Source organism: Gigantopelta aegis, chromosome 10 (genome assembly GCF_016097555.1).
Source record: "Gigantopelta aegis isolate Gae_Host chromosome 10, Gae_host_genome, whole genome shotgun sequence".
In the NCBI taxonomy this organism is placed as follows: Eukaryota; Metazoa; Mollusca; class Gastropoda; order Neomphalida; family Peltospiridae; genus Gigantopelta; species Gigantopelta aegis.
The window spans coordinates 6,042,981-6,115,069 of NC_054708.1; the positions used below are offsets into that span (position 1 = coordinate 6,042,981).

General features: G+C 37.1%; 3 protein-coding genes and 1 long non-coding RNA gene across 5 annotated transcripts in view; 1 reads left to right on the top strand and 3 right to left on the bottom strand.

Annotated features, from left to right (window-relative positions):
* LOC121383931 (histamine H1 receptor-like) overlaps positions 1-7,831 on the bottom strand; it is a 19,712-nt gene extending 11,881 nt beyond the window's left edge. Inside the window, exon 1 of the mRNA XM_041514032.1 lies at positions 7,719-7,831. The gene's annotated coding sequence lies outside the window, so the exon portion shown is untranslated. The remainder of the gene's footprint in view (positions 1-7,718) is intronic.
* An 8,814-nt stretch (positions 7,832-16,645) lies between these two features.
* LOC121383222 (POU domain, class 6, transcription factor 2-like) lies at positions 16,646-31,947 on the bottom strand. Of its 2 annotated transcripts, XM_041513109.1 has the most exons (3): positions 31,655-31,947; positions 20,817-21,086; positions 16,646-20,184 (listed from the first exon to the last, which is right to left on the bottom strand). In XM_041513109.1, the coding sequence occupies exons 1-3, from the start codon at positions 31,698-31,700 to the stop codon at positions 19,796-19,798; spliced, it is 705 nt and encodes a 234-aa protein (XP_041369043.1). In that variant the 5' UTR covers positions 31,701-31,947; the 3' UTR covers positions 16,646-19,795. The 2 variants fall into 2 exon arrangements, with proteins under 2 accessions (XP_041369043.1, XP_041369042.1); XM_041513108.1 differs by lacking the exon at positions 31,655-31,947 and having other exon boundaries at positions 20,817-21,179.
* Positions 31,948-35,728: 3,781 nt separating this feature from the next.
* Positions 35,729-42,543, top strand: LOC121383471. Its single transcript, XR_005959299.1, has 3 exons — positions 35,729-36,389; positions 39,192-39,379; positions 40,495-42,543. It is a non-coding gene; the product is annotated as an uncharacterized LOC121383471 (long non-coding RNA).
* A 544-nt stretch (positions 42,544-43,087) lies between these two features.
* LOC121383470 (cholinesterase 2-like) lies at positions 43,088-48,921 on the bottom strand. Its single transcript, XM_041513539.1, has 4 exons — positions 48,783-48,921; positions 45,768-46,894; positions 44,084-44,237; positions 43,088-43,689 (listed from the first exon to the last, which is right to left on the bottom strand). The coding sequence occupies exons 1-4, from the start codon at positions 48,902-48,904 to the stop codon at positions 43,404-43,406; spliced, it is 1,689 nt and encodes a 562-aa protein (XP_041369473.1). The 5' UTR covers positions 48,905-48,921; the 3' UTR covers positions 43,088-43,403.
* Between the last annotated feature and the right edge of the window lie 23,168 nt (positions 48,922-72,089).

Sequence of the window (72,089 nt, forward strand, 5' to 3'; positions counted from 1 at the left end):
CTAATGATCAATTGATTACTTTCTAGGCAGCATGTCTAGAGGCAGCCAAATCATGTATGGATCTGATTAAAAGTTTCTGCAAGAAGGCATGCAATGCAGACCTTTCAAATGTTTTACAGCATTGATTCCATGATCTGAACTATGTACTTATCCTACAGACTGACTATAAATGGGATAATCTGCAACGAATTTGGGTTTTCACAATGTTTTCTATCTAATGATTCCCACATTTGATTTTAAAGGAAAACAACTAAATATACATTAGTGTTATCATGTGTACTGAGTTCCTTGGATGTGAAAACATGAGATTAGCCACTTAAATCAAGTATTTATAAGTTCTGGGAGCCAAAACATTAGCAATTTGTTGTTTTCAATGGCGGCCATTTTGAAAACAAGATGGCGGCCGCAATCGTGATCAGATCACGTATGTCCTGCTTTTAAATGAAAGAGAATTAAAAACTGTACCAGTAGGCACATTTTTATGCTTTTTTCACATTCTGAACAATTCAAATATATTTTGACATAAGCTACTAGACAGACAATTCAAATATAAGGAAGGAAGGAAACGGTTTATTTAACGACGCACTCAACACATTTCGTTTACGGTTATATGACGTCGGACATATGGTTAAGGACCACACATATATTGAGGGAGGAAACCCGCTGTCGCCACTTCATGCGTTACTCTTTTCGATCTTTTATATGCACTGGCCCATAGGCAGAATAGCACATACCACGGCCTTTGATGTACCAGTCGTAGTGCACTGGCTGGAGCGAGAAATAACCCAATGGGCCCAGACGAGGATCGATCCCAAACCGACAGCGCATCAATCGAGCGCTTTACCACTGAGCTATGTGTCGCCCCAGACAGACTATAAGACAAGTACAGAAAGTGAAAAACGTTATGTTTACAGAGTGTAGATGTGCGCGCGTGCGTGTATGCGTGCATATGTGTGAACCCAATTACAGGCTTATAAATTATAAGCTTATAACAGGCCATTTCTCTCTACTGGTTACGATGTAAAATCGCCAAGTATTGATAATAAGTTTGTTTTAAACGTTTAACAACAAAAAGGATTACTGTAGACATTTCCACACGTGCACGTTTCCCAAGTAAAGATATAATCTATCAGATACAGCAGATGTTATTTAGTGATTTCTGCATGATAAACAAGTATGTTGCGAAAGAAATCGCACAATCTGAAAATCTTTACGAAACAGAGCTCCAACCGTGTGATAAGATCCGTGAACTGGGCTAACATTACAAGCTATTGAGGTCTGGGGATGTTTTAATGCAAATTTGGGGTCTTTTTTATGCAGAAAGAGTTTAATGTAACAAACGCAATCAGCTTGTATTTGTATTTCAAATATCGCCTTACATACGCGACAGACCGATTTTAATTGATAGTAATGAGTTATAAATCAGAATACAGCTTTACAAACATGTTGGAAACTTACGACCGTAGTTGGCATTTTTGGGAGGCAGGCGCGCGTGTGTACAGGACTTTTAGCTCGGGGTGGGTGTGTGTGTGTGTGGGGGGGGGGGGGGGGGGGGGGGGGGGCAGGCTATATGTGGCCGGTCTAGCGTCGCGAGCGAAATTTATACTGAGTCGATTCATTCTACCCCGGAAAACATATTTTTTAAAAAGAGAAAATTGGCTTGAGCCTGGGGGGTCGAAACCGGAAACCCCCATGTACACGCGTCTGTGAGTGTGTATTTAGATATAAGTATTCAACACATATATTATACAAAATGTTTAAGTCGGTAGACAATTACAAAATATATTACAGAAGCAAATTGTTGGTCATTAACAAACCTATACATTAACATGAAATAATGATTGTTTCACACCCCAGCACATTTATTAATAATCGGTTATGGTGTGTTTACATTTGTCTACAGAGAGAAGAAACCCACTGCTATAATATGGCTGATATTGTCTATTAGCGAGAATGAGACTGTTAAATGCAAAACCATCATAATCATTTAGCGACTATTCATATATCAGTTGTGGAGCACTAGCTGGAATACAGTGGGTGTGTCCTCTAAGGAGGATAGATCCCACGACCCCTCAGACAAACATTCGACTACTAACCTACATCCTGTACATTTCCGTGGAATACTTACATACCGTCTATATATGCAGCTATGAAACAGTGTTAGCCTAAATTGGCGCTAGAATAATGAGCGGTTAAGAAAATACCACCCATGCGCCGTCTAGAGCCGCCTGCCCGTAACATGAGCGTGGAACACGTGTTTTCGATAAAGTCAAATATTTTAATTTCGCACAGACAACATTAGATACACTGTCACTCACCACAGAAGAGTGTCTCGATTTTCCCTAAAGAAACTATTTTATCTTTTGTGTTATTTTTGTGTAAATTGTTTACATGTAGTTACTTACAAGTGCTAGTTCATCGTGATTAATGTTTACAAGTATCAAAGGGTGATAATAATAATTGAAAGAAATATTTATTTAACTAGACTTCAGAACATACTATTTTACGGTTATTTTGTGTTACCGCTATTTCGATTCCTGGAAAGAGAGAGAGACATAGAAAGGAAGGGGGAGGGTTTGGGGGAAAAAAGCAGCAAGTTATCTTTTATACCCCCTTTAATATACCTTTATATACCTTATATCCCTTTTAATATACCTTTATATACCTTATATCCCCTTTAATATACCTTTATATACCTTATATCCCCTTTAATATACCTTTATATCCCCTTTAATATACCTTATATCCCCTTTAATATACCTTTATATCCCCTTTAATATACCTTTATATACCTTATATCCCTTTTAATATACCTTTATATACCTTATATCCCCTTTAATATACCTTTATATACCTTATATCCCCTTTAATATACCATTATATCCCCTTTAATATACCTTTATATACCTTATATTCCCTTTAATATACCTTTATATACCTTATATCCTCTTTAATATACCTTATATCCCCTTTAATATACCTTTATATCCCCTTTAATATACCTTTATATACCTTATATCCCCTTTAATATACCTTTATATCCCCTTTAATATACCTTTATATACCTTATATTCCCTTTAATATACCTTTATATACCTTATATTCCCTTTAATATACCTTTATATCCCCTTTAATATACCTTATATCCTCTTTAATATACCTTATATCCCCTTTAATATACCTTTATATCCCCTTTAATATACCTTTATATACCTTATATCCCCTTTAATATACCTTTATATCCCCTTTAATATACCTTTATATACCTTATATTCCCTTTAATATACCTTTATATACCTTATATCCCCTTTAATATACCTTTATATACCTTATATCCCCTTTAATATACCTTTATATACCTTATATTCCCTTTAATATACCTTTATATACCTTATATCCTCTTTAATATACCTTATATCCCCTTTAATATACCTTTATATCCCCTTTAATATACCTTTATATACCTTATATCCCCTTTAATATACCTTTATATACCTTATATTCCCTTTAATATACCTTTATATCCCCTTTAATATACCTTTATATACCTTATATCCCCTTTAATATACAAAATCAACTCAATTTTGGAATCACCTTCATCATAGTTCAGGGTTTCTGCCAGAGAGTCAAATGGGTATGGCGCCATATACCTAAATTATTATTTTTTTAAGTTAACATTTTGACAAAATTAATGATTGCTAGGGATTGCTGAAAAAAATAATGTACTCATATTAGGCATCTTCATTCTACAGTTACAGATATAATATTTAAAAAACATGATAATCACAGGGCATATTAAATTTCATTATATCACTTGCAAAGCTGTATATATATATACAGGATGAAGTGTATTGGGGTAGTACGAAATGTACAATCGTTTAAAAATAATAATGCTTAATTACAATACTGAAAAGTTTCTTGCATTTCGCAATTGTGACTGGATCAAATTTGATCAACGCAGGTTGAACTACAAACATTTCATTAAATAGTTGTTGTTTTGGGTTAAAAAGACTAGACTGTGTTTGTTTTAAACATATCAAACAAGAATCAACTTGTATTAATATAGAGAAAAGGCTTTCCGTATTTACAAATATATTTCTCTTACTCTCCCTCTCTTTCCTTTCGTATAATTCTTATGCAAGTATATATCTATATACTATTTATTTTATTTTATTTATATTTTATTCATTTATTCTGTTGCAAATAATTGTGTCTTTTCTCTTCTTTTTGTTGTTGTTTTGGGGGTTTTCTGGAATCCAATGGTATATAAATCCAATTGCTCCCAATATACATCTCACAATATATAAATTTACAAACAATAAGCTTAACATCTAATGACATAATCGTACATGAGTGTGCTTTTATAGTAACAAATACTGTTCTCAAATTGTTGTACAGAATACTTTTTTCAACATGTCTTTATTAATTAAATCGTTCCAGCCAGTGCACCACGACTGGTATATCAAAGGCCGTCGTATGTACTACCCTGTCTGTGGGATGGTGCATATAAAAGATCCCTTACTGCTAATCGAAAAGAGTAGCCCATGAAGTGGCGACAGCGGGTTTCCTCTCTCAATATCTGCATGGTCCTTAACCATATGTCTAGACGCCATATAACCGTAAATAAAATGTGTTGAGTGTCGTTAAATAAAACATTTCTTTCTTTCGTTATTAATTAAATGTATTAGTATAGTTTTTGAGTCCCCAATCCTAACATTACCAATGTATTTTGGGGTAATAAAAATTTAACCACAAAACAGAAGAACATTTTCTTAACCCTAACCCTAAACGTAACCCATTTTCTTTCTTACCCCCTTTTGACTGTGGTTGCATTCAATTCCATAACGCCATACACCTAAATTTCTTTCTGGCGGGAACACTGTAGGTGAACCAGATATGTAGTTTTAAATGTTTTAACAACCGGAAGCCAGTTGTTCAAACGTTCGTTAGCTTAACCAAGAGCAGAAATTATCAAAAGATTACAAAGACCAATTGAAAAGATATGTTGAAATTTGACTTAGAACGGCACAAGGTATCCACTCATAATTAAACATCCAGACAATTAATATGGCCAAACACAACTGAACTAATGAACATCGTCTCTTTTGTGGCAATGACTGGTCTGATGATTTGATTAACGAAGAACGAGAAGAAGATAATTAAACAAACGTTTTTTAAATTTTATTTATACAAATTTATATATTTAAAGAAAAAACACCAGGCTAACATGCTTTGAACAACTTGGCTCTGGAATACATTGTAAGATGTGAACTGTTACGTGGAAGCAAAGTCTCTAACATACCATATGGGACATTTATTGACTTAAAATCTGGCGTGCTCTAAGATTTGACAGTTGGCGAGTGCGGGCGTTTTGCTATGCGTTCCTCCGCTTGTTTAATAACAAAACACGAATTATCGTGGCGTGCAATTCATAGGTTTTTTGAGGGATGACAGCCTTCATGTCGGACGCAGCTGGAAAGGCATCTGGTGGAAAGGTACCTTCTGTTTTTTCTGTCTCTGAGTATTAGACTGTTTCTCAGCCGATGTGTAAATGCGGAAATGTGGCCAGTGAAACTGGATTTAAAGTGAACAGTAAGAAAGTTATCTGGCGCATCATCACACGCACCATTGACGTGAACTAATAAGAATGTTATTGCAGTTGGCGTCTTACTACCAAAAGTCGTGGCATATGTCAGCGCGTCTGTTTCGCCCGTTAAGACCATCTCTCCGGCAGAGGGCAGAGACATATAATTTACAAGCTGAACATCTTATCAAGTGTGCCGTTTTTAATTAGGAGCAGACCTGATAGGATTAAGTCCTCAACCTATTTAGTCATTTCTCACTGTCCAAGGATAAATGTACGCCTTACGTGTGTTTCATTTTCCTTAGTTTATTTATTTATTTTATTTATGTATTTTTATTATTTTTTATTTATTTATTTAGTTTAGTTTGTTTTTTTATTTACTGAAAATTATTTATTTATTTCACCTGTTACCATTTTTGGAACAGTCCTAATTTTAACACAATTTCTTTCTGTAACTGACTCACTACTGAATTGACAAAAATTGTAACACAAATATAAAATAATTTTAATTTATACATAAATGAAACACTACGTTTTTACTGTAGGGCCTATTACTAAACAATTTTTTTTAACTTTTGTTTTAAATATCCCAATTAATATTACTGCACATGAATATTATTTGTGACAATATCTAGTTTTGTGTTTACCAAATTGTTGTATATATACCAATGGCGTAGCCAGCATGAGGCAGTAGAGGCGGAATTTCCCCAGATTAATTTTATTTTTCCCATGACACTGATATTTACTTTACAGGTCTGGGTTTGCCTCGTACAGGACAGTACACACCACGGCTTATTGTGTGCCAGTCATGGGACACTGGTTGGGACAGGAGAGGGGACCCAGTCCACCAAGTGCGATCGACCCTGCAAACCATATCACCTCAGACGAGCATTCTACCACTGAATTACATACAGACCTGTATGAACGATATCTGAAGTTTGTGTGTGTTGGAAGATGGGGTGGGGGTGGGTGTGGGTGTGGGTGGGGGGGGGGTAGTGGTGGGAGGAGATAGAATCTAATAGAAACAAGCTAAAAAAAAAACCCATACATTTTCGTTCTCAAGTATTTCATGCTTGATATATCCAATACCGTCAGTGGGTTTGTAAACAATCAATCGTTTTATTATATATTACAAAAATGCTAGATACACACTCTCTCTCTCTCTCTCTCTCTCTCTCTCTCTCTCTCTCTCTCTCTCTCTCTCTCTCTCTCTCTCTCTCTCTCTCTCTCTCTCTCTCTCAATCCTCCTTTCTTAGTAAACACTGATATATACGTGATGGGTTTAGAAGAGGGTGCAAGCTAAGCTGTGGCTAGTGAAATTTATGAGGGGTTAAGACATGTTTCCCCGGAAAAAAACGTATTGACAAAAAGAAAAATATGCTTCATCAAGGGGAGGGTTCGTCTGCCTCTGCACGTCTCCTATGTTTGTAATTATATAAGAACCGCTTGTCATTTTTAAATACATTTATCAATGTACAACTGCCACAAACTGCATAAAATTGTGTAGCGTAGAAAATGAAGGAAGGAAGGAAATATTTTATTTAACGACGCACTCAACACATTTTATTTACGGTTATATGGCGTCAGACATATGGTTAAGGACCACACAGATTAAGAGAGAGGAAACCCGCTGTCGCCACTTCATGAGCTACTCTTTTTGATTAGCAGCAAGGGATCATTTATATGCACCATCCCATAGACAGGATAGCACATACCACGGCCTTTGATGTACCAGTCGTGGTGCACTGACTGGAGCGAGAAACAGCCCAAATGAGCCCACTGACGGGGATCGATCCCAAACCGACCGCGCATCAAGGAACACTTAACCGCTGGGCTACGTCTCGCTCCCATCAGAACATGACGTCATTTCGTCAAATGGGACATCATTACGTAAAGCAGATAGATCTAATGGGAAGAACGTTAGAAAATTATTTATGAATTGTGTCTACTTTTAACTAAATAAGTTGAGCTGTTTGTAATTATAAGAATTGTTCGTCATTTTGCTGTGAATTTATCGATCACAAATTTAGTATAAAATATAAACAAATTTTGCACCACCTCGAAGAAAATATTTTTTGTCACATTGTAAAAATTAATATAATAACTGATATATGATAGAAAGATAAATTCTTACTTGATTTCAGAGCGAGCTGTGTATGTTGATGCAGTCAAACCATCTTGAATGAAGTTGGCGCTCGCGCTCGCTCAAACAGCCACAAGAGTGTGACTAGCTCGCGAGGTCACGTGACATATTTTATCACTCCAACCACGTACTTCCTGGACACCAATATCGGTCCCCACATCAAAGGTGTAGTGTTGGGTTCTGGAGTGCAACACTATACTCAATCATTATACAAAACGTCGTTTCGTTCATTGTAAACATAACTGTAAAGAAATTGTTATTTAAAAAAAACCCTGACAGACCGGGTCTATTTATTACGAGTCATAATACATCTTAAATCAGAACAAAAGCAGGGTTGGTAGAGTGAACGTCTTGGGAGCCGGTGCCCAACATTCAAAAACCTAACAGCGGAGCTTTAACTAAGTTAATTTAATTGAAGCTCCCAGTCTAAGAGGTAGAAGAGTTTAATTATATAATTCTAGATACGATCGAAGGTTTGTCAAGTCTTCTTTATATAAAAATTGGGTCTTCTCCAAAATCCAAGGCACATTAATATCGGGACTTCTTCAAGAACCAGGATAAAAATTGGGTCTTCTTCAAAATCCAAGGCACATTAATATCGGGACTTCTTCAAGAACCAGGATATACTACTATTGATTCTTCTTCAAGACCAGGGTATAGTGATTAATACTCAGAGGCGGATTTAGGGGGAGCCAGGGGTCCGCCCCCCCCCCCCCCCCACCTTCAGTTTTGCGAGTTATAAATTCATTATATATTAATTTTCAGTTTCATTGACATTCCGCCTCATGTCATTAATATTTGGTCTTCTTCGAGAACTAGGGCACAGTAATATTGGATCTTTTTCAACAATTAGGGCACAGTAATTAATATTAGGTCTTCTTCAAGGACCACGGCACAGTAATTAATATTAGGTCTTCTTCAAAGACTATAGCCTTCCGGCCAGTGCATCACAATTGGTATATCAAAGGTCGTGGTGTGTGCTATCCTGTCTGTGGGATGGTGCATATAAAAGACTCCTTGCTACTAATGGAACAATATAGCGGGTTTCCTCTCTAAGACTATATATCTGAATTATCAAATGTTTGACATCCAATAGCCAATGATTAATAAAGCAATGTGCTCTAGTGGTACCGTTAAACAAAACAAACAATCTTCAAGGACCAGAATACAGTAATATATATTGGGTCTTCTTCAACAATAAGGGTACAGTAATATTAGGTCTTCTTCAAGAACCATGGCACAGTAACATTAGGTCTTCTCCAAAACACATGGTACAGTAATATTGATTCTTCTTCAAGAACCAGGGTACAATAATATAGATTCTTCTTCAATAACCAGGGTACAGTAATATAGATTCTTCTTCAATAACCAGGGTACGGTAATATAGATTCTTCTTCAATAACCAGGGTATGGTAATATAGATTCTTCAAGAACCAGGGTACAGTAATATTGATTCTTCTTCCAGAACCAAGGTACAGTAATATAGATTCTTCTTCAATAACCAGGGTACAGTAATATAGATTCTTCTTCAGTAACCAGGGTACAGTAATATTGATTCTTCTTCAAGAACCAGGGTAAAGTAATATTGATTCTTCTTCAAGAACCAGGGTACAGTAATATAGATTCTTCTTCAATAACCAGGGTACAGTAATATAGATTCTTCTTCAATAACCAGGGTACAGTAATATAGATTCTTCTTCAATAACCAGGGTACAGTAATATAGATTCTTCCAGAACCAGGGTTCAGTAATATTGATTATTCTTCCAGAACCAGGGTACAGTAATATAGATTCTTCTTCAAGAAGCAGGGTATAGTAATATAGATTCTCTTCAAGAACCAGGGCACAGTGATATTGATTCTTCTTCCAGAACCAGGGCACAGTGATATTGATTCTTCTTCCAGAACCAGGGTACAGTAATATTGATTCTTCCTCCAGAACCTGGCTACAGTAATATAGATTCTTCTTCAAGGACCAGGGCACAGTGATATTGATTCTTCTTCAAGAACCAGGGTACAGTAATATTGATTCTTCTTCAATAACCAGGGTATGGTAATATAGATTCTTCAAGAACCAGGGTACAGTAATATTGATTCTTCTTCCAGAACCAGGGTACAGTAATATAGATTCTTCTTCAATAACCAGGATACAGTAATATAGATTCTTCTTCAGTAACCAGGGTACAGTAATATTGATTCTTCTTCAAGAACCAGGGTAAAGTAATATTGATTCTTCTTCAAGAACCAGGGTACAGTAATATAGATTCTTCAATAACCAGGGTACAGTAATATAGATTCTTCTTCAATAACCAGGATACAGTAATATAGATTCTTCAAGAACCAGGGTACAGTAATATTGATTCTTCTTCCAGAACCAGGGTACAGTAATATAGATTCTTCTTCGAGAACCAGGGTATAGTAATATAGATTCTTCTTCAAGAACCAGGGCACAGTGATATTGATTCTTCTTCCAGAACCAGGGCAGTGATATTGATTCTTCTTCCAGAACCAGGGTACAGTAATATTGATTCTTCCTCCAGAACCAGGGTACAGTAATATTGATTCTTCTTCCAGAACCAGGGTACAGTAATATAGATTCTTCTTCAAGAATCAGGGTACAGTAATATAGATTCTTCTTCCAGAACCAGGGTACAGTAATATTGATTCTTCTTCAATAACCAGGGCACAGTGATATTGATTCTTCTTCAATAATCAGGGTACAGTAATATTGATTCTTCTTCCAGAACCAGGGTACAGTAATATTGATTCTTCTTCAATAACCAGGGTACAGTGATATTGATTCTTCTTCAATAACCAGGGCACAGTGATATTGATTCTTCTTCAATAACCAGAATATTGATTCTTCTTCCAGAACCAGGGCACAGTGATATTGATTCTTCTTCCAGAACCTGGCTACAGTAATATAGATTCTTCTTCCAGAACCAGGACACAGTGATATTGATTCTTCTTCAATAACCAGGGCACAGTGATATTGATTCTTCTTCAATAACCAGAATATTGATTCTTCTTCAAGGACCAGGGCACAGTGATATTGATTCTTCTTCAAGAACCAGGGTACAGTAATATTGATTCTTCTTCAAGAACCAGGGCACATTGATATTGATTCTTCTTCAAGAACCAGGGTACAGTGATATTGGGTATTCTTTCAGAACCAGGGCAGAGTGATATTGGGTCTTTTTCCAGAACCAGGGCAGAGTGATATTGGGTCTTCTTCCTGAACCAGGGCAGAGTGATATTGGGTCTTCTTCCTGAACCAGGGCACAGTGATATTGGGTCTTCTTCCTGAACCAGGGCACAGTGATATTGGGTCTTCTTAAAGTAGACAATATGGGTTTATTTCCGGTGGCAACTCCATCCCATGTAATCTACACTCACACACACACACAAAGACACACACAAACAAACACAAAGACACACACACACACACACAAACACAAACACACACCTTCACTGGCTACGCCCTTGCACCAATGCTATAATCTGTCTCTCTTGTACAGAACAATGTAGGAAATGCGTTGCATGTATAACATTTCAGGTTATTGAAACTGAAATCTGAACGATAAAATCATTAGCATATTCCAGAACGTTGGGAAGACCGTTGTGGAGGTTTCCTAGTCAAAAGCAAACACGTGTGTTGACAGCAACACTTAACTAACACGCGGGCGCCATACAAACTGTGACGTGATGAGATAACATCTCGCATTTCACTTCCGTCGGGCTTTTTAAAATTTTACACACCATCTGTGATACATTTCCAAAACAGAGACAAGAGGTTTCAATGGATACTATGGGGTTTTTTTTTTATGTCCACACACTGCAAAATACGGAATAGAAAAACCAATCACAAAGCTATGTTCTGTTTTGAATATATGTAAAGCTACTTGATTACCAATTCACATTTAGAGACGGATCTAGGGGGGAGGGACAGCTCCCTAAATTTTGCGACAATTATAATTTTATTATATATTACTTTTCATTTTGTTTTACGACTCCCTACAAAGTTCTCTTGGCATTCCGCATCATGTCATTGACCCCACCCCAAATGGATTTTGTGGATCCGCCACTGACATTAGAGGCGGCGTATCGGATGCCAACTGCAGGTAGAGAGAACATAAAAGAAAATGAATATTTGATGGAGAGGACAGACAGACACACAGAGAGAGAGAGAGAGAGAGAGAGAGAGAGAGAGAGAGAGAGAGAGAGAGAGAGAGAGAGAGAGAGGAGAGAGAGAGAGAGAGAGAGAGAGAAGAGGGGGAGAAAGGGGAGAGAAAGAGAGAGAGAGAGAGAGGAGAGAAAGGGGGAGAGCGAGAGAGAAAGGGGGAGAGAGAGAAGTGAGGCAGAAAGGGGGAGAGAGAGAGCGAGCGAGAGATAAGTGAGACGACGGAGCAAGAGCTGGCGCGTGTGCTGTGGGAGGTACCTCTTCTTACAACCTGCGATTTTTTTTAACTCTCCTAGAAACTTCGCTACCCCCTAGAACCTTCGCTTGCCAGTGTATACCTTCCCCACCCAATCCCGGCAAAGTGCATAAATGTCTGCACACGCGCTAGAAGTGAGGAAGGAAATGTCTTATTTAACGACGCACTCAACACATTTTATTTACGGTTATATGGCGTCAGACATATGGTTAAGGGCCATACAGATATACATAGAGAGGAAACCTGCTGTCGCCACTTCATGGGCTACTCTTTTCGATTAGCAGCAAGGGATATTTTATATGCACCATCCCACAGACTTTGTTATACCAGTCTTGGTGCACTGGCTGGAATGAGAAATAGCTCAATGGGGCCACCGACGGGGATCGATCCTAAACCGACTGTGCATCAAGTGAGCGCTTTACCACTGGGCTACGTCCCGCACCCCCCCCCCCCCCCCCCCAGAAGTGAGAGACAGATAGCGAGGGGTAAGACACTGCACATCACTTGACGACTCTAACGAGTAAATAAAACCAAGATGATCCTCTTGAATCCTTCGTCATTTTATTTGTACTACGCGGCTTTTGAAGCCAGCAAACATTTTGACAATAAAAGCCAATAACCTCGTCTAACATCACAAACATTAAAAGATCTATTTTGACAAAATAGCTCTAAAATACCGTACAAAATCGTAGTCATAATTTATAAAATGTTAAATCAATTGTTTGTCTAAAACAATGTAAATATTCTTATAAAATTGTAAATGTTTGATAAAATATACAAAAGTTTAAAAAAAATGTATTTAGTTATTAATTTTGGCTTTGCATAGACCACATAATGCATCTATTTTACTTTTTAAAAAAATAATGTAAATCGCGAATTGCAGTAGACATGAAAAAATACAACACTACTACAAATCTAGCATGGCAATGACTAAAAAAGAAAAGAACATAACAAACAAATGCTGAACCTTGAATGACTTCATAACTGATCTGTTCAAAATGTGAATTATTTATTTTTAAACATCTGAATTGATTTAAAGATGTGATTTCATATCAAGACTGATCAATATGTAGAACAATTTTCATTGAGCAATACACATTACAAAAATAGCATTGTAGTTCTCACAATTTTTGATTTTAAAAAATGCACCAAAAGTTACAGGGTTTAAAGAGCTGAACGTAATATATCCAAGATCTACTGTCGTGCTGCCAATGGTCAATTACATGTAGTTTTAAATCAGTTATTAGTAAAATATGTATATATATATATATATATATATATTCACAAACCTTGAACAGTGGTTGTTCCCAAGTTGGCATATACCGTATTATGCAGCTAATCATTGTGACGTAACCTATAATCGTAACCTATAATCATTATGACGTAACCTATAATCATTAAGACCTAAATCATTAATACCTAAAATAATAATAATATTATATATATATATATATATATAAAAAATAATAATAAAAACAGAAAAAAAGAGAAAAGGTTGTGACCATATTTTTTCAGTAAGATAGGTCAGATTTTTATTTTTTATTTTTTTTACTACTTTTTTTTTTTTTTTAAACTGTTTTCATCTAATGGTTAATTGTGTTGGGATTTCTTGCAACACTTTTTAAGCCTTCCATTTATTTATTTTTCGGTCTTGCCTCATACAGAAATAGTACTTTAACAAACATAATATATATAGGTGCTAACTCTAGCTTCAAATATACGTACATGGACCTGTATTTTTCTCAGTAAGCACATAATTAATTTTAAGCTACAACAGGCTTTCAAGCAAGATTTTGTGAAAAATAAGGGCTTTTTTTAGGGCAAAATTCTTAAAAAATAAGGGCTATTTATAATCAATATAAAAGAAAAACATTCTGTACTCACCTCCAGGGAGAACATAAATACAAAAGCTAATTACCAACTCAGAAGATCATGCCAATGGTCATCAACAGCGATATTCAGCATATCAATACAACCAGATTAAAGTAATCCGATATGGTGCAAATCCATGCTGAATATGATGCTGATAACCACCAAGATGTCTTCTGAGAAATACATTAATTCAACATATTCATTATCTGAAAGTATACTAAGGCTAGATTTAATTAATTCCAACACTTATTTTATGTTGCATTTATCAAAAAATTTGAAATTTTAAAAATTTAGGATTTTCACCAAAAAATTAGGGCTTTTTAAGATTTTGAAGCTTTAATAAGAAATATTACGGCTGCTGTCAAAAAATAAGGAAAATTAGGAAAATAAGGGCCCGCTTGCAAGCCTGCTACAATAAACTCCAGAATGACCAGAAACCTATTTATATTACTTTAAGTAGCAGAACTTTTTAACACAACCTAATAACTAGGGCCAGCAATTTTCAAAAGACCCACCATCCCATTCTCAAATATCTCACCCATGAGCAACTGAGCCTTTGTGACTGGCCTGTCATACAAAAATATAACTTTCAAGATAGCATATGCAATTGTTCATAATAATTTTTACAATGTTTACAATATCAGACTTGTGGCTATGATTTTGTAAAAAAAAAAAAAAAAAAAAAAAAAAAGTAAGAAAAGAAAGCGAAATGATACATGAAAAAAAAAAAAAAATTAATGTTGTAACAAATGATTAGCAAAATGAAGTACATTAAACATGATACATGGTGAAAGTAACAAAATATGCATGGACAGAAATAAAATAAAATATATGTATGTATGTACAGCAATTCTTTCAGAGAGAATAATACAGTGGGTACCGGTATATCTTCTAGGGTTCACACACTTCTTGTCATAAAGGTTTTTGAAGAAAATATTTTTTTAATCTGGGAACTACATGTACTAGTAATCAGCAACCATTTTAAGTACAGATCTAAAAATGCAATAAAAACTGTATCAAAACTATACAATGTTTTTCAGTTCAAATATAATTTTTTGACAATGGGACTAATAGAACAAATGGTAAGAGACAGACAGTAAGCCACGTGTACAAAACATAATGATTCATCCTCGACTAGGATATAACTGGACAAAGACATGGAGTTATAAACATGTTGGTTGTGCAAGCACTACTGTCTGGCCAAACATCACTACACACAGGTATGTACATCACATTCTACAAACTGACAAGCAGCACTGTCTGTAGTTAAAACACATGCACATGAGCATTTTAACATCAGAAACGTATTAAATACAAAATAATTACCTTAGTTGTGGTTATATATAAACACTTTCATTTGGAGAATTCAATTCAGAATGGCCCTGGTTCATGTGATATATTGCTTCAATACATAACTTCCTGGGACATGTTTTACAATGCGATCTTAGTGCTAATATCACCACAGACCTGTATATACGGTAGTTACAAATTTACAGTAATCTTAGCCCTAAGACTGCTTCGTAAAATGGGGCCCAGGTCGGACCATCACATCTGATACATAATCAGGGTTTGTGTTACATAATGCTAAATAAATTAATATGCGAGCTGTTGTTCTTGGCTTCATATTTCATGCACAGCCCGTCACTTTTTAAACTGGCACTATTTACAATAAGTTTTAAAAACATGACATTTCACACAAGGTTTGCAATGGAACACATTTTGTTTTAGCCACTTTTCAGATAGATAGACCATTTCCTTGAAAATTGTTAAAATGTGGTTAATTTAAGGAATATTTTACTAGCCAAAGACTAAATGTTGTACAGTAACCACTTAGTATACAAATGATCAATTGGCCAATTTGGCAAGGGGCAGGTTGAGACCACTCACTTGCAGGCAGACAAATGGACTGTCTTTCAATTAACAGACACTGGGATAAAGACAGACAGAGAAACTTGTGAACTGATGGGGCCACAAACATAAAATTAGAACAATATTGATCATGAAATGCCAAAATCTATATGAAGGTGATCGGGATAAGTTCTTCATTTAGTTATTTCTACATAAGTGGGTGTTTCTCTCAATCTAATTAAATTTAGCTCCACTATTACATGTGGATCTAACACCAGCCAGTTGGAGCTCATGTCCACCAATCAAAACCTTACTTGCAGAATCCTGCCAGTGATTTAAAACTAACAACACTGCGTAGTCCCCAATGTCCAGGTAACATTTCGTCTGTAAATAATAATTTAAATATTGACCAATCACACTTCGCCTTTTATAACGTTATTTGGGAGCATACAAATTCTAAAAATATCGGGCGAGTCTATTTTAGTGGCCGCAGTACAGCGAACCATACCAATACGTACGGGGTGGGTTATCAGTCTTCAATTTTACATTAAAAATTATTTATTTATTTATAAAAAACTAAAAACTAAATCAGTCTTCAGTTTTACATTACAAATTATTTATTTTATAAAATAAAACATGTTTTAAGGCATTTGTAATTCACACGAAACATGTCGTATACCCTCAGGATAATTCGGAATGTTTTCAAATTATTTTTAAATCACTGGCAGGATTCTGTAAGTAAGGTTTTGATTGGTGGACATGAGCTCCAACTGGCTGGTGTTAGATCCACATGTAATAGTGGAGCTAATTTTAATTAGATTTGTGTTTCTCTCATTTTAAATGGACATGGCTATCCATTCTCTATTTTTCTTTCCATCTTGAAAATCCTGGCCTCATTTTATCTTCACAATCAAGACTTTGATCATAAAAAGATGTTACTTATCTACAATGTCATTTGAGAGAACAACAAAAGGAAGGCACCTCACAACAATTACAGCCTTTGAGCATTCTAACAGTACTGTAAAGATAAAAAATACATGTTCCCCATTGGGCCCAACAAAACCTCGTATTTCCTAACTTCAAGAACCGTAATTTAGTCAAAAAAGGGTCATTCTTCATGTACGGCTAACCTGATTCATTAGTAACTCTATATAATAAAGCTATACACCAAATTTCATCTCAATATCTTGAGGCATTGCAAAAAGAAAAAAAAGTCTGGAAAACTCAAAAAGACAGATGTCAGACAACCTATAGTCCCCTGTAATTGGACCGGTAAGGGACTAAACATGAGATAAAGTACCACAACTCTGTGAAAATAAAACAGTTAACAGATGGCTTACATCTGTTTGGTACTGATCAATGATCTTACACAGGTTAAGCTTGTTTTAATCTATCAGCAAGTTCAAAATCACTTTTGCGCACAAAAGAGGAAGACTATACAATGGTCACACAGTACAAATCTGAATGTCCCAAAGTCATAAAACACATATTACTACAAAGATCTATTTTAATTATCATAGTTATTAAAAAATAATAATAATAATATAATGCTGATGAAATTAAAATCCTATTATGTCAGTCAGTAGATGTCGAAGGGCTAAACTCGGTTCACATATACACGGATAGATACAATACAAATGGTTAACTACTGGTCACATATACACGGATAGATACAATACAAATGGTTAACTACTGGTCACATATACACGGATAGATACAATACCAATGGTTAACTACTGTCCAAATCAGCACATGGAAACAGTAGCCAGATTATGTTTGGAAGACCTTTTGCCAAATGTGTATTGAATTTATAACCATACATATGCCAGCACTACGTCCGATTATCAGATCCATTTTTCATTTGCTGCATGATCAAATCTGTATCCGTGTATATATGTAAGCATAGCTTTAAACACGGAAGGCAATAACACACACTGAGTTCAGCAGCACAGTGACACACACACATTTCAAAATCCATCCATCTACGCAGCGACAAACAAAAACATTCAAATAGCAATCACACACAGTGATGTGGTTTTATAATAGAATGGATCTAACTAGATGAAAACAAACCTCTACATACAGGTCATACAAGCGACTTAAGTAGTGGACCAAAACCAAATCCCTGCCTCAAATAGTAAAATATCAATGGCATACACCATTCAGTGGTTTTGAAGGCAGCAGTTTGTGATCAAATTAGTAGCATTATATACAATGACTACTGTTTTAGTTACTTCAATCCCTGCAACTGACCACGGCAATCCGCAATGTCATGGAGTTTATCATTCTTCACAGCCCTTTTTTTTTTGCTGTGGATCATTTCAAGTCATGCGTTTTGCCGTGGACATTTTCTTACTAGCTGGGGTTGTTACTTCCTATAGAAACAGATGTATTTATTTTACTATGAATCGGACTCTATTCGCAAACAGATTACATGTCTAGTCAAAACCTTTTTTAAGAAAAGGCCAGATGTCATTCTGAAGATACTCTACATATAAATATTGCACATAATTTCACAGACATTAGCGTCCATTATGCTCTTCTTTCACACAAAAGTAACATGATGCCTTTCTGAAGCAAGAAATGATTATTGCTATATTTCACAAATTAAGTATATGTACTAACAAAGCAAAACATCATACATCTAAACTGAATATGAAAAATGCCTGGTGAGAAAATCTTTGGTTATAAAACACTAATAATAAATGTGCATATACATCTAAAATGTGTTATTTAAAGTAATCTTTGGTCACAAACTTTCGAATCTGATAACAAAATCCAAGTTTACAAATGTCAGTTAAAAACGAGCACTTTATCCAGCGAAATAAATGAATAGCACACTTATTCTAATTCCGGCCTTCTCAAAGAGTTCCATCCCACCCTTCCTCAATTCAAACTCCATCCAGCTTAAGGCAATTTTTACAAACTACATCAAAACTTTCCCAGCATGCAGCAGTAAATATGGTCTTAATAAGGTGTACAAGATCACAACACATTACTTGTCGAAATTTTAACAACACATATTTTATGTTTGGAGTTTACCAGTGCAAATATAATTAATGTCTTTACAAATGAAAAGTTTTACGCTTTATTGAAAATTATTTAGTGATTCATAAATTAATGTGCTCTAGTGGTATCATTAAACAAAACAAACGTTAACTTTAACGAAAGGAGTAGGACTGAAAATGATTATTAGTTTAAACAGGGTATAAGAATAGACACTGGAATACATATATACACCAGCTTTTAAAAGCTTTCTGGTTGATTCTCTTGTCCAGGTTAAACAATCAAAATCCATCCTCCATCTAAAGTTTTCCCCATTTTACTTTCAGATACTTTTTTACAAAACAGCGTGTATTTGTTTTACGTAACAATAGCTTTAACCTAATGATAGCCAAGTATTGCAATGGAATAAGAATGCCTTCTTCATCAACGAAACAGGACACTGTGATAAGTATGTATAGATTTAATCGATCTACACACAATGATTTCTTTTTAATTATTTTTACAAATGGCCCATTTTAAAAAGTATGGGACGGTTGCAAATGGATGTTAAAAATTAAAACATCTGATTTCACCAATAAATATTTATGTTAATTAAAGTAACAAGTTAAATTGGAAAATGGTTTTTGTTTTGATTTGACACTAAACTGGACAAAATAAACAACACTTGTCGAAAACTTGATATTACTATAATGAGTATGCTTTTTCATAGGAGGATTACTTTTGATGGTCATCCTGGATTTACAAAGACTAGCGACATTCCTCGTCCTGGGACTGAAACCAACCTGGATCACATGTCAGCCTTGTCGAATACACGGACAGCAATTCAACGTACTGATGAAAAAATAAATAAGCCATCAATAATAACAAAAAAAATACAAAAACATAATCATGCAATGCAACGGCTTTCTCTACATGGGAGGTGCTGTGGCCTGTTGTCGGTATGACTCATTTTGATCGTTCATCTGAGCACTGTCGGGTCCCATGGGGGGGTAGCCCTGCCTGCCCATGGTTCCCTGGCCCTGCTGTACGGGGCCCATTGACTGCTCGCCTGACCCCGAGTCGGGTGCACCAAACACAGCCAGGGTGACGGGCTTCTCGCACGGAGGGACAGGGTAGATGTTGGGGGGAGACATCGTGTGCACTGGCTGTTGAAGTAAGTAGCCCGGGTATATCGGGTGCGGCATGGGGTGATTCAACTGGTGCCCGGGGTAACCTGGATGAGGCTGCTGTTGTTGTTGTTGTTGCTGCTGCTGCTGCTGCTGCTGCTGTTGTTGTTGATGATAAAGAGAAACCTGACCTGAAAATAAATATTAATAAGTATTACATTTATGATTATTTTATTTTAGATTTATGAATATTATTTTCGTACAAGACACTAAAATTAAACATCTGGAATAATGTTTGTATTTTATTAAATTTTCTTTTAAATCGAATCTAACCTAGAAATCGTAATCAACCAACGTGTTCCGAATCCAGTTTGCTGATTGCAAAAAAATCAGGGATCATGATTTTTGCTTCAAACAATTTCAGGGTCGCTACATAAAATAAGGGTAGGTCGGGAAACCAGAAACACATATTTTATATTAGGCCTTATTTCTATAGTTGTGTCAATTGGGAACGCCTTTTTTTATGATATGGAATTTTCTCCATGTACAAGTTATTTATTTCAGGAAACAAATATTTTCTAAATTGCACACAATCACTTTTACTTTTCTTCTTAAGTCAAACCAAACTAAAATCATTTACGAAAAAACTAACATTTTTGTAAGAAGACAGGACAGACTATAGATCTTTAAAAAATGATTAAATATGCTGACCGTGGCAACATTTCAAGATTCAGTGCCATGTTATATATAAAAATTAACCTCCTGGCCAAATAAATATGCACTTCTGACAAAAAGCCTGACAACATAATGGTTGACATATTACCTCCATGATTTGGTGCAGTCTGGTTGTGGATGGTTGTTGCTTGAGTCGACTGCGTGTCTGTCGTTGCCGTCATGGGATATGCTGCTTCCTCATTGGCCGCTTCAGACATTGCGGCTCGCGTATAGAGCGCCCCCTGTGAGTCCGGTGGCTGCTTCTTGCGGCAGACGCAGCAGATGATTGTAATCAAGATGGCTGCTCCAACAAAGGCCATCGTGAGGCCGACAATCAGGACCACAGACGGCCCACTCTCTTCCTCTCTTGGGTCGTAATCTAGAAATAAAATCATGTGTGTACTCAGCTTTAACATATACATACTAGTGTTTTCCCTAGCTTGTTTTAGCATGGTGCAGCACCATGCCTCAATAGTCTAGCACCATTTTCCCTCAATCAGCGCCATGCTGCCCTGATATTAAAAAAGCCTTTTTCAATAATTAATTCTAAAACTGACTTTATAAAACACTTAAAAAGGTATTATTAATGAATGAAATATGCCGTTTATATATTTTGCCATTCATTTATTAAAGCAAACATATAAATTACATTAATGTTTATTTCAATTTTTTTTTTTAAATGAAAAAGTGCCCCGAAAATGGTGAAAATGCCCCAAAAGTGTTTGGTCTACCATGCCTTGCCTAATTTCTAGGGAAATAACTACATACATGTGTGCATAGCATCTTAGAGTATATAAGCACAGCAGTGTTCGAGATTAAAATTTTGGGGCAGTATCCCAGTTGGATACTAACATTTCAAAATCTGGTATCCCACCTGATAATTTAGTATTATATGGTATCCCGGTGGGATACTGGGTTCTTGAAGTCTGGTATCCAAAATTAAATTCTGGTATCCCCGGGATATCGGGATACTGTTAATCTCGAACACTGCACAGTGCTTTAGATGGCATCAAAGCTGAGGCGATAAAGGGTGTGCCCAAAATATGCAACCCAAAATTAAGTACAAACATGCTCACCTCAAAATCAATGGAATGTTAAGTTTTAATTAGATTAAAATAACTTAAAATGCATTTCTGAATTTATGTACATAGAGGTTATTACCAGAGTGTTTTTCGGTATCGTCAATATCATATATTAGAAAAAACATTTTTATTATGCGAGCCTCTGGCAATACCGAAACTCACGAGGGTAATAATCTCTTCATCATATAATCTCAAGCTTAATAAAAACTGTTTTTGTAAACAGTATACGCAACTTTAATTCCAGTTACCCATTATGCGATATTCAAATGATGTAAGAATATGTGGCACGGTTTCTTTTTCAATAGAAATGACGTCAAACATGAATGACATCATTTTGGATATGTAGCTTAGATAATAATAAACTAGTGCTTATTGTTTTTTGTTTTGTGAATGCTGGACAGCTTGCAGTTTAAAGTTGCTATTGGAATGTTTTTGAATGATGACTATGAATGCATACATGTACAATTTTCAAAGTTATCAAATTCTCAAAGTATGTGATCTGAAAAATATCACATACTTTGATTGCACTGGAAATGCTAGATATTATATGATAATACTCCTTACTAGATATTATTAACATTACTTCACTAAAAATACTTTGGTGGGCTAAAAACAGGCAAAATGTCTCGAATTGTTGTTTTTTCCCACAGTAATTTTTGTCTGTTTGAATTAACATATGATTTCACTTAAATGTATTCAAAATTGTCTGCAACTTTCATATAATTTTCAGACTTTGTAATTACAATAAACTTTCTGAATTGGAGTTTATATTAAATAAGGTTCCTTGTTTGAATATTTTTGTCAGATTAAAAAAAATATATAGCATATAAAATATCCCAAATGGTTTATAGTGATAATTATATTATATTCAAGTATGTAATACATTTATGATTAAGTAAATTATCACCCCATATCTCTCATGGTATACTCACCTATTCTTTAAATTCATAACTGCTTATTTGTTTGTGTACAGAAAATGTTATAAGATATACTTACCTATATTTTTAATTCACAAAATTAATGCTTATTTATGTACAGAATGCTTTATAAGATTTACTCGCCAATTTAAAAATTTGTATTAATCACAAGTGATAATTTCAAGCAATGCTAAATTACTTTAAACTAACGAGCTGTAACAGAAAAAACGTTTTACAGTTGACGACAATACAATGTTACCGATCAAAATAAGTCTGACAAATTACACAGATTTCCTCACTCATCGCGGATATCAAGTCTGAACACCATTTCTTGTCATTGTATTGTACATTCAATTATTTCTATTGATGGTCAAAATGCATAAATTATATAAAAATTTATAACCATTTTGCTTAATGTTTCTTTGACCTGTCCGAGTTACGGTAGTAATACCTCAAGTAAAATGGTGGTAGCTTTTAATGTAAGAAAGTATGGTAATTAAATGAAGGCCAGCAATTCTGCAGAAATAATAAAATACCATGCGCTAGAAAACTGGTGACGTGTATCTGTAAGCAAGATTAATAATTGCTGTTTTGTTACTTTGTCAATTACAGAAACGTCTATCAAAAACAGCACTAACAATACAGTGAACAATATAGCCTAAAAAAAAGTTGTTGTTTTTTGTAAATAATTTCAGTTTGGTTCCATGTAAGAAAAGTAAAAGTGTTTTGGAAATAACAAATTTTAAACATTAGTTTTGTGTGCGATTTAGAAATAATAGGCTCAGAAATAAATAACTTGTAGTAAATTCCATATTATGATAAAAAAGACTTCAAAGTTTTGTTATTTTTGTCAGGTGCACATTGCAAATTACTTGGCGATTCTAGACTATTTTTCACTGTCATACACTAGTACCATGACACACTATAACAATAATGAATTAATATGACAGTAAATCACCTATAATTCATCTCATATCCCTACTCAAATGTTTTATGTAAATAATTTCAGTTTTGTTTGACGAAAAAAGAAAAGTAAAATACTATTTAGAAAACAATCGGCTCAGAAATAAATAACTTGTAGCAAACCCATAGCCGAATTCAGCTGCCCCCCCCCCCCCCCCCCCCCCCCCCAAACAAAACATCCTAGCTATGGCCCTGATATCCACTTTGCTGGGATCTAACTAGGACAAAAAACATGTAATTTCTTGCTGTCTGTCATCACGATTGCATTACATCATAATCAACGCGTCATGCCGTGTTCAATTACGTCACATCCTTCCATGCCGCCGTTCAATAATTGGGTAACGTACGCTCTCAGTCAGAACCACGTTGTTAACAAAGTCCTACAACAAATACGCTGCTATCTCTGGCTTGAAAATAAATTACTCAAAATCGAAAGTTATTTGGATAGGCAGTAAAAAATTCTCAAAGGAGGTTTTCCATTATACAAGATGGAGGCTAGAATGGGGTTCTGACCAATTTACTCTTTTAGGGGTGAATTTTTCTGTAAATCTTGAAGATATTGTTATTAAAAATTTTGAACCAAAAATAAGGAAATTAACAGCATTAGGTAGAATTATTGTTCTGAAAACCTTAATAATCCCTAAAATAACTCATCAGATTATTTCTCTACCAAATGCGCCTGAAAAATTTATTAAAAACATAAATAAACTGTTCTTCACCTTCATTTGGCAAAATAAACCAGAAAGGATAAAGAGGGAAATTTTAGTACAAGACTATAAAAATGGGGGTTTGAAAATGTTACATATTTCTAATTTTATAACTGCATTAAAATCCACATGGATCAGAAGAATTCTTACATCCAATTCTAAATGGAAAACACTTTTTGAAACTGTTACAGGTTTAACCACTGAAAAGCTGGTTTCTTATGGAGACTATTTTATTCAATATAAAAATAAGAAACTAACTAATCCTTTTTATAAAGATGTGCTCCATAGTTGGCTGTTGATTCAGCAGAAACAAATATTTGAGAAAATGGAAGAAATAATGAGATTTCAGTACAGTAAAATAACAATTGATGGAAAGCCTATTTTGTACAAGACATATTTTGAAAAAGGTATTGTGTTTATCCAAGATTTGATGGATGAATATGGATATTTCATGAATTATGATACATTCAGAATTAAATATAATTTAAAAACAAATTTTCTTGAATATGCCTCTTTGTTAAATGCTGTAAAGTTATTCTGTAACACTGTAAAAACACAAGTAAACCAAATAAATCCTGTAATGAATAACCCAATATTACCTTATAAATTACAGATTTTTTTAAAGGAGGAAAAGGGTAGTCGGGTAATGTATAAAATATTACATTTTTCTAGTATCTGCCCAATTTCACAAACAAAATATATGGAAAAAGGGTGTACATTTTCCCAAGATGAATGGAAAAAATATTACAGTATACTTTTTTCAAACTTAAAAGATCCTACTCTTATATGGCTTCAGTATAGAATCTTACACAGAATAATAGCAACAAACACATTTTTATACAAAATCAAATATGTTGATTCTACTATTTGTAATTTTTGTCAACTTCAACCAGAGACCCTGGAACATTTATTCTATGAATGTCCTAAAGTTGCTGTCTTATGGAATGCAGACACTGAATAAAGGTGAACATACGAAATTTGATAAATATGTGGTACTGTTTAGAATTATAAACAAACAAAACAAATTTTTAAACTGGTTAATTGTCAATATAAAATATTATATTTATATTATGAAAATAAGAAAAGCCAAATTGAACAAAGATGCCATTAAAAATATTATATATAAAAGTTGAATGTTGAAAAATTTTGTTTTCTAAAAATTGTAACTATAAAGAATTTGATGAGTATTGGTCACCTTGGTTGAGTGTTTTAGAAACAAGTAACAATTAATAGGAACATATTGTGGTAAGAGCAGAGAAATGTAAGGTTGGTAATACAGTTTGTTACGTATGATAGACATATATAACTCGGGACTTGTCTAAAACCTGTTCTTTTTCTACATCAATCTTCTGTGTGTGTGTGTATCTGTGTACATGAGTTAGTTTGTGTGGGTGTGTTGTTGCTTTGGTATAATTTTTTCTCTTTTTTTTTTATATTGTGTAGTTATGTCTATACATGTGTGTAAGGTAATGTTTCAGGGCCCCATCCCTGACATTGCCAAATTGTTTTTGCTGGGACAATAAATAATTTTTAAAAAAAGAGGAAAAAAAAAAGTCCTACGATAAATTACTCAACTACCTAGATTTCCCCAACATTCTGTCCACACAGAAAACGTGATTTTTTTTTATATTTTGACAGATTTCACATACTAAATTGCAACCATGTCACCTATATCGACTTTACTGAAATCTCTTGGAGAAACAGCCTGTAATTTTTCGCTGACTGCCAGTTTTCTATTTTTTTTCAAATGGAATACTTTTCAAGAGGGGTGAAATCCTTCAGACAATGTGTCGTAATTAATATGACATCATGACAATTGTTTTATATACCATAACGAGTCACATGCGCACATATATTGACTAGATAGTATATACAATACAGTGTACGTGCATGACTCGTTCGATCGAGTGGTACTAACTAATCACCCATACACCAGGAACCTAACGCCCGTGGGAACACATACACTTATCTCTCTCTATATATATATTATATATACACACAGTGACATATTTATGCAGCGTATTTAATTTATCTTGCTTGCTCTTGTTTCGAGGTTTTACCTAGTTAATATTAAATTAGTATAACCATGTTAGGTGACTGCTATTCAATGTGTTAGCCTATATTTATCAACATTTTGTCTTCTTTATTTCTTGCCCATTGGGCTATTTCTCACTCCATCTAGTGCACCACGACTGGTACATCAAAGGCAGTGGTATGTGCTATCCTGTCTGTGGGATGGTGCATAAAAAAGATCCCTTGCTGCTAATCGAATAGAGTAGCCCATGAAGCGCGACAGCCGCTTTCCTCTCAATATGTGTGTGGTCCTTAACCATATGTCTGACATCATATAACTGTAAATAAAATGTGTCGAGTGCGTCGTTAAGTAAAATATTTCCTTCCTTTTCTTCTTTAGTTGTTTTTTTGCATTTACATGTAGTACAATTGAACTAAATCACCAAAGGTACTAAATGTGATGAATTCTAATAATCATCATTTACATGTAGTACAATTGAACTAAATCACCAAAGGTACTAAATGTGATGAATTCTAATAATCATCATTTACCTGTAGTACAATTGAACTAAATCACCAAAGGTACTAAATGTGATGAATTCTAATAATCATCATTTACATGTAGTACAATTGAACTAAATCACCAAAGGTACTAAATGTGATGAATTCTAATAATCATCATTTACATGTAGCACAATTGAACTAAATCACCAAAGGTACTAAATGTGATGAATTCTAATAATCATCATTTACATGTAGTACAATTGAACTAAATCACCAAAGGTACTAAATGTGATGAATTCTAATAATCATCATTTACCTGTAGCACAATTGAACTAAATCACTAATAATCATCATTTACATGTAGCACAATTGAACTAAATCACCAAAGGTACTAAATGTGATGAATTCTAATAATCATCATTTACATGTAGCACAATTGAAATAAATCATCATTTAAAGGTACTAAAATGGTACTAATGAATTCTAATAATCCCCATCCATTCTGATTTGGGGACCTGTAGCACAATTGAACTAATTTAAATCATATATCTAATTTGTTGTATAGTATGTTATAATCATCGTATATAACAATTTACATTTGTAGCACATTATTGAACTAAATCACCAAAGGTACTAAATGTGATGAATTCTAATAATAAATTGATCAATTATGCACCTGTAGCACAATTGAAAAATAAATCACCAAAGGTACTAAATGTGATGAATTCTAATAATCATCATTTACCTGTAGCACAATTGAACTAAATCACCAAAGGTACTAAATGTGATGATTCTAATAATCATCATTTACATGTAGCACAATTGAACTAAATCACCAAAGGTACTAAATGTGATGAATTCTAATAATCATCATTTACATGTAGCACAATTGAAATAAATCACCAAAGGTACTAAATGTGATGAGTTTTAATAATAATTATTTCTCAGTACCAGCGCTATGTACACGAAGAAACCCGATGCCACTATGCAAAACAAACCTGCGCTGTATTTATTTGTGGTGACATAGAGAAAAGTAGTGTTTTCCCTAGCTTGTTTTAGCATGGTGCAGCACCATGCCTCAATACTCTAGCACCATCTTGCCTTAATCAGCACCATGCTGCCCTGAGATTAAAGGTATTATTAATTAATAAAATATGCCTTTTATATCTTTTGCCATTCATTTATTAAAGCAAGCACGTAAATTACATTAATGTTATTTCAATTAATTTTTGTGTTTTTTAAAGGGACACACCCTAGTTACGTTTATTTGTTAACCATTACGGCGTTGTTTTTCGCTATTAAACCCCATTTTTCACAAATAAAAGTGCACTTTACTTACATTTTATTATTTAGAATACACATTTCCATTCACCTGAAGTGCTTTTTGGTAATCCTGATGTTTGTAAAACCACGAAATGCATTTTTTCACAAAACGTGTTGTCAAGAAAAAACCGTTAAGCAAGCGAGGTCCAATCTATTTTTAATATCACAGACGTTGGTATATCATGTGACCGTTATCATTTTGGTTCGGTTTGTTTTCTCGTGCACGGTTCGCGCAATCAACATCCGATTTGTTGTTGTCCATTTTTGAGATTTTTCTTCACAGTTCGTGAACATTTTCAGTAACAATAAAGTTCAGACAAGTAAGTGTCTCAATACAAAACGTTACAAACCCTTAAAACCAATAATTTTGCTAAGTCTTACGATATCTGGAGAGGGGATACAACCAGGACAGAACAGTTGGAACATGTCCAGGAGAGGTGAAACGAACGCACCCCAAGTCTGTGAAATTTGTCGTGAGGTAGGCATTGTTGTGCTTCTACTGGTGACATCAGAATACTAACTTTCAAAATTATTTCAAGCAATTGGGACATGGGGATTCCCATGGTATTTATCGATATAAAACCTGCTTTTTCACTCCATTTGATAAAAACGTGATCTAAGTGTGTTACAGGTTTGTAGATTAACTAAATTATAATTTATTTTCACTGGATGGAACTAGGGTGTGCGGCTTTAATAAAAAAACAAGTGTCCCCAAAATGGTGAAAATGCCCCAAAAGTGTTTGGTCTACCATGCCTTGCCTAATTTTTAGGTTAACAACTTGTAAGTTTAATGTCACGACTTAACTCAAGAATAATCAAATTAAAGTTCTGTGGCATCAGATTTAGAAAACAATGTGTATTTTAGACACGTCACACAGTAGCTTGCGACCAGTTGGTTGTCAATGATTGCCAAAGCATTACAGTTTCCTCTAGCCTTACCCTACATATCAATATCAATGGGTACTCTATGGGTACCAGACGTTTTGCCCCCAAATAGGATGTCAGTTCGCCTCCACGTGCATAACCAGTTCGCCCCCACAAAGGTACCAATTCGCCTCCATAAAGATACCACAGTGTCGATGCGAATGTGTGGTCTGGACCCATTTGTGTGTGCCGAGCTTCCTCTAGTGTTTTAAGATGATAATCTTTTTCGATGTTCATGGTTACTAATTAGTGGCCAAAAGAACCCATGCAATAATCCCTCAATTAGAATAATGCTCACCAGAAGAGGCCATATTGAATTTCGGTTCAAAGCCCTCCGAGGTGTTTGCTGAAGATGAATAATCAGCATCAAGGTTATATAGCTTATCAACCATCATTTTAAAATCAAATCAGGTGGAGGTTTATTTCCTTTTATATGTGATAGTTTGTAGATGCATTCTTTTAACTCAAATTCTTTCTTCATTCTTAAAACAGATCCTATCTCTAGCAGGATTTGATGTTTTAATAAAATTAATGTTGATGATGTGGTTTATATGTTCATTAGTTCATTACTAATGTGATGCTTTCCAGACGGTACGTCCTCTGGACATTTCGTCCACCGTACAATTCGTCCACCCACCTCGGACAATTCATCCACTCGATTACAACATTTAAACAAAAAAATCTAAAATGATATTTCTTAGCCATTGAAATGGTCAGTTATTTTCGTTTTGTGGTAAACTACTATAGTATATGAAATGAACTAAATTTTAGTGTTACTATCAACTTGTTATTGTCTGTCTGTGTCCATTAAGGCCTAGTACTTTATTGATATGTTGTTATTCAAATTGCTCTTCAATTACACCTATAATTCTGATATACTATTTAGAAAACAAAACTTGTAACCACAATTCCGTCATTTATGTCAAAAATGTCATAACGTGACGTCATTCGATGTAACCAACCAATAAACAACGATATTATCTCCATTTCGCTACCAAGTTCCAGCCAAGTTCTAAATTTCATTACTATTTTTTTTGTATCCTACTGCCCTCTTTCCTTTCTGAATTTGATCTCATTTCTTCCCAATCTGGCAATTCCTCCTATCTTTCAACTTCTTTCACTGTCCACCTGCACATCCCAGTCCTTGTCTCTCCAACCGCGACAGGTACTTGTCTCTTGTGGGTATCTGTGCCACACACCTGCCATTTCCCATCAGCATTTAGCTGTGGGCTTAGTCTGACCCCTTTGGGGAGTGTGTAGTAGTGTACATGTATAAAGTGCTCCTACTGGCAGTAGCTAGTGGGAATTTCCCTAATTAGCTCATATGGTTCGAATGCCCTCAGTGGAGGTTGATATTTATCTGTTACATTTTGGAGCCGATGTAGGGGCTGGGTGTTTTCTTAACACAAGAATACAATTATAACCCAGTTAGAACCCGTAACAGTCAACTGCCTGTGGCCCACAGCTCTGGGACATAGCTTCACTTGAGGGGGAAGTATGTAGTAGTGTTGGTATAAAGTGCTCCTACTGGCAGTAGCTAGTGGGAATTTCCCTATTAGCTCAGTTGGTAGAGCGCTGGACTCTCGTACTGAGAGTCTGTGGTTCAAATGCCCTCAATGGAGGTTGATATTTATCTGTTACAAGTTTTTAGTGGTTACTTCTGGCATTGTTAAGAGGCCCTTAACTGTAACCACCTACTATGCATCCCTACTAGTTACCGGCTGTCGTTAGTTAATGCCATAGGTCAGACCAGCTTTATTAGCGGCAGAGGACGAGGATGCCAGGTGGGTGCAGGGAAATGCACAGAGACTGCACCCATGGAGGAAGTTCTAAATTTAACTATAAATATTATAGTGGACGAATTGTACAAGAACAATTTTTGGTTGTGGACGAATCGTCTCACGTTCAACAGTGAACGAATCGTCTGTGGACGAAACGTCCAGAGGATGAATCATCTACATCCCAATGTGACCTCTCTTGCTTACATTTGATCTGTGTACCTAAGGATAGCTTTTGACGTCATTGCTTTTCTTTCGTGATGTCATCACTTTCCTCAGACTTTCACGTCTTGTATTTTATATAGTTTGTGACATGTAAGAAGTTTAAGTTTCTAAATAAATACAATAACCCACTCAATACTCGGAATTACGGATTATCTGTCCCTTATGAAATTAATAAAGAAACACACACACACACACACACACACTTTAACATGCCTCAAAAGAAACAATACAATAATTGTTTTAAATTAACAAATAATTGGGAAGTTGGGGGCGAACTGACTAAAATTTTGGGGCGAACTGACAAATAGTTGGGGGCGAAGAGGTCAAACTGGGGGCGAACTGACTGGGGGCGAACTGTCATGGATTCAATATCAATAAGGGGAGAGCTGGAGGTGACTCAACGTCTCAAGCCAAAGCTTCTGTGACTGTGACAGTGTGATGGCTAAGTGACTAAGTCACTGTGTCACTATTGTGTACATAACCAGTCTAAAAATAGTCACTCAATACTTACAGTGGTCATCCCAATACCTGGTGGAAGTGGAATAGTCAAAAGACATACTCCATGCAGACAGAAAAAAAAAGTTAATTCAATTTTACACCAACATTGGCTTTCTACTGAAAATGGTCGAGAAAACGTCGTCACTTTGACAAGGCAGTTTCACGAAAACAGTGAAAATTCCTTGAATAACGGTTTCACGTTAACCCTTGCATCATACGTTACGCAAGACTGCGACACGAATATTAACTACACAGTCTGAAACAACTAAAACATCGACTTTTCTCCCGTCTTTGTCCCGATCTCGGCTTTTGACAAGAAAGCGGAAGTGATTAAGAGTTATGGGACGTGCCTATTTTACCCGGCGTCAAATTGAATGCTGGGAAATTTTAACATTACGGCGGTAAAGTTCAAACAGTACTGTGGTAGAGTGGGATACGTGAGGTGGTTTAGCATGTTTAAAAAGAAAGAAATTATTCGCGTGCGTTTGTCCTTAACACGCCACACAGGGCCGTACCCTGATCAAAATCCTGGGGGGTGGGGGGACTACTTTTTTTTATAAATAAATGAAACACTATACAAATTAAACCCTGAGAATGAGATGTGTATGCTATTTTCTGGAGTAAAAAAAAAGGAGGTTCTCAGGGGGTAACTGTCCCCCACCTCCGCCCCGGAGGGTACGGCCCTGTCACACAGCCACTGTCAATCAGTATATTCGGGAGGCGGGGTGTTGCTGAACAACAAGCTGACCATAGTGGTTCAAATCCCGTCAAAAGCTGGCTCACACTTTCATTCATCTATCACCCTCTGCCTATCAGTATCATTCTCATTCCTAATATATAAAAAAAACTTTCCAATTTCTCCCACGATTTCAATCTGTTTTGACCCTTTAAACTGTCAGTTTCCTACGACTTTCCTGTTCCAAACCATCGCCTAACCGTCTCAATTTCCTCCACGGGTGCAGTCTGTGTATTTCCCTGCACCCACCTGACATTCTCGTCTTCTGCCGCCAATAAAACTTGTCTGACCCACGGCACTAATGACCGCCGGTAGTAGGGGTGTATAGTAGGTAGTTACAAGTGCCTTTTAAAGGGACATTCCTGAGTTTGCTTTAATTTTTAAGATGTTATCGACTAAAAGAGACTTTTTAACGATTGTAATTACATAGCAAATATATTTTTCTGCATAAAATATTAGTGGCTGTATATTAAACGTGTTTCTGATCATTCTAATATTTGTACTAGGTTACATTTCATTTTAGTTCCTAAAATATATTTTTTCGTACGTACGAAATTATTTGAAGACAAAATTCAGTTTGGGCTTCTTACAAATATTAAGACGACCAGAAACACATTGAATATACAGACACTAATATTCTTAACAAGAAAATAGATTTAATATGTAAGTTTAATCGTAGAAATATTGTATTAGTCTGGAACATCTTACAATTCAGCAAACTCAGGAATGTCCCTTTAATAATCCCTGAACACTCCCCGAAGTGGCCAGACAAGGACTGGGATGTGGAGGTGGACAGCGAACGAAGTTGAAAGATAGGAGGAGTTGCCAGATCGGGAAGTAATGAAACGGAATTCAAAGGAGAGAAAGGAAAGGGGCAGTGGGATAATATACACACACACACACATATATATATATGTGTGTGTGTGGTTGTGTGTGTGTGTGTGTGTGTCTGGTTGTGTGTGTGTGGTTGTGTGTGTGTGTGTGGTTGTGTGTGTGTGTGTGTGTATTATCCCACATTTTCAGTCCAATCAAAGTATGATATTTTTCAGCAGATCACATTCTTTAAGAATTTGATAAGTTTGCAAATTAGATGTAAATTAATCGAGGTCACGGCACTACGTTTATTGACATTTAAGCAAACGTACTTGGGTGACACTCCATAATTGACGTATGAATTCAGTCATCAAATAAAAACATTTCAATAGCAATTTTACACTGCAAGCTCTCTCTCTCTCTCTCTCTCTCTCTCTCTCTCTCTCTCTCTCTCTCTCTCTCTCTCTCTCTCTCTCTCTCTCTCTCTCTCTCTCTCTATATATATATATATATATACATACATACATACATACATACATACGCACACATATATATATATATATATATATATATATATATATATATATATATATATATATATACATATATATATATATATATATATATATATATATATATATATATATATTCGGTTTGGGTTGGGGTGGGGGCTCCCACACTAGTATATGAGTCGTGTAATGTGGAGGGTAAGGGGGTGTAGGTCGTCCCAGCTCAGATGGAAAAAAAACCCCACCAAGCAAACAAACACACGATCGAAACTGATTGCTCTGTGATGTTTAAGTTAACCGGAAACTGATTGCTTTGTGACGCTTAAATTAACTGCAAACTTGAATTTATTTTTAACCTGGTTTTAACGTTTAGAAGGATTTATAGCTTACATGGGATACATTTATATCGCGTTTTATGAACCCAAGATATTGATACTGACCAAGGCCATCGGACGAGGTCAGTATCAATGTCTTAGAGAGCATAAAGTTTGGAAGTAAAACTCTATTAACGTGCCCACTGAAGGTTCAGGTACAAATCCATAAAACCTGAAGTGGTCAATAACTATTTTATTACATGATAATATATCGGTATTGTTATTGGCTTAAATAGTCATTTTGTCCTCAGTCGGTTCCACCATGCGATCAAATGTGATATTGCCAATGGAAACAAAGATGAGAAAAAATTCTAGCCAATAAAGGAGTAGGTAACGCAAGGAAACCTCAACTGGAAGCGACTAAGAATACTAATAGGGCCCATAGTTATATTTTCAATATGTAGGCCTAATCATTATTTTTATCCAAACAATTGTTTTTTAATTGACTAGTTTATATGTTTTTTTCAGATTTGGTCACATCACTTTATCAACTGTATTTATATTTGTAAAATAAATGTCCTAAACATGTTAGGGTTTTTTTTATGAATGTAGAGTACATATTAAGTGCAAGTTTAGAAGAGAAAACAACACCCCAAGAATATACAAACAAAACACCACATGCTTCGTCTTATATCTACTTTGTATTAAAACAATTCCACAATATTTTATACGAATCAAATTAAAATTAGCTCCACTGTTGCATGTGGATCTAACAGCAGCCCGTTGGAGCTCATGTCCAGCTGACCTTTTATTCGACCAATAAAAACCTTACTTGCAAAATCATGCCAGTGATTTGAAAAGAATTTGAAAACATTCGGAATTATGCCGATGGTATACGAATTACGAAGTATGCCGGAAACTAATTTCAATGTAAAATTTTATATAAAATTCGTTTCAAGACCAACAAAAAACGTGATGGTATTGCCATAAAATCTGTTTATACCAGTATACAATCCAGAGTTTATTACTGCACTTTTCCCCCTGTTTTTTTAATGTTGAAATAGACCAACAAGTTCGCCTATTGCATAAATAGTGTCTCCCGATATTTTTAGAATCTGTATGCTCCCGAATAACGCTATAAAAGGCGATGTGTAATTGGTCGATATTTAAATTGTTATTTATAGATGAAATGTCACCTGGACATGGAGTCCACGCAATGCTGTTAGATCTACCGGTATATACCAGTAGAGCTAATTTTAATCAGACTGATTTTATACTAGGCTAGATACTGGATACGGCCGTGCTATTTCTAGTGTCATTCACCGGTTTATGCATTCTAATAAATATCTGTACATTTTAAGTATTTCAATCCCAATAATAGTTCTGTAATTAAAACAAAAGATTTGACTTGAGCCTAGACATCGTGTACCTGGTAACATATCTACATTAAATATGCATACTAGACTCTTTTAATAAGTTTTCCTCAAATTGGTGTTTTTAGGGTTTATATAATGAATGTTGAAATATTTAACAAATACATGTATATCATTGATGTTCACACCAGGCGACTTGCCAGATTAAGCCTTGAAATTCCGTTATAAAACGCCAAAAGTTACCTCCCATATTGAATCTGATACATGTGGTTGACATGTATAAATATCACGAATTTCTTGAATGTAATGCCATTGGACAATTTTATTATATCACTGTTTACCTTGAAATTAAAATCTGTCATATTTTCAAGTCTGTACACATTGCATGATTAACATAGAAGAACAACCCAGTTGTATCATCCGTTTAACATATTCTGGTCATTTGCATACAAATGTAAATACAAATGTATAAGCTCAGTATAAACAACTGTACCAGCACTTTCGTGAGCATCGCTTAGACTGTCTGACATAAAGATAAGATTGTTTCTATAAACGTACTGGAAAGAGATACTATAGCTAGTATGGGGTTGATACGGTAAGACACCGTACTCGTGGAAAGTACATACTATGTCAAGAATGGGTGAGCATTTATCTGTCACCTTCTGATTTCTGTCTATACAATTATTGATGAAATCAGAACAAATAGATACAGTATATTATACGCCTTAAGTCTTCTTCCTCCACTCATTTGGCAGCCACCAGTAACTGGTTTAGACCGGTTTCGTGCAGAGCTGACTAGTCGAGGAACTAGATTCCCCCACAGTGACGTCATGCGTGGGTACATGTGATCTTTGACCGACATGTTGGTGTTCAGAGCGAAGTACGATTCAGAAGTGTCGTTGAACTCTGGCCAGCCATTTGGAATCTTGTTTGAAAGACTGGCACTGGGGTTTCTGTAACAAAGAACAATATAAATTTGCTTCAATATTATGGTTATGTTTAGGTACGTTTAACATGTGCAACGGCAGACTCGTGTGCAGGTTATGCGGTGAAGGTTGGGGGTGTCTAGACTGTGGTATGTGAAGTTTTTAGGAGCTTTGAGTCATGCTCCTCTGGATAATATGTGGTAAACAAAACTGAGAAAGAAACTTCGTGTTGAGCAGGGGAATCGACCCCCAAGATAATCCGTACACGCACCTGAACAATTAATAATTCGGGAATATAATAATAATGTTGTTTGTATTATGTTTTTAGTTGTTTGTTGTTGTTTGTTGTTGTTTTTGTTTGTTTTTTGTGTGTTTTTTGTGTGTGTGTTTTTTTTTTTTGGGGGGGGGGGGGGGGGGGGTGTTTGGGGTTTTTTGTTTGTTTTTTTGTTGGGTGTTATTATTTGTGGTTTGTTATTGTTTTTGTTCGGTTTTAGTTTTGTTTGGTTTTGGTGTGGGGTAACAATGGCCTAATAATTTGTAGCCTTTACTTCAACAACATCGTGTTAATACACGATTGTATCTAAAACACGTCCATCTATGTTTGTCCAATCGTGCTGGGGATTTTTTTATTTATTGGATATGACCTAGGATCAGCCAGTCGTATATTTTGAAATTGTTAACACAGGTACATGTGTAAATAAATATGTGTTATCAAAAATAGAGAATGATGTTATTACCAACGAGTGTGTAAGAAAATGACTTAATACTGAAAAGACCGTTATATATACATTTAATTCGCTTTTAGATTTGTTATGGCTGTATAAAATACATAGATCTAATTAATGTAGGACTGAATGCCAATAATTTGGCAGTGATTACGTGTAGCATGGTTAACAGCCTGATACTGTGGATGAGGATTATTATATAGTTTTAGTTTTATTGCAGTCACCATTTGCTATTGCTACATGTGTGTTCCCTTCTTTAATTCCGTCAGTATAGTATATAACAAAGACTATGTCTACGTACCTTGTTTTGGCAAAATCCGTCAAAAACGTTATGAGAACATTCGATATTTCCATTTCCGATGGAGATATTGTAGTGGTAACAGCTCCAGTAAAAGCCTTCATCTGAAACTTGGTAAAGCCGAATGTGTAGATCAGGTCAAAACCGTGTATCATGCCTGAAAACAGAACGTATGGTAAAGCCCAATGTGTACACCAGGTCAAACCGTGTAACATGCCTGGAAACAGAACGTATGGTAAAGCTGGATGTGTAGACCAGATCAAACCGTGTATTATGCCTGGAAACAGAACGTATGGTAAAGCTGGATGTGTAGGCCAGGTCAAAACCGTGTATCATGCCTGAAAACAGAACGTAATGTAAAGCCAGATGTGTAGACCAGGTCAAACCGTGTATCATGCCTGGAAACAGAACGTATGGTAAAGCCGGATGTGTAGACCAGGTCAAAACCGTGTATCATGCCTGGAAACAGAACGTATGGTAAATCCGGATGTGTAGACCAGGTCAAAACCGTGTATCATGCCTGGAAATAGAACGTATGGTAAAGCCGGATGTGTAGACCAGGTCAAAACCGTGTATCATGCTTGGAAATGGAACGTATGGTAAATCCGGATGTGTAGACCAGGTCAAAACCGCGTATCATGCCTGGAAACAGAATGTATGGTAAAGCCGGATGTGTAGACCAGGTCAAAACCGTGTATCATGCCTGGAAACAGAACGTACGGTAAAGCCGGATGTGTACACCAGGTCAAAAGCGTGTATCATGCCTGAAAACAGAAATTATAAATTTTACCCAATTTTGAATGTAGATATTTTATAGACTAGATAACATTGCGGCTAAAATCCGATTTCACTTTCCACTGTAACCTGAAGGTTTCCATTAAAATATCTTAGGGAAGGAAAGGGATGTTTGTTTCACAACACGTCAGTACATTTTAAACAAGAACTGTTTGGTGTAGAGCGTGAGGAGACCCACTGTCGCCACGTTTATAAACTGTTCCTACGGAATACCAAAGACAGGAACGTACAAACCAAGACCCTTGATGAACCAGTCGTGGAGCAGTAATTCGGATGATTAAATAACGGGTTCACTGAGGCCGATCGATTGTACAACTCGTCGAACGTTATTAGTAGAGTCCTAGTCCCTGCTACGTCACTCTCTGTCGTTAGTAGAGTCCTAATCCGTGTTACGTCACTCTCTGTCGTTAGTAGAGTCCTAGTCACTGCTACGTCACTCTCTGTCGTTAGTAGAGTCCTAGTCCCTGCTACGTCACTATCTGTCGTTAGTAGAGTCCTAGTCACTGCTACGTCACTCTCTGTCGTTAGTAGAGTCCTAGTCACTGCTACGTCACTCTCTATCGTTAGTAGAGTCCTAATCACTGCTACGTCACTCTTTGTCGTTAGTAGAGTCATAGTCACTGCTACATCACTCTCAGTCGTTAGTAGATATTGGCAAATCCAAATTTATCCCCTGTCCAATCGACCTCACCAAAATTCCATCCACAATAAGCTGCGAGAAGCTTAACATACGAGTATTGAGAATGACTGTTCACGGCGAAAGGTGACCTGGATACAGAATAATGTTGGATTATGTCAAATCTACTGACTGAGAGCGCCATGACGGCGCTGACAGTAAGATCATGTTTTTCTTGGACTGGTCACACTGCCACCAACTGTTTGGCCAATTCATTGGGAACAAAATGTAAAGTAATTATAGAAATATAACAATACTTTGTTTGGAGACACCATTTTGATAGTGTTAATGGTTTTGTTGATCATATTAGTAAAATCATATTTGACACCACCTTGTTTTGAGCTTAATGATATTACATTGTAACAATAAACAGTACACGTTTCAGTTTCAGACTTACCTTTGAAAAATCCGAGCCAGATTTTGATCATGATCGAACAGACAGACATACGTCTTTCCTGACCCTGGGACGTCTGAGTGTGTCCTAGCCAGATCTGACGCAGACGTCACAAAGACGTCATTGATGAACCTAACGGCGGAATCCTTTTTAATCAGTTCTGTTGTGAAATTCAGAGGGTAAATATATTCAAACGTTAACTTTGGATGCCATATACATCCTTTACATATGGTGTTATAAGTTCCGACTGACACGTCTTCTACATGCTAAAAGCGTGTTTGTCTCAAGTATTGCATTTCTTGTCATTCTCCATGGCATGTTGTTAGGTTGTTTTTTTTTAATATAAGAAATTGTTTGTTTTGGAGGGTTTTGTTTTGGTAGTTACATCTCTAGTGTTAGCTGGTTTCCTAAGTTGATGTATTTCGAACAGTAATTTTGTTCAGTTTTAATATCAATTTATTCCAAATATTTCATTACGTTTCATTGGTACAGTACCCCCGAGCAGGCAAGATCATTTCCAATAAATGGGTTCAAACTCCAAAAATGCCCCATGAATCCAGTAATTTGCTTTTAGATAAAACTCTTTATTAAAATCTGCATGGTACCGAGTCCTTATATTTGGTCTCAAGAGTCCTATCTGGTTGTATCTATGGGCACTATTTGACAATTAGTGTACACTTTGAAAATACCATTTACAATGTTTTATAGACAGAAGCCATGTGTATGTCCACTCATTTCCTTTCTGTCCTTGGTTTATTAGACCATCTTCAGTAGCACTCGCTGTTATTGACTGTATAAACCTTCAGCGTTATGAAGTTTGTTTTGTTTAACGACACCACTAGAGCACATTGATTTATTAATCATCGGATGTAAACATTTGGTAATTTTAACATATAGTCTTAATGAGGAAACCCGCCACATTTTCCCCGTTAGTATCAAGGGATCTTGTATATGCACTATCCCACAGACAGGATAACACATACCACGTCCTTTTATATACCAGTCGTGATGCACTGGGTGGAACGAGAAATAGCCTAATGTGGGATCGAACCCTGACCGACCGCGCATCAAGCGGGTGCTTTAACACTGGGCTACGTTCCGCCCTTCAGCGTTATGTTATCCAGGGATTCCTGGCGACATTCAACAAGATTTATGGTAGACATTTGGAGGCTGTATCTACAAAATACGATCCATCACTGACCAAAATAACGTCTGATGCTATTGAACATTTTGAACTTGTGCATACATTTTCATGACTTTGATGAAACTCTTACACATGTTTTTATCGTTTTAGATCAAGTGGCGGACTTGACAGCTGAGATGGAAGTACCCATAGCGGGTGTCACTGGTGGCCAGGATATACTCACCTTTCGCGGACACCTGATATCATCAGTTTTCATAAGTGCATGTTATCACAGCAATATTTATTCCAATGACCTCTGTCCTGTGCTAGCTTTGATTTAGAAACTAGTCTGGAAGTGGCAACCCTCTTTGCACGGTGCAGCAAAGATGTTTGTCCAGTGAAGGATCTCCTAGGAAGTAGCTGTCCTCCTATAGACTAGGTACTAGATAGAGTGACAGAATCAACACTATTTTGTCAATTGCCCATTCGACTCTGCATTGTGCAGAGATACGTGCTTGATAATGGAAAATAGTGTTGTCGTTCATATTCTTCTAACGTTGTCAATTGTACGATGGTTTTACAGTTCATTATAAACTGTAACAATTATTATATGTTTTGGGTTGTTGTGTGTGTTCGTTTGTTTGGGTTTTTTTAGTGGGTTTTTTTTTTAATGAATAACAATTATTTCTCGTTCCTAATTAAAACCTTTATTTTTGAAACATGAGACTGGCGAAGTGACTTTAAAGGTACAATCATGCTCTTAACACAGACAATATTTACTAGGTAAAATGACCAGTGGTTCGCTCTATATACCACTGGGTGGGCATACGTTTATACGTTTACCTGAGGCAGGATATGCTCACCTTTCACGAATTCACATTAATATTATTAAAGTATACTACATACGGTGTTAACATTTTCTACAGTTATTTATTTTTAAAATGAATCATTAAATATTTTACAAATATATCGTTGATGTTCATATCAGGTGACTTCGCAGAGTAAGCCTTGAAATTCCGTTATAAAACAACAAAAGTCACCTCCCATGTTGAAACTGTCACATGGTTGTTACACATAAATTTATATGACGATTTCTTTTCATAAGACCACCGGTCTCGGCAGTGTTATGGTTAAGGCATGATAAGGAATTCAAAGCTGTTTGGAAACATACAATGTATGAATGTCTTGGTAAATATTTGAATATGAATTTATCTTATAATACATTTAATATTGTTTATAATAAAACTGCTTTGGATGCTAGAGTCTTGTTATAATGGGATACTGTCTGAAATAGTGAACCTTTTTTTTAAAGTTAGAGTTTGATCAATTATGGTCTCAACCACCTTTCCACAATCCCATTATTACTTATAAAAACACGTTGTTTTTTAACTCATTTATTGAAATTGATATTAGAACTATTGCTGATGAAATGATACCTGGGTTTTTTCCTGTATCACCCATTATTGAACATATTTACGAAAAGTGTTCTGATATTTTTGTCAACGATATTTTTTCTGCGTATTATGTAATCTTGAACTCTATTCCAGATGAATGGAAACATCTTATTGTAAACAATGATGCAAATTAGTCTCAAGTTTTTAATTTATTTTAAAATAATAATGGGGATACTATTAATGTAAATAAATTCAGTGTGAAATTAATACATTCCATATTAATTTCACAGAAATTTAAAATGCCTTCTTGTTTAGCAAAATGGCATGATATGGGTTTTAATATATTTTGGAAATCTGTTTGGAAAATATATATATATTATAGTGATGAAACGTCTGAATGTATTGATTTGGATTTTAAAATTACACCTAACGTTATTTTTACATATCGTAAATTACATGTATTTAAATATGGCAAACTTTTATCAAGTGTATTCAAAAGAAGATGAAGATATGTGTCATTTATTTTTGTATTGTGATAAACTTTATGATCTATTTTTTTCTTTTTCATGAAATATTGTTTTTGTCTTTATAACAGCTTAAAAACTATTACTCTTTGGTTGTTGTGTTAAAATACAGTGCTGTTCGGTGGAATTCGTAAATGTGTTGTTGTCTATATATATATATACAGAGAGAGTATCTTTAACAAGAGACGTATAATAGCTGAGGCAAAGGGTTCAAACATCAATATCGTATTGTTCTTCAAACATTATAACGTCAGTACTTTACAGTTCTCTTTAATCATTATCGCTATCATAATACATTTTCTATTTTTATAAATAAATATGTTAAAAATAATGTTTACCTGGATATCAAACATTATTTAATGGTCTTTAAATATCTCCGTGAAGACGGATTTTTTGTTTCTTTTCTGTTTCGTACATGTATCTATAATCAATATCCCTCAATTTTAAAATTTATTATGGAAGTTAGTGTGAGTGGGTCTTTGGCGCGCGCGTGCGTGCGTGTGTGCGTGCGTGCATGTGTGTGTGTGCGTGCGTGTGTGTATATGTGTGTGTGCATGTGTGTGCGTCGTGTGTGTGGTTTCTTGTGGGTGCCTTTGTTTGTATATATGTTTTTTGTATTATTATTATAAGGCTGGAAGGTGCTGGCGTCGCATCCCGGTAGCGGCTCCCACCCAGAGCACTTGTTAACAACTCATTGGGGAGGTGCAAGACCTACACCGACTTCTCTCTCACTAACCACTAACCCACTGTCCTGGACAAACAGCTCAGATAGCAAACGCGTGTGCTAAGGACAGCGTGGGATATAAGCACGAACATAAGTTAAAATGAATAAATAAGACCACTGGATAATTTTATTATATCTGAATTTATCTTGAAAGTAAATACCCTTTACAGCTTTTCGACTTTGTATATGTACACTATTAACTTCGAAGAACATATATATAATCCGTTTATAATTTTAATATATACTGAATATAATTCGTCAGCTGTAACAGCACTTTCGTCAATGTGGCTTCTATTTTTGACCAAAAACCCCCCATAACATTGTTATTTTTATAAACTTATTGGAAAGTGATGCTAACAGTAATGATACGGTATGGTACTGCTCATGGAATGGAAGAACATCTTTCAGCTAAATGTTCTGTCGTCTTCTGATTTCTGTCTATATACTAGTAATTATTGATGAAATCAGAACAAATAGGCACAGTCTGGAATACGACGTAAGACTTCTTCCTCCACTTGTTTGGCAGCCACCAGTATCTGGTTTAGACCGGTTTCGTGCAGAGCTGACTAGTCGAGGGACTAGATTCCTCCAGAGTGACGTCATGCGTGGGTACATATGATCTTTGACCGACATGTTGGTGTTCAGAGCGAAGTACGATTCAGAAGTGTCGTTGAACTCTGGCCAGCCATTTGGAATTTTGTCTGAAAGACTGGCACTGGGGTTTCTGTAACAAAGTACAGCATGTTTCGGTTAAATACTTGTAAACTGTGTAACAGTTAATAGTTTCTAAGGAATATAGTAACACTGCTGTATGTATTTTTATTTTTATTTTTTGTTTGTTTGTTGTTTATTTGTTATTGTTTTTCTTGGTTTGCTTTTTGTTTGCTTTTGTTTTTGTTTTCTTTCTTCTTCTTTTTTTTTCTTCTTTTTTTGTTGTTGAGGGGGAGGGGGTGGATCATTTGTGAGGAAGGACAGTCATCTAATGTGTAGATTCTTTGACCACATTTTGATAATATATGACTGTATCTAAAACACTTTCATCTTTGTCCGTTTATATTACAATGATTTGATGCTGAAAAGGACTTATATAAAAGCTAGGCTAGGTCTAGACTACATACCCTGTTTTGGCAAAATCCGTTAAAAACGTGATGAGAACATTCGATATTCCCCTTTCCGATGGTGAGATGGTGGTATCAGCAGATCCAGTGAAAGCTTTCACCTGCAGCTTGGTAAAGCCGAATGTGTAGACCAGGTCAAAACCGTGTATCATGCCTGAAAACAGAACGCATGGTAAAGCCGGATGTGTAGACCAGGTCAAAACCGTGTATCATGCCTGAAAACAGAACGTATGGTCAAGCCGAATGTGTAGACCAGGTCAAAACCGTGTATCATGCCTGGAAACAGAACGTATGGTAAAGCTGGATGTGTAGACCAGGTCAAAACGGTGTATCATGCCTGAAAACAGAACGTATGGTAAAGCCGGATGTGTAGACCAGGTCAAAACCGTGTATCATGCCTGGAAACAGAACGTATGGTAAAGCCGAATGTGTAGACCAGGTCAAAACCGTGTATCATGCCTGGAAATAGAACGTATGGTAAAGCCGGATGTGTAGACCAGGTCAAAGCCGTGTATCATGCCAGAAAACAGAACGTATGGTAAAGCCGGATGTGTAGTCCAGGTCAAAACCGTGTATCATGCCTGAAAACAGAACGTATGGTAAAGCCGGATGTGTAGACCAGGTCAAAACCGTGTATCATGTCTGAAAACAGAATGTATGGTAAAGCCGAATGTGTAGACCAGGTCAAAACCGTGTATCATGCCTGAAAACAGAACGTATAAATTTCACGCAATTTCGAATGACAAACAAACCACATTGGGATCGCCGTTTTATAAAGTACGGATTAGATCGCATTCCAACTAAAAGCGGAGTTTATTGTCCATTCTAACGTTGACCTTTCCATTGACAGGTCTATGGAAAGAAACACAACATTTGTTAAACGACATCTGAGCACATTGTAAAATGCAGATAGTTGGTGTCTAAGCTTTATGGTGTGTCTAACGGAATACTAGAAATTATCTTTTTATATTATCACTTCCATAGACAGCGCAGTACAAACCCAGGTCTTTGGTGTACCAGACGTGGCAACATGGTTCACATAACATAATTATTCAAGATAAAATCATGCCATTAACGTAGAAAGGAATTCTGAAAGAATGATGTTACAAATGATGTAATGCAGTTTAACAAACTGTTGTTTTTCTTGGGATGTTGGGGGGGGGGGGGGGGGGGGGGTAATGAGATGGAATTAATAATCATTTTAGAAAAAGATTTAACAATTGTATAACGCTGTTATTTAAAGTCATCGGCTTTAGTTCTCGAGGTACCTGCACCTTCTTCTATTATGGAAATACATGAGTAACGAGAAAGGCACTGGATTTGCCAATATATAATATTTTTGTACGAGAATGAACTAGGTATCTTTACGTGCAATAACCAAGCTAATTTTTGGTCGACTATATGCAATTTACCGCTAAAAAGGATGTGGATGTCAAAAATAAATGATCACGTGCTTTAATTTCTAGTTTTTGTCGAAATAAGGTTCACACACACAACCTGAGGACACACCCCCAGCTATCTTGGCGTGTCTGACCAAGACGGTGAGTTAGTAATTAGTTCTTGGTGCTTTTGTGATTACTATTTAAAGGGTGTGGCGGACAAAAATGAGGGACAGTGCCTTTAATGGTTGATAGAGCAACAAACTAATATTATTTTACAGTACACATTTCAGTTTCACACATACCTTTAAAAGAAATCCGAGCTAGCTTTTGATCGTGATTGAACAGACAGAGGTACGTCTTCCCTGACCCTTGGACCTCCGAATGGGACCTAGCCAGATCCGATGCAGACCTTACAAACATGTCATTTATAAACTTAACCGCGTAATCCTTGTTAATAACGTTTGTTGTGAAGTCCAGCGGGAAAATATATTCAAAAGTTAATGTGTTCAATAGTTCCTTACTTTGGACACCATATCGATTCTTTACATATGGTGTTATAAGTCCAGACTGAAACGTCTTCAGCATTGTAAAATCTTGTGTTTCTGAAGTATTGAATTTCTTGTCATTCTCCATGGCGATATAGTAGAAAGCTCCACCTTCCACGTTGTTTACTGACATCATGAGGTCTACGTCTGGGAAACTGGTTGTCTGTAAGTAATCTCGGTCAACAAGTAGGTCATAAAGATCTCGTGGAATGAAGTCTCCGTCAATTGTTGGTGTATACAGGAAATCAAGAACTCCAACCTTAACATTATCACGGAGAGGCCAAGAAGCCTTATATAGAACTTTTGCGTCTATATCCTGTAAACACTTTTTAATATTATTGTGAAGGTTCCTCTTGGAAACAGTCATATGATTCGTTGGGAAGCAGTCGACCAGTTTGGCAAGTTCGTAGGTTACAGGAATTGGATTCTTTTTAATACAGTAATATAAACTCTGTGCGACTGCTCTCTTAAACAGACCTTTGGGTTTTGCAGACATTAGATGCATATTAACACTGCACGCCCCGGCAGACTCCCCAAATATTGTAACTTTCTCTGGATCCCCTCCAAAATATAAAATGTTATCCTTGATCCAGCGAAGGACTGTCAGTTGATCCCAAAGACCATAGTTTCCCGGAATGACGTCATCCGAAGTGCTGAGAAAGCCAAATGGTCCGAGGCGATATTGTATGACCACCATGATTACGTCGCCTTGGATTGCTAGACTGGAACTGTCGAACTGCTGCGCCTTTCCCGTAACGAACCCACCGCCGTGAATCCAGACCATGACGGGTTTTGGGTTTTTAGAAGAGTGATTTGTGGGAGCGTAAATATCTAGGAATACAGTCTTCCTGTCCATCCACACGTCCATCTTCAAAAACCACTGTCTATTGAAAACAGAAGAAGAAATAATGATATTACTAAAACAAGATATATGTCCACATTGCATATAAACAAACTCATCAAACCAAATTGAGAGAGAGAGAGAGAGAGAGAGAGAGAGAGAGAGAGAGAGAGAGAGAGAGAGAGAGAGAGAGAGAGAGAGAGAGAGAGAGAGATTGAGAGAGAGAGAGATGGAGATGGAGGGGAGTTAGAGAGATATACATATATATTGAGAGACAGAGAGCGGACACAGAGAGAGTTTTTAGAGGAGAGTATTAGAGAGAGAGAGAGAGAGAGAGAGAGAGGAGAGATGAATGGGATTGATAGAAGACTTTATAGTGAGAACGAGACAGACTGATATATATATTTATAGAGGAAGGGAGAGAGAGAGGAGGAGAGATAGTGGAGGGGATTGAGAGAGGGAGATACATTATAGTGGAAGAAAGACAGTGCGACACAGAAGATAGCAGTAGGGAATAGACAGACAGAGGATAGAAGAGATAGAGAGAGAGAGGAGAGAGAGAGAGAGAGAGGAGAGATATTGGGAGAGAGAGATGGAGTGAGAAAGACAGAGAGAGATAGACATATATAGCGATATATTATAGAGAGACAGAGAGAGAGAGAGAGAGAGAGAAAGAGAGAGAGAGAGAGAGAGATGAATGGGAGTGAGATGAGAGACATATATAGTGAGACAAGAGACAGACAGATAATATATATATTATATAATAGAGAGAGGAGAGAAGAGAGAGAGAGAGAGAGAGAGAGAGAGAGAGAGAGAGAGAGAGAGGACATGGAGGGGAGGGTGAGAGGAGAGAGATACATATATAGTGAGAAAGACAGAGCGACACAGAGAGATAGATAGATAGACAGGGGACAGAGAGATAGAACACAGAGAGAGAGAGAGAGAGAGAGAGAGAACGAGAGAGAGGAGAGAGAGAGAGATGGAGGGAGGTGGGAGGAGAGAGGAGATTGAGAGAGATAGACTATAATATATAATAATATATATATAGAGAGAGAGAGAGAGAGATATAGAGAGATAGAGAGAGAGAGAGAGAGGAGATAGTGAGAGAGAGAGAGAGAGAGCGAGAGTGGAGAGATGGATGGGAGTGATTTAGATAAAACATATATAGTGAGAGAGAGACAGACAGATAGAGAGAGAGAGAGAGAGAGAGAGAGAGAGAGAGAGAGAGAGAGAGAGAGAGAGAGAGATGGAGGGGAGTGAGAGAGATATACATATATAGTCACAGAAAGACAGAGAGCGACACAGAGAGATAGATAGATATACAGAGTGAGAGAGAGAGAGAGAGAGAGAGAGAGAGAGAGAGAGAGAGAGAGAGGGGGGGGGGGGGGAGTGAGGGATAAGTAGAGACGTACAGAGAGATGGAGAATGGAGACGAAAGATTAGTTCCCAGCAGAATGTATATGTGCACGTGATTCTATGGTCTATAACCATGCGGGTGTCCAGGAATTTATGCAGATGGGGTCTAGTCTGTGATGGTCTAAGATTCTAGGGGTGGGGGGGGGGGGGTGAAGGGGGGGCTAAACATGCTCTCCCAGAAAAGAAAAAAATATATATATTAAAAAAGAAAATCAGCTATGAGCAGGGGGTTTTGACCGACGACCCCACTCACGACCCCACCTATCCCCACCCACACCTCTGCACAGGTGCCTGGTCTCACATACGTCGGTACTCTGCCCCTCATCTACATGCCGGACTAAATCGATTCATAAACTTTTCAGCGTCAGACAAGATACACGTTTCTTTGTACACCATTATAAACACGTTGACTGCGTCGTTAAATAAAACATTTCCTTCCTTCCTTCCGTTATAAACACCCTACTACTGACTGCACCAAAGGACAGAACATGCATCTGTTGCTAACTACGACTCACCTGAATACAGCCTTCTCTCGAGTACGTAGCGCTGTACAGCCCAGCGAGTTTCGGCTCCTGCACCGGTTTAGAGAATCTCTCCGCCCTTGCGAACCGCACCCCCAAGAAAGCGTGGTAAACATCCCCGTTTACATTCACAGCTTCCCTGCCCATGTACGTTCCTGATTCAGTTGAAACAGTGACGTCTGCTAAACAGACGGTGAATATAGCGGCTAAAATGAATGGCTGAAGGAAGAGTTCCATAGTTAGAGAATGGAATAGGCCCACCACTCGGGTCTTTGTCAGGTATGTTTGCACTGATATTCTAACACCATAGGGACGCGTGTCTTGTTAGGTTAACCTAGAATATCCGATAAAATGTTAATAAGTCGTATCGTTCTGTTACTGTAACTATGCGTGCCAAAACAAGAGTAAACTAAAACATGAGCCTTGTGTTGGAAAGATGTATACCAGGACCACCAACGCATACTGAAACTTTAACAAATGAAAAACGCGTAATTTTAGAGTTAATAAATACACGTGATTATTAACTGCTAACTGGCGGCAGCCAGTGTAAAGAAACGTAATAATTTACGACAAGGCGCTTCCCTTTGATCAACCTGACTTGTAAAACAACATAAATGACGTGGTAATATAATAAACTATTTAACTAAATATATTTCAAGTTGCATTAAAGGAACGAAATGGGCTTATAACGACAACCCACGGTACCCAAGTGATAATTTTCTTTTCTTTGGGACTATGCAATTGGTCAGTTCTGTGATTTTAGATGTGAAAGTCTACTTAATCGATAGTTTTACAGAACTATTTACAGTAATAAACCATGTCCATTACCATTTTAGGGGCGACAGTTTATTATACAATACCGGTATGTACTTTTGTGTCTAGACAGCGGTAATTAATTGGCTCGTCTGGTTACCTACCAAATATACACCTGCCAATCAGAAATCACAGGTAGAGGCAACTAACAGAATAGACCGATTAACTAAGAAAACTCTCCGTGTATCATTTCAGTACGTAGATTACTGCATGGACAAAACATGCTACAATTAGTTTGACTTGTTGTGTAGCCAATTTGACAATGGTAGTTTATTTTGAATTGAAAAGTAATAAATACTTATTGCTGGCTTACGGAGATGGATATTATTACAGAACATTGCAATGCATGACTATTTTATCATCCCGAAAAAAACCAAGTACATTTCTTTAGTTCTAAGACTCATTCCTGACGTTACGCGTTAAGTACTATGTAACCACCGGCTCGTCAGAGGGTATATTCACTGGAATGGAACAAAATAGCTGCGCCTGTTATATATAATATCCGTCACATTTAATCGTTTTATTAATTACATATATCAATATACTTGTTGATATTAAGCAATAGTGTACATTATGTATCGTTGAATATGCCTACCTGTCCAAAAGTCTTGCTTAAGCATCCCTTTAAGAATGTTCTATTTGAAGAAAAAAAAAACGTTTAAGTAAAGTAAGACCTCAATAATCCGGACTCCAGTTGTCCGGGAATCCCACTTTACGAACAACCGAGATATAAAACGAACTCTACACATATCTAAATATGTCCGTTAATCGGGGTATTCAACTTCCGTAACCGGACTAAAGTTTAAAACAATTTGCTTCTTGACTTAACGTAATCTAAAAATATAAAACAAAAAAAAGATTCGTTCATTAGAAAGAAAAGTATAACTTACCAGGCATGGCGGAATCAAAAATATGATTGGTAGTAAATCTTGAAACAGAGATGAATTTTACTTGTAGGATGCTGATGGTGATGGCTAATTTTAACATGCTCATATACCACTAAGGTTTCGAGCATGTCTATCCCGGGTCCTGTCTCTGGATAGTCAGGGACTTGATGCTTTAACATGCCCCTATACCACTAAGGTTTCGAGCATGTCTATCCCAGGTCCTGTCTCTGGATAGCCAGGGACTTGATGCTTTAACATGCTCATATACCACTAAGGTTTCGAGCATGTCTATCCCGGGTCCTGTCTCTGGATAGCCAGGGACTTGATGCTTTAACATGCTCATATACCACTAAGGTTTCGAGCATGTCCATCCCGGGTCCTGTCTCTGGATAGCCAGGGACTTGATGCTTTAACATGCCCCTATACCACTAAGGTTTCAGGCTGTCCATCTCGGGTCCTGTCTCTGATATCCAGGGACTTGATGCTTTCAACATGCCCCTATACCACTAAGGTTTCGAGCATGTCCATCTCGGGTCCTGTCTCTGGATAGCCAAGGGACTGATGCTTAAGCCCCTATACCACTAAGGTTTCGAGCTTGTCCATCCCAGGTCCTTCTCTGGATACCAGGGACTTTGATGCTTTAACATATAACCACTAAGGTTTCGAGCATGTCTATCCCGGGTCCTGTCTCTGGATAGCCAGGGCTTGATGCTTTAACATGCCCCTATACCACTAAGGTTTCGAGCATGTCTATCCCGGGTCCCTGTCTCTGGATAGCCAGGGACTTGAACATGCCCCTATTACCACTATTTCAGGCATGTCTATCCTCCTGTCTCTGGATAGCCATGGACTCTTTAAAATCCTAATATACCACTAAGGTTTCGAGCATGTCTATCCCGGGTCCTGTCTCTGGATAGCCAGGGACTTGATGCGTTAACATGCCCATATACCACTAGGTTTTCGAGCATGTCTATACCGGGTCCTGACTCTGGAGTAGCCAGGGGACTTGATGCTTTAAACATGCCCCTATACCACTAAGGTTTCGAGCATGTCCTATCTCGGGTTTGTCTCTGGAGAGCCAGGGGACTTGTGCTTTAAACATGCCCCTATACACCAAGGTTTCGAGCAGTGTTGCTAAATCCCGGGTCCTGTCTGGATAGCCAGGGACTTGATGCTTTAACATGCCCCTATAACCACCTAAGGTTTCCCTATCCCGGGTCCTGTCGTCTGGATAGCCAGGGGCTGTGATGCTTTACAATCATGCCCCTATACCCACTAACAGGTTTTCGGGGCCTGTCTATCCCGAGTCCTATCTTGATGCTTTACATGCTTTCATATACCCCTAAAGGTTTTCGATCCTGTGCTATCTCCGTCCTGTCTCTGGATAGTCAGGGACTTGATGCTTTAAACATTGCCCCTATACCATAAGCTATCCCGGTTCCTGTCCTCTGGTAGCCGTGGTACTTGATGCTTTAAACATATATACCACTAAGGTTTCGGAATGTCCATCCGGGTCCTGTCTCTGGATATCCAGGGACTTGATGCTATTAACCCATGCCCCTATACCACTAAAGGTTCGAGCCTGTCTTATCCGGACGTCCTGTCTCGTGGATAGCCAAGGGGCTTGACCTGGAAAAATTTAAAACGCGGCACGTCTACAGTCTAAATAAAAAATTAGGGAAAATTAAAATTTGCAAGCTCATTTAAATATCAAAAAAATCCGCAATTTAAAAAACGGCTGGCCAAAAATTAAAAATGTTCTCCCCCCCCAATACAGGGGGGAGTTTGTATAGGAAGGGTTCGGCTAACGCCCAGAAAGTTTGTTATTGGTTGGTGAAAAAGAGTGAGGGGCAATGCATCGTAGCGGGAACAGTGACGCCGGCGAAACCGCCCCGGACAAACCTAACTCACCCTATGGCCGAAACCGCCTACGCCTAGGCGCACCGCCCTATCTAATAAAAATTTCTTTTTATTTCAATCATTAAAAATTAATAAAAAATATGGAAAACACATTAAAAACGAGGACGCTTGTAACCTATCAAATTTCTAAAAACCATAACACCAAACTATAAATTAATTTAAATAAACCGGTGATAACACCCTCCCCCCTATTAATAACCGGGAGCTGACACTAAAATTCATTCATACAACCCACACAACAACATTTACAAAAACAACAACATATAAATTAAATTATATTAAAATATTTATATTTATTTTATTTCATTAAAATCAAGTGGTATTAATATACCTAATATATATTATATTTATAATAAAAATGCAGGAAATTGCATTTCAGGACATCTAGTTTTCAAAATTGTACGGGGGAGCATATCTCCGATCCCCTTATGAACTTTGCTTTGTGCCCTCGATCTCAGTCAGCCCCCCACCCCCACTCCACCACCACCCCCCACCCGTGTCTACTTGCTTCCGCCGTGCATGCTTGCTCCAAGATGATTCTAATGTGACAAGTAAACAAAAGAAGACAATTGTAAGTAACACATGCCAAAATGGCGGCAAAAGCTTTCACATATCTGAGTATTACTGTACGTCTTAAAGTTGTTATTGAATACGTAAGTTCACTGATCAAGGTCACTGTTTTGTTGACATTCTCGTGGCCATTATAAAATGAACAGTCACTGATAAAATGTACCCCCGCCTGTTAACGACCACGGTCGGGCTGCTGGTGCTCCCTTGCACCTGCCAGTGCAGGCGGTCTCCCCTTCTACCACCCCCACCTTTCCTGTCCGGGACGCAGGAGCCGACCAAGACCGGCTCTTGTGCCCAGGACAGGCGTGCGCTACAATAATTTGCCCTGAATGTGCACGTAAAGCCCTATGTTCTGACCTGACCTGACCTGATAAAACGTAAGTGTATGTATTTTTGGATACAACATAGAACAATTTCAGATAAGTGCAACTTTTAAAATAAAGCGGAAAACGTCTGTACAAATAAATTATTATAAAACATCAAAAGCCAGTTTAAAAACATGAATTAGGAAACCCAGTTGATTATATTATGGTAACTTATTGACTGATAACATACTGAAAATTGCTTTCTTAAAATAAACGTGTAGTTATTTTTCATCATGCTATAACCACATGTATAACAACTGTTCCTGTTTCCTACTTCAAACTTGTATTTTTAAAAGGGGAGGTAATATGCGAAGTGATTGTAAATGATAGTAATAACAGCGAGGTTATAAAGTACAATTAATTATCAGCCAGTGCACCACGACTGGTATATCAAAGTCTGCGGTATTTGCTGTCCTGTCTGTGGGATGAGGCATATAAACGATCCCTCGCTACTAATGGAAAAAATGTAGCTGGTTTCCTCTCTAAGACTACGTCGAAATTACCAAATGTTTGACATCCAATAGCCGATGATTAATAAATCAATGTGTTCTAGTGGTGTTGGTAAACAAAATAAACAAACAAGTACAATTATGTACTGTGACCTCAACACGGGCAGTGTTTACCAAGAAAAACGACCCGTTTCCGCCATGTATGGACACCCTGTCCTGTGTCTCGCTCTACATAGCACTGAAGGGGCGTATACACACAACATCCACACAGTACACGACTTGGCTTTCACTGTTTACGTTTCTGTGTTAGTGTTTATCCGAGGCTTTTACGGTAATTTTAAACGTTTACCTTGTTGCTGACCATACTGATGATGACGTATCCCTCCGTCTCTTTCTCTGTCTGTCTGTCTGTCTGTCTCTCTCTTCTCTCTCTCTCTCTCTCTCTCTCTCTCTCTCTCTCTCTCTCTCTCTCTCTCTGTATGTGTGTGTGTGTGTGTGTATGTTGGTATATATGCTAGTCTGTCTTAATGTCAGGGCATATCGAGTGAAATATATACGAACTGTTCGAAAATCTTAGTGTTTAAAGATTTATACCTAACCCCACCCTGCCAGACACACAAAACCAGACGCACGCACGCACGAGCGCGCACACACACACACACACACACACACACACACATACACACCACACACACACAACACACACATACATACACACACGAAAAAGCTATCTAAAAGAATGAAAGTACCATTTTGTATAGAACTGTAAAATACCTTATATCAGTATGTCCTGACCCCTTCCCCCATTAGTTATATTTAGGTCGTGTGCGTCCCTCGGAGGGTGATTTGTCCAAGCTGGGTCAAATTATGAGGTAAGGGTTATCAGAACTAACACCACCACCCCGAAACATTTATTGTAGTATGATTGCAATCCCACCTGAAATACGTATTTCAAACGAAATACACAAATGTTTCTAGTGACAATATTTTTATATCCCATTTGTGATAATGTGTACTATAGAGGGAATTATGTATTTAACGATGTTCTCAACACATTTTAATTACGGTTATATGGACATATATAAAATGGTTAATAAGGACTACAGATTTTTAAAAAAACCTGTTGCCACCACGCAATGACTACTCTTTCCGATTAGCATCAAGGGATCTTTTATGTGCAACATCTCCACAGACAAGATAGTACATACCACGGTCGTTGTTGCACTAGTCGTGGTGCACTGGCTGGAACGAGAAATAGCCATTTGGGCCCACCGACGTGGATCGATCCTAAACCGACTGCACATCAGGCGAGCGGTTTATCGTTACCACTGGCCAACATCCAGTGTACTATAATGCAAAACCGCGTTGGTTGTTGTGTCCCATTCCTGTTGTGCTGCACTATATAATATATTGATAGATTCAGAACAATAATGTGGCGGAGTAAATGAGACTAAAGTACCATAACGAATCGAATAACACTGAATGAAGACTTCCGTCGTGTCTATCACCGACTGGACGACCCGGGGAGTGCATTAGTGCAAATCTTCACTCGCCTTCCCTGGCAGTCTGTCTGTCAACGCATTACATCTCGCTGTATGTGGTAAAAACAACAACAACAACCAAACAGTGTCATCTTCATCCATGTTTGGTTGTACATCAATGAACACGATGCTGTTTTATAGTCTGTTTGAGGTATATGGCAAAGCTAGAGTTTTATTTAGTGTGTTGAGCTTGAGGTTATGAAATGGATTTTTTTTCCAGGATTTGTGAGATACCACCGCGATTTATGCGTCTCTTCTGAGGTGCGGATTTATGAGATACCACCGCGATTTATGCGTCTCTTCTGAGGTGCGGATTTCGTATTGGTAGCATGGCTTGGAACATTTCCTAGATGCTGACTAATTTCTAGTCAGTTTAACCATCATCAGTCATGAACACAACCACTACTGTTGGTGAGTACGTGATTTTGTATTGATTTATGTTGTTAATAATAAGGTTTTGTTTCTAATTAATATATTTGTTGACGGTTGTCGTTTGAAGCAAACGCTTGTGTCCAAGTCAAATCTATAGATTAGACAAGGACAAAATAAACTAATGATCATCGCCAATTGAAATATTACTACCACATATACAGAGAGAGAGAGAGAGAGAGAGAGAGAGAGAGAGAGAGAGAGAGAGAGAGAGAGAGAGAGAGAGAGAGAGAGAGAGAGAGAGAGAGAGGGGAGGGAGGACGAGAGAAACAGATAGACAGACAGTGAGACAAAAGGGATTAAAAAGGGAAGAGCATGACGGAGAGATGTGGTCGTTTGAATAATTAAAAAAACACATATCAGATATCACAGATGCAAAACAGTAAGGGCTTTTTAAAATCTGAATCCAGTTTGTTTTTCACTCAGCACCAAATAAATGTTTCCAGGAGTGGTGAGGATACGAAATTACACCGACATCTATTGGATTTGTTCCGCGAAAAATCCATTATGTTTAGGTTTGCCGGGGGTTACCTATTATATAGATTTTTCTGGCGACAAATACGACAGTCAATTTTCTGGTTGAGATTTTTAAAATGAGATTTCTGCTTTATTTTGTCTAGTTTGTGGTAGCCGTCTATTAAAGGTGCGTGGTATGCCTGCAAAACTGGATGATGCGTTTGGTGGTGAAGGGGATATTTCTTGCTAAGAATATCCATGTTTGTACCCCCGGTGTTCTTGGTTGTCATAAGGACTAAAACAAAACAATGTGTTTGTGGGAACCTCACCTTATCTAGAGAAAAGGGCCGACCCTATTATTTTTAAAATATTTTTTGTACGATGTATTTTTTGCTCTCGAATTTTTATTAGTATGTAGAAGAAAAGAGTGCATAAATAATATTTTATCTGGACCCGTATCGGGGCATGTAAAAAAAAACCGTTGTTAAAACAGTTGACATTTCTTTAGTCCTAATTCCAAAATTCGTAAGGCAGTGTGTTCATGTAATCGTTTGGCGCGAACGAGATTTGTATTGACACCAAATACCTTATAGAAATACGTTTCATGCAAATGACAAGATGTCTGCCAGTTCTGAATGCCCCTAAAGGTCACGGACATAGCATTTACCATAGTTGAACATTTTAAATTTTGAATTTACTGACGAATTTGTTTTAAACAATATTTATTCCGTGGTAGGGATTGGTCGACAGGCATAAGCCTGTGTTAGGACATTTCCCCACAAAGTTATAACAGCTACATTCATGTAAACAACATGACGGCCAATAGTAGCATATACAAAACTGGTAGAAGTAATAACAACAAATGTCTTAATTGAATATAAATTGATACGTTATGATACAAAATTGACTACAGATTAAAGAGAAACAGGAAACAAAGAAGTAGAGCAGATGGAGAGACACGAAAGAGGAGAGAGAAAACAGATTAACAGAGAAGCAAACGGAGAAACGAACAGCTATTAAGTTTCAAAACGTTTACTGCTTGCAATAAAGTCCTGAACTGACTTTAAAATGTCTATAATTGACGAATTTGCAGTTGATATAGTCAGAAATACATTGCACGTGACTAGGTGTGATAAAATGTTATAATTACTATTTGACGCATGACAGGGTTTAGATCTAAATAAAATTAAACAACAAAATAAAAGGGGATGTTAGGTTAGTTTTTCTTTAATTTATGTTAAATTATTCAGTTTAAATCACTTTAATTCTGTGATTGTTAAATATCAATGTCTTATAAACATTTTAAACCCAATTTGACAGACTGTTTACCGAATTAATGTTATCATGAAGAAAACATTATAATACATATATATATAGATAGATAGATAGATAGATAGATAGACAATTGAAAATTATTTCACTCAGGACATAAACATGATACGAAATGGAAGCTCATTTAATATCCTATAAGTCCAAAAGCATATTAACCATATGTCCAAAACCAATTTAACCGTATGTCCAAAAGCATATAACAGTAATTAAAATGTGTTGAGTTCGTCGTTAAATAAACGATTTCTTCATTCTTGTTCCAGTTGTGAGCACGACTAAGAAGGCGTTCAAGGAAGACTCAAACTTCGCCATCGTGGGAGGTGTGCTGGGGTTCGCTCTTGTCCTCGTCCTGTTCGCCTACTGCGTCAACACACTGGTGGCAAGACGCGTCTACACACGCAAACAGAGAGGTGGGTTTACAACTCTTCTCAGTCTCTGTGTTTAGTGGGGTATCTCGTCCTGTTCGCTTACTACGTCAACAGCCTGGTTGCGAGACGCACTTGCACTCGCAAAACTGTCATCAGTCACCGTGTTTAGTGGGTTGCGAGACCTACCGATGTGCTGGTAAATGTTTTGGTTGGTTTGGAGATGTATAGTGGATCAGGCATAGCACTTATAAAACATTTAGAGTCTGAACTCAAGACACTAATAGAGTCTGAGATTTTATCGTCATGGCAACGCCATGAAAATTGTATGCACATGAAGTCATTTGAGATTGAGTCTAGACTAAAAGGTTTATCAGTACTGACCCAGGGAATATTTGGATGTACTAGTATACGTTTTTGGTTTGTTTGGAGATGTTTCGTGGACCAAGGGATATTTCGATGCACTAGTATATATTTTGGTTGGTTTGAAGATTTATAGTGTACCAGGGGATGTTTCCATGTACAAGTATATGGTTTTGTTTAGTTTGGAGATGTGTAGGAAAAAACAATATTGTAACAGTCGGCCTAAGGTTTCGTACATAACCAGAACTCGGGCTATTATTTTATTCATTGAAAATTACATTAACATGGAACGTCTGTCGTCTACTTCACATAATATAGGTAACTAGTCTGCTGACTGATTGACCGACTGTCATATTCTGGCCTCGGGTCACAGTTTTGTTCCCAAATCCAGAAATATGCTCGCTTCAGCGAGTGCACCACTATGTGCTATCCCGTCTATGGGATGGTGCATATAAAATATCCCTTGTTACTAATGGAAAAATGTAGTGAGATTCCTCTCTAAGACTATAGACCTATATCAAGATTATTGTTCGACATCCAGTAGCCGATGATTAATAAATCAACGTGTAGTGCACTAGTAAAGTTTGTTTTATTTAACGACGCCACTAGAGCACATTGATTTTGTATCTTATCATCGGCTATTGGACGTCAAACATATGGTCATTCTGACACTGTTTTTAGAGGAAACCCGCTGTCGCCACATTGGCTACTTTTTTACGACAGGCAGTAAGGGATCTTTTATTTGCGCTTCCCACAGACAGGATAGCACAAACCATGGCCTTTGTTGAACCAGTTATGGATCACTGGTCGGTGCAAGTGGTTTACACCTACCCAATGAGCCTCGAGGAGCACTCACTCAGAGTTTGGAGTCGGTATCTGGATTAAAAATCCCATGCCTCGACTGGGATCCGAACTCAGTACCTACCAGCCTGTAGACCGATGGCCTAACCACGACGCCACCGAGGCCGGTTATTATTACAAACCAAGTGGAAACAAGCCGCATCGCAGAAGTAAGCAGATGTCGAGAACTACTATACGTTATTTTTCAAAATTGAGTCAGCAAATGATATACGTCACGACAGTAATTACACTAGTTAGATACTGAGTAGTTGTTATGACACTGGTTTATAATAAATTACACTATTGTATGTTACACTGTGTTGAATGACAGCTTAGGAAAACTTGAACTTTAATTTCAATTCTTATTACCTGCACTGAAATACAATGGGTATAATTTTAAATACAAGAATAGACTGCATTTTATATGACCTGGAAACAAATGATTAATTGCTTAAAACACAATTTGGTAGTTTAGTTATTATTTAGCCTTTGGTACAAACAACCTGAAATATAACATAAGTTACATACAATAATTTATTTACATTTAAAACTTATTGATATGCTAAACCTACGTGTACTACATTATTGATTTATAGAAGGTGAACAGTTGATGGATTTTAGTTGGCTAGAATGCATTCAATAGGCTATGGATGGTTTAACCGACTAAGATGCGTTTAGTGGGCTATGACTCGTTTAGTGGGCTATTCGTTTACTGGACTACAAGAACCTGTAAGTTCACTGGGCTGTTGAACTTCATTGGGCTACGAGGAGTCCAGTGGTCGTGGCTATTGTTTACAGGGTTACGAGGAGTCCAGTGGTCGTGACTATTGTTTAGAGGGTTACGAGGAGTCCAGTGGTCGTGGCTATTGTTTACAGGGTTACGAGGAGTTCAGTGGTCGTGGCTATTGTTTACAGGGTTACGAGGAGTCCAGTGGTCGTGGCTATTGTTTAGAGGGTTATGCAAAGTTTAAAGATTATTTTGTTTAACACCACCACTAGAGCACACTGATATATTAATCATTGGCTATTGGATGTCAAACATTTGGTAATTCCGATATACAGCCTTAAAGTGGAAACCCGCTACATTTTTTCATTAGTAGCAAGGGATTGTTTATATGCACTATTTGCAGGATAGCACATACCACAGCGTTTGAGAGGGCTATGAAGTGAACAGTGGACTTCCAGTGGACTAGAATGTGTTTAGCTGACTAGCAGACATTTCGTGTACGACAGTGTATGTTTACAGCCTCTACAGGGCTGTAGCTAGCCCCCTTGCACCCCCCCCCCCCCCCGAGAAAATTCTGAAACATTATAGAAACTTAAACAAAAGGAGTTTTAGACTATTAACTACTCAGTTGCCCCCTACCCCCCCAAAAAAAAAAATCCTAGCTACGGCCCTGCTCTAGCGTATATTACCGTTTAGAATATTGCTAAAATATCTTGATTTGTTTTCTGATTTTGTTTCCAGATCGGCAGGTGGAGATATGGACAACTGTAAAAGCGCCGGAGACAGATGGTACACTGAATGCTGTTATACCCAAACAGAGCGTCTACAGCTATGACCAGTGACTGCTACTGAACGACGTGTACATAGATTCTGAAGACTGTTTTCGATCTAAACGATACACCTAACAAATACTTTGACACACGTTACAGACACCAGCAGCACAGGGTCGTACCTTGCCAAACTAACTAAGTGGCACTGGCATAGCCAGAGGGGAAACATGCTGGTCATGTTACCAATATACCTCTTTGTTTTCCTCACCATGTTTTATACATTTTTTTGTGGCCCCATAAGACGACTTATAGACAGTGTGGTAGGCCCTTCCAATGTGAGTCCTGCACTATGACACCCTGGCTACACCAATGGGAGAGGGAACAGTAAAAAGGAATCAGGTCTTAGTCGTAAAAGGTCCTGTCTTGCTAGACAAAAAGGAACTACAAAACTAAAACAAAGATAAATGTTTTGGCAACTTTATGTGGACAGCTGTCGCTGCTTCTTCTTTGTTAGTGTAACACTGCAGTAAAAGCAAAGAGCTCCTAGCTCATGGCCAGTGACTGCTACTGAACAATAGTTACAGTGGACTCTGTCTAAACCGGACTCACTTCGTACCGTCGAAATAGTCCGATTTACATAGAGGACCGGTTTAGACAGAGTTCTTCCAGAGTTATGGTTCTTGAATGATCGACAACTCGCGATCAACAATGACATTTGAACCCATGGATGGTTGGGAAACACAGACCCAGACTTGCAATCGATTATTTCACAGACATAAACAAATATACTTAAAGGGACATTCCTGAGTTTGCTGCAATTTTTAAGATGTTATAGACTAACAGATTTTTTAACGATTAATTACGTATCAAATATATTTTTCTGCATAAAATATTAGTGGCTGCATATTAAACGTGTTCCTGGTCGTTCTAATATTTGTACTAGGTTAAATGTCATTTTATTTCCTAAAACATTATTTATTCGTACGTACGAATTAAAAACAATTTGCTAAATCTTTCTGTTTTGACTAATTTTTTTATTAATTTGACTTTAGTTTCTAACGAAAGTTCGAAACGTTGCCGTTTTGGGGTCGCTCCGCCATTATAAATGACTATGACTATGACACTGTTTTTAACATGCCTATATCCACTAGGGTTCAAGCATGTCTCCCCCTGGTCTCACCCCTGGCAGGGCCAGCGATTCGACCAGGGGCAGAAGGGTTGTAATAAGGGACTAATTTGGAATCTTACACTAAATAGGGGACTTTAACAATAGTTTGGATGTGTCGGCCAAAATCAATAAGTGGGTGGTATTATCAGTTACGAAATATATTTAGTTGACACCAATTTTGACCGGGCTTCCAAAATTTACTAATCTTTTATTTTTACCTTTAAGCCCTGGAGGAAAGGTTAACGATTGGGGTGGGCATTGCGTACAATCCGGATTCACGATCCAACACCCGGGTGAAGATGTACACCACCGAACCGGGCCGGATCCCCGCGGCAAGTGGCGGGTGGGCAGGGGAGGCCAGACATACCTAGCCCTAACCCTAACACCCAATCGCCAACGCCCTATCGCCCTATTTCCGGCATACCCGCCCCCCCCCCCCCCTCAAGTTGCGGGAGGCCATTCCGGCCAGTGGTGAGGGGTATTGCTGGGGTGAGCTTTTGAGGGCTCAAGTACACACCTAGGTGTGTTTTGGTTATAGAACCATATATTAGAGTGCCATAAGGTGATGGCAATATATTAACCACAAGGTGGTGGTTAAGTTAGGATCATAGGAGATGATCCAAATATAGTTTTTAGTTTTCAAGCCGCCGAGCTCGAGTGGTGAAGTGAAACGTATATTGATTGGCGTTTTGGATAGGTGATCCTCAAGGTCCTCCTCCATCCGTCGCAAGTACATATATGGTACCAATGTGTCACTTATACGGATGGCCCAGACAAGCCATTAATGTACAAATACCTTGCGTGCACACGGTACTATATAGTACCGCAAACACACAAGGGAGCGATCTAACCCTATGATCACTTTAATTGTTAAAAATAAAAACATGTTATACATTTAATTAAAATAAGTAATACCAAATTTATTAAGCTTAAAAACATCTAGGTAGAAATTAAACTTGTCTGTAATAAAAATACATGCATTTAATACAAAAAGTTAAAAAATAAAATGGGTTAGACATCCAACATCAGACCGAGCTGGGACAGATCCTGCCAGGGATCAAATCACATACCAGTGACCAAACGAAGAAAGCAAGCTATTCGTATCAAGCATAAATGTAAGAAATATTTAGGCTCTGTCTCACAGGCCTATATTAATACTAAAAATAAACTTATAAAAGACATGAAATATAAAAGAATTGTAACCAGACTCTGCCAGAAGTCAGTGGTATATGTAATTCTAAAAGAGAAACTAACAAAATTAAAAGAAAATAAGCCAAGCACTATGCTAGACCCACTTACAAGGTCCCTTTACATAGTATAATAAAACAGCAGTTCATGCGAATATAATAAAAGTTACCATGTTTCCAATAGATCTATAAAGAAAAGGAAAAGGAAAACAAAAAATTAGTACCGTCCTCCTAAAAGAGGAAAAAATACAACAACTTTATAAATCATGAGGAAAATAATTAAAGGTTTGAATTAGAAGTCCTGTCTAACCTCCGGGACCGCCCTGCCAGAGGCTAGGCCCGGTGTGTCGGTCCAATCCGGCATTCGACCTTTCCATTATCCACCATGCTGAAAGTTAATTAAATAAGTATATCTGTTTTAATAACATATTCCCTAAGTAAAGAAAAAACTTTCTTACTATTGTATTTATCAGGATTTAACATATTCCGTGAATTGAAGGCCAGACCCATTTCTATCATTTTATTCTTAAAAATATTTCTACTATTAATATATTTAGTACAATGAAATAAGTAGTGCTCAACATTTTCCACTACTTTACATTGAACACAGTTAGAAGATTTAACCTGTTTTATTTTAAATTTAGTATCATTAAGGCCTGCTACTACTCCAAGTCTTAATCTAGTTATTATTTTAGTTGTAAATATATTTAGGGAGGTAGGACCAACTGTATTAACTTTATTTTTAAGATTTAAATGCCAAATATTGTTATTATTAGTCCATTCTAACTGCCAAAGTTTAAGTATTTCAATGTTGGCCATAGACATGATCTCGGAATAATTATAACCAAGCCTACAGCCAACATTAGGGTCATTTAATGATTTTTTTGCATTAGTATCCGCGTGCTCGTTTCCAATAATCCCCACGTGGGCTGGGACCCATTCCAATTTAGTTATGATACCTTTGCCCACTAGGAGATCATTTATAGCATATATTTTATGTATTAAATCCTTTCTGACTGAGTCCGCCCCCCTCAAAGCCAGAAGGGAGCTAAGACTGTCAGAAAAAATAATATATTTATTTTTATCAATTGTTTTATAATTAGAATTAATCCATAAAAAAGCATGGAAGATAGCCATGAGCTCAGCAGTGTAAACCGACACGTGATCGGGTAGCCTAGCTCTACCCACAAATCGTTTGGGGGGGGGGGGGGGGTCAGGCTGTACGTAGAACGCCATGGCTGTTCTTCCAGAAATAGGGTCCTTAGACCCATCAGTATATATATGAACACAATCAGAATATAAATCTTCTGCATTTGCTCTAAATATAATATTTTTAAAGGGTTCATAGTTATTATTTAGTATTTTATCCCTAATAAGAAGAGGGATTGGAGGCCTACATTGGAGCCATGGGGAAATTTGTTTATAACTATCATTACTTATTATAAGATTATTTATCTTAAGAGATTTACATAATTTATGCATAAATATACCGAACGAGTCACTCACTCCTTCTGTTGATTTAAACCCCAATCCAATTTTATACTCTGGATGTGTCTGTATTTGGTTCACCGGTTTATCTGGCGTTATATTTTTTGATTTCATCCAATATTTGAGGCATAGCTTATTCCTAATTTGGGTTAGGGGAGGTATACCAAGTTCTGCTTGTATATTAGCATTGGGGGTAGTTATAAATGCCTTGGAGATGATTCTCAATGCCTTGTTTTGAACCACATCCAAGGCATTTAGTATATTAGGATCTGCACAGCAGAAGGCCTGTGCTCCATATTGTAACTTAGATACTATAAATGCATTATAAAGCATAATTAGTGTTTTCCTATCTCCTCCCCAGGTAGTTCCAGAGAGGATTCTAAGAATATTAATGTAATGCCCACTATGAGCTACTATTTCATTAATGTGTTGTTTAAAAGTAAGAGCCTGGTCAAATATAACTCCCAGAAACTTAACTTTATTAACCTGTATTAAATCTTTGTTATTAAGGGTTAAATTAAGCCTCCCGCCTCTAGTTTTGTGTTTGAAAAAGATACACACCGTTTTAGAATCAGAAAGTTTGACTCCACAGGTTTCGGACCATTTGACTAATTTATCAATGTCGGTTTGGATTGCTTTTTTTTAAATATTAAAATCCATACCCGTTCGCCAAAAAGCAGTGTCATCTGCGAATAGCCCGATACTAAATTTTGCACTTTTATATTTTATATTGTCAGTCATTGTTTCTGCCAAATCATTAATAAAAATACTGAATAGTGTTGGAGCAATGACTGACCCCTGTGGAATCCCATTTTCCAATATTGTTGTAGCAGAAAAATAACCATTTACATTAACTTTAAAAGATCTATTAGAAATAAATTTCTCGATAAAATTAAATAAATTACCTTTAATACCCATTTTGTATACCTTTTCAAGCAACCCATGGCGCCAAACCATATCATAGGCCTTTTCAATGTCAACAAAAACTGCTGCTACCTTATGACTTTTTGAAAAAGCTCTATTAATTTCAGATTGAAGTCTTATTAAATGGTCTATAGTAGAGTGGTTTTTACGAAACCCACTTTGAAATTTAGTAATTAATTTATTTTTTTCTAAATATAGAGTCAGTCTATTGTTGACCATAGCCTCCATGGTTTTGCAGACATTAGAGGTCAGAGATATAGGCCTATAGTTAACAGGTTTACTAGCATCTTTACCCTTTTTATGTAAACTAAAGACCGTGGCTACCTTCCATTTATTAGGTATATATCCTTGACTCCAGATTACATTAAAAAGATCTAAAAATATATCCAATGTTTCATCTGGCATATGTTTAAAGAATACATAGCTAAAATTGTCTGGTCCAGTAGCTGTACCTTTTTTATGAATAAAACCTTCAATAAATTCTTGTTTATTAAATTTATCATTAATGTCTAGTTTATCTGTATTATATTTAGGTCTAAAGGTATTTTTTTATTTTATTTATCTATTCTACTCTTTTGAAATTTCTTAGAAAATTTTTTATCACTTGAATTATTACTAAATGTTTTAGCAAATATATTTGCTTTTTGTTGGTTAGTTATAAAATCTTTATTATTAGCTAGCGGTATTTGATTTTTAAAATTTTTACCTTGTATCCGTTTAATTTTAGACCAAACTTCTTTATTATTAGTTTCTTGGGATATACTAGAACAGAATTTTTCCCAAGATTCCTTTTTAGTATCAGTAGTTTTATTTTTTTTCATTTTGGCTCTATTTTTATTCCTTATTTTAATTAACTCTCCTATGTTGTTGTTCCACCATGGGACGGAGTGTTTCCTAGTTCCTATTGAAGAAATTGGAATTGATTTTTCAGCTATGTCAATTATTTTATTTATTAAATCATCATTATAAATTATTTATCTAAATTATTAGATTTAACCTCTTTAATTTTAATTTCTTTACATAAATTATAAAATAATTTCCAATCAGCTTTATCAAAATTCCATTTTTTATTATGTTTAGGTATTTCCCTCCAATCTTTATTAATTTTATATGTAGTTAAGATAGGGAAATGGTCACTTCCAAGATGGTTGAGAACTTCCCATTCACAAATGGAGGCTATTGAGGAAGAAACCAATGTTAAATCAATGCATGTACAGGCTGCATTATGATCAGATATATGGGTTATGGACCCATCATTAAGACAGGCCATGTTATGATTATCCAGGAATTGTTCTATAATTTTTCCTTGTTTACATGTTGTAGTAGAACCCCAGAGAATGTTTCTACTATTAAAATCTCCTACTATTATCCTTTTATGATCAATATTAATTAACTTATTATAATGAGTATCAGTTATGTCTCTTTGATTACCTCCAGGGTGAATATATATATTATATAGATCAATTTGATCTTTGTTACCATGAATAGTAATTCCACTTACCTCTATATTATCATGTAAATCTATTTTAGGCAGTTTAGTATAGGCTATATTGTTTTTAACAAAAAAGGCTAGTCCATCTCTAGTGGTTATATTAGTATTCGTAAAGAGGGCAGTAAATCCCCCAATACTATATGGGTACATAGCTTTATTTAATTGTTTCTCATTAATCCATGTCTCCTGTACACAGATAACATCTATGTTTGGATTAGTAGACATAAATAATTTAAGTTCATCTCCATGATTTTGAGATTTAAGGCCTTTAGCATTCCATTGTAAAATAGTTAGGCCATTATCAGCTATTATGTTTACACCAGGTTTATTACCATTTTTAATATTCTTATTAATCATATTATAGTTGTCTCCCATAATATAGTTAGGAACAATTCTATTATATTGTCACTTAATAATTAATCTATTATAACTTTATTATTATTGTCTATTACGGCCTCGGTAGAATTAGAATTTTCCCATACAGAGTCACCAGCACATGGCACTCCATACCACAGACACGTTCGATTTATTATATCTGGTTGATTAATATGGATTCCAAGAGTAGTTTTTAGAATGTGACAGGCCCGTACAGTGGCCCTATCAACCTGGGGGCGTGTAGGAGAATCTATAGTTCCCCCCTCAAAGCCCCCATTAATGTAAAGACCACTGAGGAGCCTGACAAGATCAAGAGGGGTTATAGGAAGACTGGGGTTAATTACAGTGGGGAGACTGGGGGTCACCTCTCCAGTATTGTTCTTGACTATGTTGGAGTAGAGCCCCCCAGTCCCCGAAACAATTGGTTTATAACTAAATGTTTTGGTTGGATTGGGAATTGATTTTGAATTGTCAGGTTTCTGATTTTTTTTGGATAATGCTATAAGTGCTCTCTTGTATTCTGGGCAGCCCTTATCATGGGTATAGTGAGGGCCACGACAGTTGGCATAAGAGATTTCCTCCCGGCATTGATGTAGACCCAGTCTTTTAGGATGATTTTTACCACATCGACAACATGTGGGGGAGGTACGATTTGCCCTACACCCTCGAGCAGTGTGGCCCCAACGTTGACACTTAGAGCACTTAATAGGTTTAATAACATATGGAAAGAGCTCAAAGATGTCCCCGTTGAAGCAGATGGTTTCCTCATTTGAAATTTCATGTAGAAGGATGTCCATGTACTGGTTGTTCCAAATCACTACATTTTTAATGTTGAGAAGGGGGTTTTCAATCCTCAGTTTGGTTAACAGCTCAGTACCGTTGCATCCCACATTTTTAGTTTTAACAATATATCTGTAGAGGTTAACTGACTTTACGCTTTTAGTAGAGTTAACTTCAGTAAACTGGTTAGTGATATTTTGGTCGGTACTGACATTTGTTGGGCCCTGGCTGGGTTTTAACTTTTTCCTACCGATTGGAACTGCCGTGTAGAATGAGCTATTGGTTTTTTGGTCAGTTGCCTCCTCGATTTTACCTCCATTAATAGTGATCTGGGTTTGAGAAATGATCTCGGAAGTTTGATTTTTAAGAAGTGGGTACTCTTCTGCCCTAGTTTTTTCTTTTTGATTTAATTTTCCTGGATTAGGGTGGGCATTGGTAGATGGTAACCTGACTCCTTTCCTATGTTTTTTGGTGTGCTGAAGTGGTTCCCTAACTTGATTTTTCAAGTAGCTTTTTTCGCCTGATTTTAAATTATACTTGGGGAAACCATCTTCGTCCGAGTCCAAGGAGAACCCTAGAGAACTCCCAATCAACGTTGGGTGCTTCCCGGGGGTGCGTCCATTACATGGGTCGGACCTAGCACGCGGATCGGCCCAAAACTTAGATTTAAGTTTGCCCAAGGGGTTTGAAGTATTTGGGTGGTCCGGGTTGGTTCCCCCTGTAACCGCTCCCGGCACACTTACTATACCTTGTTCATTAGATACATCTACAACCATATCAGAGTCTCCCCCCCCCCCCCACCCCCGCAAGGTCATTACCATCAGACGTGGCTATTACTGTATCATTGTGACCATTGCGGACGTGATCGTAGCCCGAGCTGGAAGAGGTATTTTCGATCCCAGATTGGATTCCTTTTTCATTTTTATGTAGTTTCTTTAATTTAACATGTATGTTTTGGCTTTGAGTTATGGGTTGGATGATTTGAGCGTCAAGTTCATCCTCCGAAAAAGATGGGATGGGTGGACAAGACTTATTAAGGCAGGAGCCTTCCTGGGGGGGGGGGGGGGGGGGGGGGTAATTTGTCCAAATGAAATTAAAATTTCTTTATTATTTTCTGGGTCTGGCCTGAGGGTAAGGAAAGGTCCAATGGTTTTAAGTGAACATTCATCCCCTCTGATGAATGTTTCACCGTTTTGGAGCTGAGAATAGAAGAAAACTTGGTTTCTAATTTGTGGTTTTTGTAATTTTTGTATCTCGTAGGTCGATGGGTTTGAATTATCAAACCAAACTTGTCTGATACCTGTCAAAGGCAAATTTGGTTTGCTTTTTTTTAGGTTTTTTAGGGGTGGAAAAATCAAGAGAGTCTTGGTCGAAGTCTATACTACTTTCTGACATATTTTCCAGGGTATTCCACCTGTTAGAGATTGGAATCTCTGGATTGATGTTATGTCTGTCGTCTCCCTGCGGGGAACTCAGAACTTCCGCTTTTCTTTTAATAGGGGTGTTTCCCTCAAGTAGACTACGGTTCGAAGTGTTTAAATTATTATGATTTGTTTTGTGTTTAGATAACCGAACCGATCTTTTTGTGTGAGGTGTATCTGGTTTCCTCTCGGTTGTAGTTACAGTATTGTCTAACAACACAGTGGGTTTGAATATTTTATTTCCTACAAGGCTGGTTGCATCTTGCGTGCTTACCTCTGTGTAGCTTCCATTCAAAATGGCTGTGTTGGCTTCTGTGGTTGGCTTGGGAAAATTCGCGCTATGTTGGTTGTTATACCCGGGTATAACCTCTTTATTATCAGTTTGTTTCTCGGGGCTAACGCTTGTTCCGGGTTTGACCAAACCACCGGCGCTCGTTATATTGTCAACTATAGGGGGTTGGAATGGGACACTGGCTTCATTGGAGCCGGCGGACTCAACTAATTTGTCTAAATTACCTGACTCATCAAGGGAGATATTGGTGACAAATACCAGGTGGTCCTGAAAGCTAGCTGCTGTTGTTGTATTACCTAACTTGCCCCTGTCTTCCGTCATCGTGTTGGTTGTTGATTTAGACCCCCGGGTAAATGAAATAAGACAACACAAAATATACGAGCGACTCGCACCTATTTAGACATGCGTTAGGTTGACAAGTAAAACCTCGCCGAATTCATAAGAGTGAAATCAGTTAAATCAACACACACACTAATATTAATCCGATTGATCTACCAGCCCGCCGCAATAAGAGTAAACTTCACACGAGTGCGGTTACATTTTGTATTTGATCTTGCGACGGCGTCCTGATTACTTGGCAATTGACGACCATTGTTTAACTAATTAAGCAGCCCGTCGTTCAGTTAAATCCCAGTCCGGTGTAGACAGAGGTAATTAATACATGAATGGTTCTTTTGTTCTTGATTTTTGATCCGGAGTCCGGAATACGGATTAGGCAGAAATTTATACCTAAGAGATAAACGGTAGCTGGACGGGGATTTAGAAATGGACCGGTTTACGCAGAGATCCGGATTACACAGAATCCGGTTTAGACAGAGTCCACTGTATATATATTTATTTCACGACTGGATGTATTATGTTTTTGTCAGACTACCAACTGTCACGACGAAGTTGGACAACTAATCTATCTCTCAACGTTTTCGACTGTCATTTGCTAAACTGAGCACTCTTACAACTCTATTCTGGTCGTATACAACCCCCACGACCGATTACTTGTTAATCTGAGCGCACCAGTCTAAGTCGGGAGTTGGGGAAAATTACAACGCAACTGTCGAGTTTGTCAATTAAGTCGTGGCAGTTGATAGTCTGACCCTAACATAAAAAATATACCCGGTGCATTAAGTCTGATAACCCTGAATCTGATTGTTGTTTTTGTGTCTTTTGATTTATTATTTCTTTACATTCATATATCTGAACATTTGCGTGAACACTGCACTGTCGACGATGGTATCGTGTGTATCCAAACGTCTCGACAAGCATACATACCATGGGGGGATCCAGGAAATATTTTTAGGGGGGGGGGACCAAAAAAGAAGGGCACATTGACTCGTCAAAAGGGCACCTTACTACAAGTTTTGATATTTACAATTAATATGAATTCCTACAGTTCTACGTCATAATATACTAGCAATAATGAAGTAAATTGGCGTCACTCGCGTTAGAACCTCAATGGGGCCCCATTGAGACTCAATAACATAGACACATATCTGCAAGCTTGCGCATGTACACGAAAATCTTGATTTCATTTATCTACAATATAATTATTGTTTACTTAAAAAAAAAAAAATTCTACAAACAAAAAGGGCACTTGGACATTTTGATGGCACTTGAACAATTTTTTGGGGGGACGCGTCCCCCTGGCCCCCCCCCCCCCCCCCCTTGGATCCGCCCATGCATACATTGTCTAGGTACTGAGTGAACAGCCGTTGTGTTATTATTCTAAAGAAAAATTAAATTAAAACAAATATATAAAAATAACACGAAAAAACCCCAAAGAAACAAACAAATTCGCCAGCTCGATATCACTACTTTTCACTTCGAGATGTAGAGAAAGGGAAGCAACTCTCAAGTGCAAGCAGCCTTGATGATGGAAGTTGATCCCTATTTCAACATTTCGTTACCGTGAAATCAATTTTGATTCCAACACACTAAAATAAACAAAGGGGCACTTTGTAATCAAACTGACCCCTTCGTCATGATCCCGGGGCAGGGGACGGGGGAGGCGCTGCCTGCTAGAAATTAAACGACGGATTGTCGGTCTTAAGATGCTGAATTGTGATATGAGCAAACCAGCCTTGTCAAAACATCTCATACATGTTCAATGGGCCGAGACATCAGGAGATTTAAATAGGTAACCAGTGGAATATGTTAACACAATAAGGATCTTTTGATGATCGAGCATTGTTATCGTGAAACAAACCCCGTCTGTTAACCACAGAGAACCTGATTCAGCCCAGTAGTAAAGCGTTCTCTTGATGCGCAGTCGCTAAAGGATCGATCCCAGTCGGTGGGCCCATTAGGCTATTTCTCGTTTTAGTCCGTACACAACGACTGGTATATCAAAGGCTGT

What these genes read in the sequence shown, in the direction of transcription:
- LOC121383222 (XM_041513108.1), bottom strand. Translation starts at nt 21,159, where the DNA reads ATGCTAAAACAAGCTAGGGAAAACACTAGTATGTATATGTTAAAGCTG. An exon ending in GACTGCACCAAATCATGGAG is followed by an intron (nt 20,185 to 20,816) that starts GTAATATGTCAA and finishes ATTTATTTTCAG; the next exon opens with GTCAGGTTTCTCTTTATCAT.
- LOC121383470 (XM_041513539.1), bottom strand. Translation starts at nt 48,904, where the DNA reads ATGTTTACCACGCTTTCTTGGGGGTGCGGTTCGCAAGGGCGGAGAGAT. An exon ending in CGAGAGAAGGCTGTATTCAG is followed by an intron (nt 46,895 to 48,782) that starts GTGAGTCGTAGT and finishes TGTTTTCAATAG; the next exon opens with ACAGTGGTTTTTGAAGATGG. An exon ending in ACGGATTTTGCCAAAACAGG is followed by an intron (nt 43,690 to 44,083) that starts GTATGTAGTCTA and finishes ACTTTGTTACAG; the next exon opens with AAACCCCAGTGCCAGTCTTT.